We start from the raw sequence: 70,379 nt of genomic DNA, 5'->3' as shown, positions 1-70,379 counted from the left end.
TATTCCGGCCTGGCTGGGGTCCTAGACACTCGCGCAAAGCACACTGAAATGTCGAGCCCGCGTTCTTCAGCCCGAAAGGCATGCACGTATAATAGTAGCAGCCAACTGGGGTGATAAACACTGTTTTCTCCTCATCTTCGACCACCATCTTAAACTGATGGTATCCGGAGAAGGCATCCAGAAAGCACAAAGACTCACAACCTGCTGTAGAATCTACTATTTGATCGATTCGGGGTACAGGGAAGGGGTCCTTAGGACATGCACGATTGAGATCAGTGAAATCTACACACATGCGCAATTTATTTCCAGCCTTTGGGACTACAACTGAATTTGCTAATCAAGTAGGGTACAACACTTCCTTGATTGCCCCAGCGTTCTTGAGCTTCTCCACTTCCTGCTGGATGAAGTCCTTGCGTTCCTGTGCTTGCCGGCGAACCTTCTGCTTCACGGGCCGCACGTCTGGCCACACCGCCATCCGATGCTCGTTCACCTCTCTCGGGACTATGGCAAGATCTGACGGCTCTCAAGCGAACACATCAGAGTTCTCCCGGAGGAAGGCGACGAGGGCGCTTTCCCATTTGTCGCCGAGGCTCGTACCGATGGAGACGGTGCATGCCTCGTTCCGGCATGCAGGGGCACCTTCTTGACCTTGGGGCCCTCCTCCTTCAGCTTCGTGCCCTTGCTAACGCGCGGGCTGGAGCTAGAGCTACCCCCGGTGTCCAGTCCGAGATCGGCTCGTGCCTTCTTCTTGTGCGGGTTGTTCACCCGCAAGCGGATCCTCGTTCCCAGCAACGTCGTAGTCGCCGGGATCCGCAACTGCGGAGGCCTTCATGACCTCGCCTACGCACCAAGCAGCCTCCTTCAAGTCGCAGTTGATGGAGAGTACGTCGTATGTTCATGGCATCTTCATCACGCCGTAGGCGCAATGGGTTGTCACCATGAACTTGATCAGCGCAGACCGACCAATAATCCCGTTGTACGGCAACGGAGTGTGAGCAACGTCGGAAACAACGTGCTCAGTCTGAAACGCCTCCCGAGACCCAAAGGTCACGGGGAGCATGATTTGCCCCATGGGCTGCACCACTTCGGGGTTGATTCCCTGGAACGGGTAGGTGGGCTTCATCTGCTTCAGAGGCATCTAAAGCTTCTCCACCAGTTTGGGGGACAGGAGGTTAAGGCTTGCCCCGTTGTCCACCAGAACCTTGGTCACCGTCACCTTGTTTATGATCGGTGACACCACGAGGGGGAGTACCCCTGAGCCCAAGGGACGAATCGGGTGATCGTCCGAGTTGAAGGTGATTGGCACATGCGACCACCTCAACGGCTGCTGCGCCCCCACACCATGGAGGAGAGCGCAGACCTCACGCGTAAGCCGCTTCACGGCAGCGTGAGACATGAGAGCGTATGCTCCCCTTGGATGCAGGCGACGTCGCGGGGCTCCTGGAAGCGGGGCTCGTCGGCATTGTCACTGCAGTCGTCCTCGCGCTGCTCGGCGTGACGCTTGTCGCGTCCCCGGGGAGGCCGGTCCTTGCCGCCGCGGGCTTGACCACGACCCCCCACGGGTTCTCCCTCGTCGCCGCCGGCTGTGCCCCGGCCCGCTCCGTTGTGGGGGTTGTTCGGGCAATCTCATGAGAGGTGCCAGATATCCCCACAATTGACGCACGCCCCGACAGCGCGGCGCTCCTCGTGGTGCTGCTCGCGCTTCTCCTTGATAGTCTGGAGAGTGCGGCAGTCCTACGCGTCGTGGGTGGCGTTGGTGTGGATGGGGCAGCATGCGGCCGCCGCCGTCTTGCTACCCGATGCTCCCGCCGACGCCGCCTTCTTGGTGGGCCTCTGGGGAGCCCCCAGTTCCGCGGCAAGCACTTGCTTCCCACCGCGCTTCCGGGAGCCCTTCTTTTTGGAGCCCTCGGGTGGGTTCGCCGCCGCCTTGGCGACAAGCTCAGGCGCTAAGCGCCCTTCCTCGGCCATCGCGCACTTGTGCGCGAGAGTGTAAAGATCCCTTGTGGTCTGGATCCGGTGAGTGTTCAGCTTCTTATGCATCTTCGGGTCATGGACGTTGATGGCGTAAGTGTCGATGATGGCGGCCGCTTCCACCCCTGGGATGGAGTAGGAGAGGTTGGAGAACCGGTTGGTGAAGTCCCACAACGTCTCCCCCGGTTTCTGCACTACCGTGTGCAGTTCTTCCATGGTTCCCGGGCGCTTGTAGCCGCCTTGGAACGCGTTCACAAACTGCTCGCGCAGGTCTGCCCAGGAGGCAATGGACCCGGCGGGCAGGTTGAGCAACCAAGTCCTCGCTGATCCTTTTAGGACCATTGGGAACCAGTTGGCCCTGACCTTGTCGTCGGCACCGATAGCGTGCATGCCCAACGTGTAGGTCAGGATGAAGTCTTTGGGGTTCACGGTCCCGTCGTACGTCCCGAGCGTTGGCGCTCGAAACTTGCGGGGCCATGTTACCTGGCGTAGCTCGCGAGTGAATGCGGCGCAGCCGTCATTGGCGCCCATGGGAGCGTCTTCCTACTCCTCTGGACGATGGCGCTCTACCTCATGCCGGCGCCGGCACTGCAAGCGCTGGCGGAGATCCTCTTGCTGGCGGGCGTTCAGGGCGCCACTCACGTCTCCTGGCGTGACGGTCGGTGATGAGTCCGTGTAGTCCTCGGGATCCTCGTCTCCTTGTCCTCCCGATGGTGGAGGGTTCTATCCATGCCCCGAGATGCGAGGCGCGTCTCCGTGTCCCGGATTCCGTTCCCGGCTCGAACCGGCCGGGCCACCCTCACTTTGCGCCCAGTCGCCCGGGGGGAGGCCGTCGGTTCTCCGACGGGCTGCCTTCCGCCCAGTCGCTCGGTGCCCTCGGATGTGAGGGCCGAGACTCCGTTGGCATCGCACGCGACGCGCTGTGGTCGTGGCGCAGCTGTTGCTGCGCGTCCACAGCCCACGAGTGGGCTCGGTAGCTGACGCGTGCGACGTTGAGGTCACTCGCGCTGCTGGCTCCGTTGCTAGGCGCCGCAGGCCCCCTCGAACGGTTGTCCGCCGACGGCTGAGGAGGTGGGGGTGGCAGCTGCGGTTGCTGCTGCTGCCGTGGAGGGGACCAGGGGTCCCCTTGACCTTGCGACGCTCGTGCGGCATTGTGGGATCGAGTGCGCATGGCGAGGGTGTCGCGCAAGTCGACCCGGGGCTCGTCTGCCTTCTTGGGTGGCATGGCGAGCTAGTCATAGACGATGGCGCTGATGAAGAAGCTGGTGGTGAAGACGATGATGCCGGCGGTCACTCGAAGCTCTCTGCACGCCCCCTACATGGCGCGCGAGATGTCAGAGCACGGGTCTCCGGCACCGGGGATTCCGAGCACCCCATTTTTGGTTCGTGGAGGGCGAAGGTGATTGCTCCGGTGATCGCCGGCGTGACGAAAAACACGAAGTGTCGACACGTGAGTTTACCCAGGTTCGGGCCACCCGGAGGTGTAACACCCTATGTCCTGCTTGGAGTTTTATTCACAAATATGTGTGTGTTTTATGGGGTGCCCCGAGGGGGGGGGGTTCCCGGGGAGCTACTTGCTCTCCTTAGAGAGTTTGCTGCCTACAGGAGCGATACTCCTTGCTACTACTGACTATTACTCCAATTGGGATTGGAACCCTTTGACCGGTGGCATTGGTCCTCCTTTTATAGACAAGGGGATACCACAGGTGCCGATGCATGCAGCGCGACACGTCTCCTACACGCGTGTCATCGCCACAGGAATTACAATACTGTTGATCCACGCTGGGCGCCATGCAGCGCCCAGGCCACTGTACACGGTAGAAAAAATGTATTATAGGGTAGACGTCCTAACCTTGCTGAGCAAGACTAGCCCTGCCGATGTGACTCCTGTCGGTGCATTAAATGCACTGCGTCCGCTGTCTCGTCATGTCTTCACTGTTCTGCGGGCCCCGCCTGCATGCCCGCGCGCGGGTTGCCGGGGAGCCCCTTCCCGGCTAGCGCACCCGGCCAGTTGCCGGGGCAACGTTCCTTCCACTTCCCGGGACCAGAGTTCCCGGGTGCCCACCGAAGCGGCCGCTTCTCCTGTCTCGGCCCTTGGCTTTGTCTTCACCAACGACTGTCTCCTTGGGGCGGGCTTCCTGGGCCTATCGTTCCCGGGAGGCTAACCCTAGCGACCCACGCGTCCCTTATCAGTGGGACCCCGTGGGCCCCTGGAACGACAGCTTATAAAAGGAGGAAGGTGAAAGGGAAATTGTGGCGACCTAGACCCGTAAGGGTCCGGACCTCTGTGTAAACTGTGCTAGTCCCTGGATCAAATGCTAGCACACACAGTTCCATTGATGAAGTACCATACACATGTCTATTACATCGGTTCGAATTACAAATCCAGAATACTTAATACAAGCCGAGCGGAAGTTCAAATAAAACACACTAATAAAGAGGGAGTCCCATCAACGCCACAGGCAAGTTGAGTGTAAACTCGCGACCCTGCGTCTTCTTCTTAAGCGTCACTCTCTGCACATGATAGGTGTAGGTCAGTACATTGAATGTACTTGCAAGTCACACCTGTGTGGTTAGGAGGAATGCATGGAAAAGATGAAGGATTTCCTAGTTTGGCTACTAGGGTTGTTTTTGCAAAATGCTGCTTTTGGAGTTTCGAAATACTCATAGTATTTTCCTTTGAAAATCTCTAATCCTGAAGTTTTGATTAAACAGGGTTTAATCAATATTATGGTCATTCTGCGGATGTTCACTCCACGACCCAGCTATGCACTCTGGGTCAACTGACACTCACATAGCATTCCTTTTTCCCTCACTCATTCTGTGGAACCTTCCATCGAGTCAAAACAGTTTTGGGGTTTTTGAAAACAAAACTTGAATATCTCCACTTCTCCTGACTTAATGACTCAAAGTCGCCCGTAATCAGGGGCATGGCTAATCGATTAGATTGACACTCTCGAGAGGTTTGTACACTTTACCCACTTGACACAATCAGTCCAAAGTGTTGCCTGACGACAAGCGTGCGCAATAGTTAAAGATTGTGACGAAGTCTTTCACTAGAAGCCCCCTGATACTATCGTCGCACGGGGCTCCGACACCGGGGGCGTGCGGCCACGCCCCCTTTTTAGGTTCGGTAGGGGCGTCGGGGATCGCTCCGGCGATCGCGGCGTGGCCGAAGGGCCTACATAACCTGCGAAGTAATATACCCAAGGTACACGCAAGCCAAGAACGCATGCATGCACGTTTTTACCCAGGTTCGGGCCACCCGGAGGTGTAAAACCCTACGTCCTGCCTGTCTGAACTGGTATTGACAATAGGTCAAGTGTTTACACGTTGCCGGGGGAGGGTCCCAAGGCGCTCTCCCTTTTCTTGCTAAGTGCTACTTGCTATCCTTGGATTAGGACTAGTCGAAAACCTAACCGAACAGGACGAATGCTCCGAACCCCTTGACCGCTGGTGCTGGTCCTCCTTTTATACTCAAGGGGATACCACAGGTGTCGCGGCACATGCATTACAAGTGTCGGACGGGGAGGCATACAACTCCCCCTCGATGAGCTGGTGGCACGCATGGACGCCACCTCCGCTGCTAGGAGTCTAAAACCCTAAAGGTAGGATTGGAAAGCCACTGTTCACTTGATTTGGACGGGTAACGCCCCTCTTGCCGGCTCATTTAATGCGCCGTGCCCACACTCCTCGCCCTGGCGAGACCGCGCTCCCGATGCCCGCCACGCGCCCACGTGGCGCTGTTGCTCGGTCCGCTGGGCCCCACCCATGTGGCGGGAGTCTGCGCCCGGGAACTCCTTCTCCCGGCAAGTCACTCCCCGAGAAGCACCCAGGTCCAACACACCCGGGAACCCCCCCCCCCCCGGGAAGCGGCTCCCTGGGAGGTGCCCAGACGGGAATATTCCCCGAAGCCCCGCGAGCCCTTCCGGGCTGGTAGCTTGCCGGGCCGCTCGTGGCTGCTGCCCGGGACGAAATCCACCCGGGAACTCGGCGACGGGGCCCACGCGTCGCGCAGCGGTGGTACCCCGGGTGCCACTGGTGCGGCAGGTACCTAATTCTGGCACCGCCAGCCCCATATGAGCACATTGGCTCCTCTCCGGATGGCGATACCCAGGTAAGGGTTTCCCTCTAGTTAGTCGACTAAGCCAGAGCCCATAATAGGAAGTGGTTGCACAATAAGCCTTTGGGTACATGAGAAAGTTTGAACTCTTGGACTTCTGGATGGCGGTCCACACCTTCTCCTGAGCGTGTACCCGTTACGAGGCTACAACACTTGCCGACAGCCAACTGGCCTCCATCATACCACTCCATCCAGATAAAACATTTTGGTTTTATTTCGAAAACATTTTTCAGAGCCGAGCGGAAGTTCAAATAAAACACACTGATAAAGAGGGAGTCCCATCAACGCCACAGGCAAGTTGAGTGTAGACTCACGACCCTGTGTCTTCTTCTTAAGCGTCACTCTCTGCACATGATAGGTACAGGTCAGTACATTGAATGTACTTGCAAGTCACACCTGTGTGGTTAGGAGGAATGCATGGAAAAGATGAAGGATTTCCTAGTTTGGCTACTAGGGTTGTTTTCGCAAAATGCTGCTTTTGGAGTTTCGAAATACTCATAGTATTTTCCTTTGAAAATCTCTAATCCTGAAGTTTTGATAAAACAGGGTTTGATCAATATTATGGTCATTCTGCGGATGTTCACTCCACGACCTAGTTATGCACTCTGGGTCAACTGACACTCACATAGCATCCCTTTTTCCCTGACTCATTCTGTGGAACCTTTCATCGAATCAAAACAATTTTGGGGTTTTTGAAAACAAAACTTGAAGATCTCCACTTCTCCTGACTTAATGACTCAAAGTCGCCCGTAACCAGGGGCATGGCTAATCGATTAGATTGACACTCTCGAGAGGTTTGTACACTTTACCCACTTGACACAATCAGTCCAAAGTGTTGCCTGACTACAAGCGTGCACAACAGGTAAAAATTGTGACGAAGTCTTTCACTAGAAGCCCACTGATACCTAATTCTGGCACCGCCCGCCCCATATGAGCACATTGGCTCCTCTCCGGATGGCGATACCCAGGTAAGGGTTTACCTCTAGTTAGTCGACCAAGCCAAAGCCCATAATAGCAAGAGGTTGCACAATAAGCCTTTGGGTACATGAGAAGGTTTGAACTCTTGGACTTCTGGACGGCGGTCCCCACCTTCTCCTGAGCTTGTACCCATTACGGGGCTACAACACTTGCCGACAGCCAACTGGCCTCCATCATACCACTCCATCCAGATAAAACATTTTGGTTTTATTTCGAAAACATTTTTCCAAAAACATACTCGCTCATAAAGAGCACTTAATACTTTGCAATATAGTTTGGGTCCCGTCCCGTTATAATAGTATAGCATGCTTTGGAAAAATGTAAATACATAACCTAAGGTATTTGGTGGCATGGCAATAAATCCTATAAGCAATCTACTAGGATTAACTAAACATGTTGAAAACGCATTTGATAAATACTTCATAAAGAAATAAATCTAACATGCATCCCTATGGCATTGTAAACAAAATAGCATAAGAAAAAAATATAGGTACTACATGATCAATAAGTGTAACTTGCCTGGATCAGAAAAGTTGTTGCGGTCGTCAACTCCCTGGCACTTGTCGCAATCGCAATCCGAATAATCGAATGCGAAGAACGAAATAACAATAAATGCATAGTTCCAAACATCTCTGAAAATCCAAATATAACTCCAAATGAACTTCGGATAAAGGATGTATCACAAGCATACAAAAACAGAACCTAAACGTCATCTAAGTAATACCATAGTATTAACAATTCAAGTTCTAAAGCCTAAGGTTAAGGCTAGTGTGGCTAAGTCTGAAGATTCAATAATCTGCTTCTGTTAACAGATTGGAACTAGGGTTGATAGGCAAAAGGTGCTAAAGTACAGAACATGGCATGAAACATATGCTACAGTATAGTTCTAAGGTTGTACTAACTAACGCAACAGATTTCAAGTCAATTGGATAAACAGATCAAAAGTTACTGGCTTGCAAAGGTGGCTAGTCAGATTCTGACATACAAATAATATTAACTTCTACTGAAAAGCTATTGGTGCTAAACTATTCCAGTGACATAGAACTAAACAAAGGATTCCAAGAATATGATCTACTCTTCCAAATGGCACTGGTTTCAATAACTATGGAGATATGAGACAGTAGATATGAACAGGTGAATGTGGCTACTCTAAAACAGAACAGTACAGGATATGAACTTCTACCATCGTGCTGCTAGTGAAGGTGAAATTGAAATTGTCCAACTAGGAAAATTGCATTGAAGGGGTGTACCTAAGGTTCAAACTACGGAAAGAATCAACTACAATGATGCTACGGACAACAAGAAGAACTACTGCGAATAAGGCTACCCACTAAGAATGGTGCTGCAAATTCCTGCCGCGGCAGAGATACGGCAGAGAGGCTGCTTAGAATACAATTTTGCGACGACGATGCAGTGCTCAAGATGAACCATCTACGGCTAATGTCTACAGAGAAATTATAGAGAAACATTCACTCTACATAATGGTGAAAACTAGAGCACATAATGATCAACGGTCTGCTAACAATCGACGCTTGAACAGAGCTAACCGAAAAGCACGGGAGATGAACATGTTCATACCCAAATCTTCCCGGAGATGAACGGAATCGAAGAATCAAAGCGCGGGAAGGAAGAAGAAGGGTTGGAGGAGATTCACGGCGTCGCGGGGATCGCGCAGGCGGTGGCGGCTCGGCAAACAGAGCAGCGCAGCTTCGGCAATTTCTCGCCAGAGTTTGGGCGGCGGCGGCGGCGGTTTTGGCCGGAAAGCGGGGCGTAGGCGTGCGGGGAGCGCGGGCAGGCAAGTGCAGGCGAGGGCGCGCGAGAGAGGGGGTGCGGGCGCTTTATAGGGCGAGGGCGCGTGGCGAGGTGGCGGCGAATGTCGCGGGCGTGGAGTTGTGGGCGCCGACGGCGGTTGGGTCGCGGGCGTGCGCGGCTTGGTCAGGCGCGAGCGGGCGCGCACGGAGGCGCGGGCAGACGCGGGATGGGGCACGCGGGCGAGCGGGGTCGGCGTGCGCGGCGCGCGTGCGGACGGGGGCGCGGGGCGTGCGGCAGCGGCGGTTGGCGCATCCACGCGCGGGCGTGCGCGGGCGAGCGCGAGGGCAGGCGCGGGCAGGCGTGAAACGATCCCCCCCTTCACCAAGGGTTCGATCTCTGTGCTTACTGTGCTAGTCCCTAGATCGACTCACTAGCACACACAGTTTCATGATGAAACATACAGAAGCAAAGGTCAAAGTACTTTATTACATCGCATCATTCAGAATTTAATAGTACTTACAACCTCGCATGACCTCTGGGGCCATCATAAAACAAATACTGTTTCAACATCATAAAACAATATTTCAAAATACTGCAGCGGAAAAGGATAGAACATAAGGGCCACACTACTCCAAGGTGAGAGCATGTTGGAATGTAAGCACATGACCCATGACAAAACGACGAACCTCACTCATCGTCGGATCCACCTGCATTGTTAATTGCAGCCACTACATGGTCAATACATTTGAATGTATTGGCAAGCTCACTAGAGTTATAAAGATCCTACCAAGTACATGCATAGTTTGGCTAGGTGGGGTTTGGCTATTTTGCATAAAAGCATCATTCTTCAAATCCTATCATTTTTAGACAAATAGTTTTGAATTCTATTGGACACGGGGTAGAAACACCCATGCTCCTATTAACCTAGGCACATTGAGTAGAAACATCAATGCTCCTACCCAGTTCAAACCATTCATTTTATTAGGAAATTTGAATGAGTGAGACTTTCCTTACAGCTTCAATATCTAGTTGCTCATAATTGTCCGTAACCGGGGACACGGCTAAGTACTTAGTTTGACACTCTCGAGAGGTGGTACACTTTACCCACAAGAAATCGACGTGTTAATCCCTTGCTATCCTCAGGGTAGAGTAGCAACGGCATCGATTACAGGAATTTTCAGAACATATTCCCCCAGACCACCTGAGGGACGCGTTCCAACCTACACTGCTACATACCGATGTCACCTCGGATCCAGGTTCATATTTCTTACATCCATCCTGGCAGAGCCCATAATACCATGTGGTTGTACTGGAAGCTATTAAACAGGAAACTAGTCCAGTCTCTGGTTATCCCGGGTGGCATCCCACATTGTGACGCAGGCGCTCCCCGAATCGCACGCGGAGGCGACCATGGACGCTCCCGAATCACACGGAGAGACGACTCAGCGGGCCCCATAGAAATGGACCTAACGTTACGACATCCGAAAGCTCAAAGCAGCCCACCTAGGACGATTCATTGAATTACTTGTTTTGCCATACACTAGGAAAATCATATTGTAATTCAATAGTATCATATTTGTAATAATACCACCCTCGTATATTTGGGTGATCTACTGAACCAAAGCATAAAATAAATTAAGCATATGCAATTAGGGTTTTTAAATAAATTGCAATGCCTAGGGTTTAAACCCTAAAATGAGGTTTTATTAGCATCACCCAAATAGATTAATTCAAAACATTTATTTCTCTGTCCCATTGGACAGAGGACATTAAAACAAAATTTTGCGCACTGCTTTCATTCAAAAAGGACTTGTAAATAATTAGTTATGATTTAAATGGTATAAACCCTAATCTGTAATTTGAATGTGATTCAAATATTCAAATTTGAATTTGGACAGTGCCAAAAGATTCTACACTTTCTAACGATTCCAAAAAGGTATGGATCATTAAATTTGGCCAAACAGACTTAAAGTTATGACCATTTGAAGTTACAGGGGCCTATCTGCAAAAGTGCCTTTTATTATTTCCGGGGCATTAAAATTACATTTTTATTTTATAAAACCGGGTGCCACGTGTCGCAATCTCATTGGTGCATACCGGTTCGGTTAAATGAAAAAAATCGGGATCTAATCTGGACCGTTGATCACGATCGGACGGACGGGGACTCTCGGGCTCACCTAGGGTTCCGGCGAGGAAACTCCGGCGGCGGCGTGGCGCGGGCGGGGCGGCGGCGGGGTCTCCGGCGGGGCTGGCATGACGGGGAGGCGCGGGGACGGAGCGGCGCGGCACGGCGAGCTCGGGGACGCGGTCGGCGCGCGGTCGGGCGGTCGGGGGCCTCGCCGAGGTCGGAGACGAGCGGGCGGCGAGCGCGGGCTCCGACGAAGCTTCGGGCGGCGACGGGGGCGGCGCTACGGTGCATCAAACGACAAATCGAGCGTGTCAAAACGTGCGCAAGCGCGAGGGGCTCCGGAAATTTGAAGACTCACGCGCGAGGGCTCACCGGCGTGGTCGGCGCGGCGCGAGAACGGCGACGGCGCGGGCGAACTCCGGCGACGAAAACCGGCGGCGTGGGCGCGTGCAGGTGCGGGCAAACAGAGGGGCAAAGAAGGGGGAAGCCGGGGCTTTAAAGGGACGCGAGCGGCTCGGTTCTGGAAGGTCGGGAGGGGCGGATCCCAGTGATGGCGCGCGGCGGTCACACGCGGGGACGGCGGCGCGATTTCGGGCGCCTGCCCGAGGTAGGGGACGACCCCGATTGGTGGGCCCCACCGGTCGGTGGCTCGAGCGCGCGCGAGCGGGCGGCTGGGCCAGCTGGGCTGTGGCGCGCGCGGGGGAGTTGGGCCGGTTCGGCCCAATTCGGCCAGGCCGGTCCGTTTACCCCTTTTTTTTTCTTTTAGACCTTTTCTTTTTCTGTTTTTCCCATTTCTTTGATATCTTTTGAGTTTGGACTCCAAATTGGTCCAAATGAATTCTAGAAATTTGTAAAATCTTGTTCTACCATGATACAACTTTTCGAAGTAGTTTCTCTTCAAAATAAAATATATAAAAATACATTTGCCCTATAAATGCCCTTAGGGCTATATATCCATTTAAATAAAATACGTTTTCAACTCCAAATAATTATCCCAAAATTGTGGGATAGCTCATATGTGCAATAAACCCCTTATATATATAAACTTTAATGGTTTGAAAATCCAAGGCTCAATTAGGTGTAAACAAAATCTTTTAAAGCCTTTTGTGATTCAAATTTGAATTCAAACATGCAATTGTGGCATGATGCTCATGTATGCAATGCACATGTAAAGGTTTGAAATTTTGGGATGTTAGAAGGCGGCGGCGGGAATGCGCGAAGAGCGGCGGTTGCGCGGCAGGGCGCGGCGCCGCCAGCGGTCGTGGGCGCGGGCAGCGGTTGCCAGAGGTAGGGGATGACGCGTGGGTCCCACACGTCAATGAGAGAGAGAGAGATAAGGAAAAAAAATGTGACCGTTGGATCTGAGATGAACGGCCGAGATTAGAAGATACCCCTTCGGGGTTTTAAGTAAAAGCGTATTTCTCCGTGAATACGCTTTCCCATGGAGAAAGCGTACTTCCAAAGAAAATGAAAAAGAATAAAAGAAAAAGATTATAAAATACTTTTCAGGATCTATAATTCACCCGAAATTCCATTTAAATCATTTAAAATATCAAATGGATTCAGAAAAATTCCCAAAAATTCTGTAAAATAATATATTTCATTTAGAGTCCAGGAAAATTATTCCCATTCAAAAATAAATTAGTAAAAATATTTTTAATATTTCTAAGCTTTATGCAAATCCAAATAAAATCCTAAAATGCATTTTTAAAATTTTAGAAAATTCTCAAATCAATTTCTATCAACCTAACACATTCCAAAACACCATTTCCAACACGTTCATAATGCATCATAACGAACACCAAAATTTTAAGATATGATCAAGGTGATATGCATAAGAAATCAAAAGGTGCGAACATCCGAAATTAAAAATTTGGGATGTTATAGAAATGCTGAAAGTGCATGTTGCCCCATGTGTGGTTTTGGTAATTAATGACAATCCCTATGGACTAAGGTTTTAGTTGAGATATATTTGTAAGAATGTTTCATAGACAATGAAGGAAGACCACTTGGTTAATTCAATGATAAATGTCATGAAGATAAAGATATACATTGAGTTGTTGACAATTGGATGACAATCCATATGCATAAGTGTTTGCATTGAGCTTTAATTGAAGGAATGCTAGTAAATCAAATATTGTCAAGAAGAAGAAAGTGAAGTTCCCGTGAAGGATTAATATCTTGGGAGAATGATTACAAGATAAGGATTCAACATATGAGGTTTCATGATAAGGTTATGTTGAGCTCATGAGTTGAGTCATGGTTAACCAAGTCATGGAGCAAGTAATCGAGTGAAGAATCCATTTGGTGTCTCAAGATTTTGTGTTAGAAGATGAAGAGGACTAAAGTTATATTCATGACATCATAAATATGGAGTAAAGCAAAGATAAAGGTTGACCAAGAATTAGTGCAAATATTGGATTCAACTTGGTCAACTCACAAGCGTAATTATGTACCACATGAGATCTAGTGGTATGGTAAGCATTTGTCAATTGCGCTTTGTGAACTAACCCATAAACTATGTATTTTTTATATCTATATGTGGGTTAGGTGAAACTCATGGGTTTGGATCAAAAAGGAAGATTTCATATAGCCCATGAGAGATGAGATCAAGTGGTGATGCTTCATCAAGGTTGAGAAGAGCAAGATCAAGAAAAGCACTCCGAGGATTATATACATGAATCATATGGTAAGCAATTGTATATTGCACTTATGGACTAACCAATATTATGTCTATGTTATTTGTTTGAGGGTTAGGTGATACATATGGGCGAGCTTTGAAGAAACAATCTTATATAGCCCATATGGAGACGGTCATCAAGATTGACAAAGGGCAAGCTCAATATAAGCATCCCGAGAAGATACATGCTTGAAGCTTGCCATCCATTTGGTGATAATGGACATGTGAAGATGAGCTTAAAGTGAATTTCTCCCACATTGGAGTATGGGGGAGCAAATTGAGTATCTTCACCAAGTCACCGTGATCAAGCGAAGGATTCAAACTTGCGACGAGCATTGACGCCTACATCAACCTAAAGTGGATTGCTCAAGTCAAAGGTATATTCTAGCTAGGTTTTCCTAGTTTTACCGGTCTCAAGGAATTTCGTGTGAGACCGGTTTATAGGTTCGATAGCCATTCTATCAAGAGGGGCTTTCGGGCGGTAACTTGAACACGTCGTGCGTTGAGTGCTCAAACCTTTGCATATTTTGCATCATCTCTTTTGGTTGATCTTTGTTGGATTTCTGTGTGAGTTTGTAGATATCGTTGTTATCTTCGAAACAAGTCCAAGTTCATCGAAATCGGAGTTCGTATGCAAAAGTTATTGCCGCTTTCGTGTGAGTGGTTATGCAGCTTTTTGTAGGCCGGAACTTCCGGGCAAACCTCCGGGTGAGTCCAGTAGCGTTTTTCCTATTCAATTTTTTGGTCCGGAACCTCCGGGAGCCCTACTGGCTGTGGAATCTGGCCCCAACGGGCAGATTCGGGGGAACCCCTATATAAGGGGCTTCTTCCCCAACAGCAGGTATGCTCCTAGATCGAAATTTCCCCATTCCTTTGAGCTTTCTCCACCTCCCCCAAGCCCCAAATCCTCCATCAAATTGAAAGGAGTTTCTAGATCTATTTGGATGGATCATTTTTTGATCTCCTCCTTTGTTCCTCCTCTCCAATTTCTCCATTCCATTTGTTGATTTGGGTGAGATTTGGGAGAGAGGGGTTTGAGCATTTCTTGTCTTCTTGCTTTGTATTTGGTGCATTGGTTTGAGCTCTCCACCTTGATTAGTTCGAGTGAGAGCCCGTGAGCTTGTTACTCTTGGAGGTTATCCTCCTAGACGGCTTAGTGGTTGTTGCCCCGGTGACCTCTTCGTGGAGATTGTGAAGAGGCCCGAGGTTCTCCTTTGTGGTGCTTTCTGAAGTGGTTGTGGAGCTTGCCATCTCCGGAGTGGAGGAAGAAGCTATCCATCTTAGTGATGAGCTCCTACTTTGGTGTGGGAGGCTCAAGGAGTTGCGTGTGCCCTTTCACGGCTATTCGGGTTACCTCTTGTGGTGCCCGCACCTCTTCAACGGTGATTAGTTTCCTAGGAAGTGAACTTCGGGATAAATCATCGTCTCCGCGTGCCTCGGGTATTCCTAAACCAAGTTCATTCACTTGTGCTTTAATTTGTGATAGCCATCGTGCTTGAAGACATATATTATCTTATATGTGCTTTGTGCTATCTTATTTATTATGCTAGCTTGTTGTTTATTAAGTGCTTGTAAAATCCCAAAAAAATTCAAAACTTTCCATATGCATTGCACTCATGAACATCATGCCACATTTGCATTTTTGAATCAAGATTTGAATTCCAAAAAGACTTTAAGAAGGTTTTTCATTTTAAACCCTAGTATTTCACCCAACTGAGCTTTGGATCTTTAAACCAATAGGGTTTATCTATAAAATGGGTTTATTGCATAAGTAAGCTATCCCATAATTTTTGGTATTTATTTGGAGTTGAAAAACTATTTTATTTAAATACTTACAAAGCCCTAAAGGCATTTATAGGGCAAATGTATTTTTATATATTTTATTTGGAAGGGAAATTAGTCCCAAAAGTTGAATCATATTATATTATGATTTTATAAATTTTCCGAAATTTATTTGGATCAATTTGGAGTTCAAAATCAAAAGATATCAAAGAAATCAGAAAAGGAAAAAGAAAAAAAGGAAAAAAAAAAAGCAGACCGGCACGGACACCGCCGCAATCTTTGGTCGCCGCCGGTGACAGGAAGGGTAATCTTCGTCGCCGCTTGCACCTCTCTTCTTCTCTCTCTCTCTCTCGCACATCGTGACGCGGTTCTTCTTCCTTTTGGCGCACCGCAGCTCACCGTCGACCACCGCCCGGAGCTTCGCCCCGGCCGCCGCCTCTTCGTCGTCCTAGGCAAGCCCTCCGTCATCCCCGAGCCTCGCCGACCCCATCATCGACTCAGTCTTGCCGCGCCGCATCGTCCCCGCCGTTTCCCGAGCCCGCAGCCTCGCCGGCACGCCGCCGCCGCCGCTCCCCGACGCCGCCGACGACCTCGCCGGAACCCTAGGCCGCCGGAGGTAAGCCCGAACGATCCCGACCGTCCGATCTCATTCGACGGCCACGATTAGATCTTTTAATTCCCGAACCGGTACGCGATCCCGACCGTCGTATCTCATTTAAGTTAGCTCCGACGGCTGAGATTAAATCCCATCCCGAACCGGTATCGTCCAATAGGATCACGCCATGTGTCCCTGATTAAAATGAAAACTTAAATCCCGGTTTAAATAAATGGCAGTTTCGCAGAAAACCCCTAGAACTTCAAATGCTTATAACTTTTAAACCCTTTGGCCAAATTTGACAAATTTTACCTTTCTGGAAAGCTCTTGACCTGTAGAATCTTTTAGCATAGTTTAAATTTAAATTTGAATACCTTAAACACAGTCTATTTACAGAAAGGCTTTTAATGCCATTTAAATCATATCTTATAATTTAGAAATCCTTTTTAATTGAAACCAGTGCCCATGTATTTTATTGTCCTCTGTCCATTAGGACCGAGAAATGAAAATTTCGAATCAAATTAATTGGCTGATGCCAATAAAACCTTAATTTAGGGTTTTAATCCCTTGTTTTTGTAACTTGTTCTCAATCTAGTATAATAATTTTTAAATTGCTAATACTTTGAACCAGGTTTATGATCTAGTTAATTACCCAAATAAAATCAACCCTATCATGTCACATGTTTTGCATTGCATCATAGCATACCTTCTTTTGTTGTGATGTGAGTTGTGTGTTTATGTATGTGTATGCTTATTTATTTTAGTTTACTCGGAGAGCGAACCTTGTGACTGTGACGAGTGCTTGAATACCAACTGCTACCAAGGCAAGTTCACTTTGACCATTATCCCATTATTTTCTTATGCACTAGTTTTTTTATTAGTTGCATTGAATATTATTGTACCTATGCTAGCTATGATTTCTCTAGTAGTGTAGGATACCCTTGCCATGTATTTACCACCAATTGCCATCGTAGGTAGTCCAATGCTATGCTATGATAATATATCAGGGTGGTATTATTACAATGTGAGGTTATTGAATTAAAGTATGGTTTTCCTAGTGTATGGCAAAAACAAGTAATTCAATGAACCGTCCTGGGTGGGCTGCTTTGAGTATTCGAGATGTTATGCGATGTCAGGTCCATTTCTATGGGTCCCTCTGAGTCGAGTCCCCGTGGATTCGGGGATGGATCGTCCATGGACGTCTCTTCCGTGGATTCGGGGAGCGCTTGCGTCGCAAATGTGGAATGCCACCCGGGGTAACCAGAGACTGGACTAATTTCCTGTTTAGTAGCTTCCAGTACAACCACATGCTAATATAGGCTCTGGCTGGATGGAGTAAGAAATATGAACCCAGATCCGAGAGATTGTAATGAGGTAGCTGTGTAGGTGGGAGCGCGGGTCTCTCAAATGGTCTGGGGGATTATGTTCTGAAAATTCTTGAAGTCGATGCCGTTGCTACTCTACCCTGAGGATAGTAAGGGATTAACACGTCGAATTCTTGTGGGGAATGTGTACAACATCTCAAGAGTGTCAAACTAAGTATTTAGCCGTGTCCCCGGTTATGCACAATTTTGAGCAACTAGATTTGGGGGCTGTAAGGAAGGTCTCACTCATTCCAATTTCATAATAAAACGAATGGATTGAACTGGGTAGGAGCATTGATGTGTCTACTCAATGTGATCTAGGTTAATAGGAGCATGGGTGTGTCTACCCCGTGTCCAACAGAGATAAAACTATTTGGGTAAAATTGATAGGATGAAACATGATGCTTTTATGCAAATTAAGAATGTATTGACCACGTAGTGGCTGCAAGTAAGAATGCAGGTGTAACTGACGAAGAGTGAGGTTCGTCAATGTTCTTTGGGTCATGTGCTTACATTCCAACATGCTCTCTCCTTTGGGAGTAGTTGTGGCCCATTTGCTCTACCTTTCCGCTGCAAGTTTTTGAAACATTATTTTGTTATCTTGAAACTCTATTTGTTATGCTGACCCAAGGGGTCATGCAAGTCTGTAAGTACAATTAAATTCTGGATGATGCGATTTTATAAAGTACTTTGACCTTTGTATCTTGATATTACATCTTGGAACTGTGTGTGCTAGTGAGTCGATCCAGGGACTAGCACATTAAGCACAGAGATCGAACCCTGTACGGGGGCGGTCGCTTCAGTGCTCATCTTGCTTTAGCTTTTATTGTTGGTGCACTTAGTTGAGCCTAGCATATTTAGGATTTGTGCTTGAAAATATCCAACTAGTTTAATTCTTCATTTAGGATATATAGAGCCAAATCCGTAGAAGTTTTAAAACGCCTATTCACCCGCCCCCCCCCCCCTCTAGGCGACATCGAGGTCTTTTCAAATGCCTTTTACCCTTCTTCTTCCTCGCGAAATCAGCCCAGGCGCTAGAGCTCCCCGCTTCCAGAGCCCCAAAAATCTCTTGCGAGTTCCTTTTGCGACCAAGAATCCCGCACCATCCAGAGATGGGCAAGACCAAGACTGCAAGCTCTAAGACCGATGCTAGCAAAGGAGATGCCGGCAAGGGAGTTGTTCCCTGGCCCGCGGTGGCAGACAACCGCGTCAAGATCATGGAACTCCAGGATGAGGGAATGTTGCCAGGGAGGCCCTGACAGGGTTTGCTTCCCAGCAAAGGAGGAATACCCGTGACCATTGCTAGGTGAGCGGGTTGTCTTTCTTGATTATGTGCTGCGTGGGCTCTCTTTTCCCCTTCATACCTTCTTCCATGCTATGCTGCTAGCCTATGGGCTGCAACTTCACGATCTGCCCCCCAATTCATATTTGCACGTTGCGTGCTTCATCACGCCGTGCGAATGTTTCTTGGGGGTAAGCCCGCATTGGGGGATCTGGAAGTGGACCTTTATGATCAAGGGCCAGAAGGCAGACGCCGTTGGGAGCATCAACTTCAAGGTACGGCCCGACGCCAAATGCTTCTCCCTCCAGCAGCGCGAATCTGTGCAAGGCTGGAGGTCGAAATGGTTCTACGTCCGCTCTGACGCCCCGGGTGCCGATCCGAGTCTTCCTGCCTTCTCAATCAAGAAGAAGATAAAGAGGACGGCGGCATGGAGCCATGAACTGATGCCTCTGGAGGAGTCTGAGGCGACTCCCCTGTTGGCTAAGATTCACTCCCTTATGGGACAGGGGTTGACAGGTGTTAACCTGATAGCTCTGTTCCTCAAGATGAGGATCCAGCCACTACAGGCCCGCGTTCACCCGATGTGGTCCTTCGAAGGACCCGGGGATCCCACTCGAGTGAATGCGGAAGAAATATCTCTGAGCGAGCTGGAGTCGCGGGTGCGAAGGTTAACGACCCTGATTGACGCGACTCCAGGCAAGATCGACTCGCCAGTGGTCCCTTATGGCCCTGACAGGCCAAGGGAAGAGGTAACTTGTATTTCTGTCGTTACGAGCTTATATTTGTAGCTACTGATCTGCTTGCTGGTTGTAGGGACTCAAAGACCCCTTGAGTCAACCTCCTCCTGCAGGGGAGGAGCTGGCCGACGAGTCCTCGGAGTCGCCGAAGCAGGCTAGCAACTCCGAGACTGAGAGGTTGCCCTAGAGACGAGGAGGAAGCGCAGCAGGGAGTCGAACCCCAAGTCTGATGATCAATCGACGGGTGTCGAGGGTCCACCCGCTGCGACCTCGTCTCCTCCTCCTGCAGCCAAAAAGACCAAGACAGGCGGCCCAGCGCCTGTTCACCGATTTGGCCTTTTTGGCCGAGTCACCCAGGCCAGGTAGGTGATTCTTCATTCATTAGCTAAATAGTGTAATCTGAATACTGAACTAGCTGTTTTCCTGTGCTAGCTCTGTGGCCTCGGGTGACCAACCAACGACCCAGGCTATTGAGCCCACCGGGTCAGACCCGAAGACTTCGGGTCCCTAGATCGTCGTCGAGACGTTTGAGCCTCAGGCATCGATGGCTGAGGTGCCTTCTTCAGTGAGTGGGGAGCGTCAACCCCAAAGGTTGTCCCGCTCATTGACTCACCTGGAGAAGCATGGAAGCCGAAGCGGCTCCCTCGACTTTGGCTAGTCGCGTAAGTCTTGAGTCCCTTTTTGTCAAGAAAACTTCTTTTGTTAAAGAATTTTACTCTCCCGGTGGGAGTATGAGTCAGATGCTGACGTAATCACTGCCGCAGCCGATCATCCACTCCATAACGGAGTTTGTTGATCGTTATGATGCGGTGACGGCTGAGCGAGATCGGCTTCGCCAAGAGTTGGAGCGAAGCCAGCAAGAGCTGAGGTCTGCTCAAGGTAATGCCTCCATTTTAGTCTTTCTTTGAGTCAAAAGACTATTATGTCTTACTATTTGTCATCTAGATCTCCTTTCTCAGGCCAACTCCCAAAAAGACGCGGCCGAGCTTCACTCCAAGAACTTGGAGAAGAAGCTTGCTGATCTGGCTAGGGAGTCGACAGAAAAGCTGGAGGCTGAAAAACGCCTCGCCCAAGAAGCTTCGGGCGCCCTCCTCACGGAGGAGGCCGAGAAGGAGAAGACGAGAGCCGTCCGACTCCAAGGAGTCATTGGTCCCCTCGCAGGTAAAAATATCGTAGTTGAATCCACTCTTTTGGATATATTGTTAACGCTTTGGCTCTTTTGCAGGCCTGCTTTCCTTGTCTGGTCTCCTACCTTCGAGTGAAAGTTCACTCGACAGGGTGATTGACGCTGCGGCAAGCGTCTGCTCTGGAGCGGCGACTGGAGTCCAGGGAGCCTCCCGGGTGCTCATTGGTTTGTTCGGGAAAATGTTTCCTGACGAGCCGGTGCCTGAGTCACTAGGGAAACTCGTAGAGCTTTTCAGCGCTGACCCGGACCCTCTGGACGAGTTTAGCTGGGTTCAGACCAACTCCGGTGCGGAGTCGACGTTCGTGCTAGCGCTAGCACACGGCGTCGGCGAAGACGTGTTGCGGAGGGTGGCTTCGGGCGTTCCCTTGCTACCCAGCGGGGAGGAGGTGGCTTTGACGCCTTACTTCCAGCTTGGGGAAGAACTAGCGGCCCAGCTGTCGGCTCAGCTGGGGAGCATGGCATCTGAGGGAGGAGCGGCTCCACCATCATCGACTCCTGCGCCGAGCCAGGAGATGGGCCCAGCTTGAGGCTTAGACTTCTTTAGGCTTTCACCTGTATTCTTCTCTTTTTTTGTATGGTTCTTGCTCGTATGCGAGCAATATTAATAAAGAAACATCCTTGTTCCTTTGCACTGGTATGAGTTGGACTCCCTACTTTTAGTTAAGACTCGTGTCTTTGAATCCTCTCCGGGACTGAAAAAGGGGGTATTTCTCTTCTGCAGCAGCAAAGAGAACTCGTAACTTCCGACAGTTGAGGTAGACACAGAGAAGGTTGTGACACCTGAGCCGAATAACGCGAGAGCCGCGGTCTCGGTTGAGATGCTTGCTCCGGAGATCGCAGAGTCGACGGTTCCAAGGGAGGTTCCTTCCCTGGACAAGACTCGAAGTGAGCTAGAGTTCCTTCGTCGACGCCTCCAAGAAGCCGAAACCCAGGCCAAAAACTCGACGATGGAGAGTCGGAGAGCCGTGAGCGAGTTGCAGATTGCCAAGACCAAGCTGAAAGCGGCTTCCGCCCGGGAAGAGTTTATCTTTGAGGAGCTTCGCGGGCTGAGCTCGCAGCTTCAATGTAAGTTGTTGCATCCTTTTTGCTTGGATCTTCTTCTTCTCGGTTTTTGCTTTACAAACATGAGTTGTTTGCAGATGTGCAGGCCGACCCGCGAGCCGAGCATGATCGGGTAAACAGTGCCCTGAAGGCTCGTCAGACGATCGACCGATCATCGTTTTGGTCTGATCGAGCGAGGGGTCATGACCTGATGCTTTTGCGAGACCGCATAGATCAGAACAAGAGTTTCTTCGACTCCCATTTAGAGACTTTGAAGGCTATTCATCAGGCATTCTGGCCCTTGGAGGAGGTGCCCCAGGAGCTGAGCAAGCTGACCCGAAAGCTTGGGCAAGACAGCGTCTTTCGGGAGCTGATGTACCGTCAGCTAGTTCGGGGGGGCGAAGATAGCCTTGGCATTTGTGTGGGTCCAGTACCCTCGACTAGATCTTAGCCGAATATCGGAGCTTCCTGGTGTCCTGGGCGATGAGATCGATCTGCGACCGCATTTCAATGCTGTTTACGAACAGGCGGCGAGAATCATCGGCTGGCGTTACCGAAAAGAAGAAGAACTCATAGCTCGACAACGTCCACCGCCGAGTCCCCAGTAAATGGCAGTAGTATAGGTTCTACCGGGTGCGCGACCAGCGCTCCCGGTGGGAGTAGCCCTCGAGTCTGGTGACGACTGTTTGCAGTGGTGACTGGACTCAAGTTATGTACTCAAAGATTGTATCTTGACCTAGGGTCATTCTTGTAGAAAGAGCTTTTTGTATTATAATTGAATCTGAATGTGAATTTCGCCTTGAAGACTCCCGGTGGGAGTGACGCTGAGATCCTTTATCCTCCCCTGAGTCTGAAGAGTACAGGAACGCGAATGGCGTTTACCGGGTGCGCGACCAGCGCTCCCGGTGGGACTAGCCCCCGGGTCGGTGGTCGACTATGAGTAGTCGGGTGCGAACCCAAGTGAGCTTTACTCGCACGGGTAGAACTTTGTTTTTGCTTGCTATCTGGTCGCAGCTTCCAAGTGTCGGGTGCGTTCATGCGAAGTATTATAGTCGATTGGACGCAGCCCCCGAGTGTCGGGTGCGTCCAAGACAGGCATTAGAGTCGATTGGACGCAGCCCCCGAGTGTCGAGTGCGTCCAAGTCAAGCATTAGAGTCGATTGGACGCAGACCCCGAGTGTCACGTGCGTCCAAGACAGGCAAGAGTCGATTGGACGCAGCCCCCGAGTGTCGGGTGCGTCCAAGACAAGCATTAGAGTCCATTGGACGCAGCCCCCGAGTGTCGGGTGCGTCCAAGACAGGCATTAGAGTCCATTGGACGCAGCCCCCGAGTGTCGGGTGCGTCCAAGACAAGCATTAGAGTCGATTGGACGCAGCCCCCGAGTGTCGGGTGCGTCCAAGACAAGCATTAGAGTCGATTGGACGCAGCCCCCGAGTGTCGGGTACGTCCAAGACAGGTATTCCTCCGGCCCATCCTTTTGAATGTATCAGAGCTGCGAATCGAGCGTTGTGTGGCTTGCGGTAAAATGTTACGGCAAGCTTGGGCGGAGCCACCGAGCCTAAAAAGTAAACAAGAGTTTTCTGTGTAGACATTTATTGAAAATTTTATTGAGTACCGGAGTACAGTAAAAAACGATTGTGACCTAAGGATGCTAATAAAAGTTGAAGAGAAAGGCGGGGGAGAAAATGCTGAAAGATTTTAAGAGTAGAATCATCGCAATTGTGTGACGTTCCACGGCCTGTTGTATGCAACTCCAGTCTTCATGTCTTTGAGATAGTAAGCGCCTCCCGGAATCACCTTGGTGACCACGTATGGTCCCTCCCAAGGAAATTGGAGCTTGTGATGACCCTTTTGCTTAAGTCATAGTACGAGGTCACCTTCGACGAAGGAGCGGGTGCGCAGCTGTCGGCTGTGGTAGTTACGCAGGCTCTATTGATAGACAGCTGCCCGTGCGAGCGCAACGTCACGAGCTTCGTCGACCGCATCGAGTGTATCTTCCATTGGCATGTCAACTTCCGGTCCAGAGTATGCCGTGACTCTGGGAGCGTTGAAACGAACATCGGCTGGTAGCACTGCTTCAGCTCCGTATACCATGACGAACGGTGTGAACTTGGTACAACCGTTTGGAGTTGTCCATAGGCTCCAGAGTACGGAGGGTAGTTCTTCGACCCATTCCCCGGCTGCGCGATACAGGGGAGTCATGAGTCGTTTTTTGATGCCGACTGTGAGCAGGCCGTTCGCCTTTTCGACCTGCCTGTTAGTCTGTGGATGCGCAACTGCTGCGTAATTGATGTGGATTCCCATCTACTCGCAAAAGTCCTAGAACTCGTTAGAAAGGAAGTTTGACCCGTTGTCAGTGATGATGCTGTGAGGGACTCCGAAGCGGAATACGATGGAACGAATGAATGCGACGGCAGTCGTTCCCGAGGCATTTGTGACGGGCATGGCCTCGATCCACTTGGTGAATTTGTCGATAGCGACAAGCAGGAAGGTATGACACCCTTCTTTTGATCGTTGAAGTGGTCCGACCATGTCGAGTCCCCATTGAGCGAAAGGCCAAGCCAATGTGATATGGACATGCTAACCATGGATACGACCTTTGGTACCCTCAATTCTATAATATTTGACAAGATTTATAATCAGGTGAATTCAAGTAGTAATTGTTTTCGTTGTCATATTTATGAAGATGCGGAGCTACTACTATCTTGTCTCGTTTTATTACGTAGGCATCTTGTCGAGCTTTTCAAGTCCAAGGTCAAGATGAGATACGATGGAGGCGAACAGGAGGGCCAACAAGAATCAAGCATTCATACAGCTGAGAGGGAAGGATTTCAAGTGTACTTTCCAACAAATCAAACGGCACATGATTCGGAGCTTGCTAGAGAAAGATATCATGAATTAAAGTTGAATCCGATTCGGGTCCAAGCTGTCAGGAGACCCGAATTTGTTTTAATCACTCAGGCTGCATCCGGAGTTCAAATCAAGCAAACAAGTACTTGTTGGAAAGGTAATTACAAGGCCTTTCCAAAGGATCCGGCCCCACAAGGAGATTCGACGTGTGCTGACCGTGGAGGACAAAACAAGCTGACGGATCTGTTTTTCGGTTTCCTATTGAGTTGTAGTTTGTTAGGGAAGTTAAAGATAGAGTTGGATTTCGGCTGCTAAACGACGAGGTATGAGTCGCCGTATATCATGAGTCTTGTGGCCCTACAGGCTTTGGCCATGCGCATGCCATGCACGAGGGCCTCGTACTCGGCTTCATTGTTTGAAGGGTTTGGAAAATGCATCTGAAGCACGTAGCGGAGTCTATCACCTTTGGGTGAAATAAGCACGACACCCGCGCCTGCACCTTCATGTCGCTTCGACCCATCAAAATACATCATCCATGAGCTTGACATGTTGGGTGGGCCCGGAGTCTGAGCCTTTGTCCACTCGACAATGAAGTCAGGGAGCACTTGTGACTTGATCGACTTCCGCCGTTCGTAGGTTATGTTGCGAGCTGAGAGCTCGATTCCCCACTCGGCGCCTCATCCCGTCGCTTCGGAGTTGTTCAAAATGTTGGCGAGAGGAGCCTCGCTTATGTAATAGACTGGGCGCTGAACACCGTGGGTCTTGCCATCTTCGGCTCGCTCAACTACAATCGTTGTGCTGACCACCTGAGTGGTGGCTGCGATGTATAATAGGGGCTGCTCATCTTCTTGTGGGGCGACGAGGATCGGTGAGGTTGACAATAGGAGCTTCAAGTCAACGAAGGCAGCACTGGCCTCTGTCGTCCATGCGAAGTTGTCTTTCTTCTTTTTCAGAAGGTGGTAGAAAGGCAAGGCTTTCTCGCCTAGCCTACCGATGAATCGGCTCACGGCCGCGAGTCTACCGGTGAGCTGCTGGAGCTCATGAATTTTAGTCGGCTCCTTCATGGTTAGGATGGCTCTGATTTTTGTCGGGTTTGCCTCGATGCCTCGAGCCGACAGAAAGTATCCAAGGAGTTGCCCGACGGGTACTCCAAAGGTTGTCGAACGTCTCCCGTATATCATCTTGATTTTGGTTGGGTTCAACTTGATTTTGTACTTGTCCAGATTGTCGAACGTCTCCCGTATATCATCAAGAAGTGTTTCTTCCTTCTTTGTCTTTATGACTATATCATCGATATAGACTTGGACGTTGTTCCCTAGTTGAGACTCAAGGCATGCCTGCATGCAGCGTTGATAGGTGGAGCCTGCGTTCTTGAGCCGGAAGGGCATTGTTGTGTAACAGAAAACTCCATATGAAGTGACAAATGTTGTCTTTTCCTCACCTTCGACCTTGAGCCGAATCTGGTTGTAGCCTGAGTAGGCATCCAGAAAGGACAGTAGATCGCAGCCGGTGGTCGAGTCGACGATCTGGTCAATCTGGGGCAAATGAAAGTGATCCTTTGGGCAGTGCTTGTTAAGCGATGTGAAGTCGAGACACATGCGCAACACTGTCGCATTCTTCTTGGGGACAAGGACGGGGTTTGCTACCCAGGTCGCTTGTTTTATCTCCCTGATGAATTTAGCTTCGAGGAGTCGTTTTACTTCCTCCCCGATGGCTTTGCGCTTTGGCTCCGAAAAATGCCGCATGGGTTGTCGCACCGGCTATTCGTTCTCATCCACTTTAAGCGCGTGCTCTGCTAATTCCCTGGGAATTCTAGGCATGTCAGCTGGCACCCGAGCAAAGATTTCCCAACGCTCACGGAGGAGTTCGATGAGTGCGCTTTCCTACGCAGGAGGAAGGCTTGAAGATATTACAGCGGTTTTGCTAGAGTCGGTCGGATGGACCTGAACCTCCTTGGTGTCCGCTTTCTTGTTAAACTCGGGCTGATTAGCCGGTTTCTTGGAGATTGGTGCTTGCTCTAAGCCAGTTGAGGCTTGTAGCTGTTCGAACTCTTCATGCATGCCGAAGGACTCAGAAATTGTATGGAATTCTTTGTCGTAGATGTCTGATCGCGTGAAATTTCCTGAAACGGTGATCACGCCGTTGGGCCCTGGCATTTTGAGCTTGAGATAAGCGTAATGCAGGACCGCCATGAAGCGAGCCAGCGCGACTCAGCTTAGTACCACGTGGTACTGTGAAGGCCAATCGACTACCTCGAAGTCAAGCCTTTCATGCCGAAAATTGTCGGGTGAGCCGAATACAACATCCAGGCTGATTCTTCCAAGTGGCGTGGCTGCTTTGCCCGGTATTATGCCGTGGAAGGTTGTATCCATTGCAGGAAGCTTTGTCACGGAATGGTTCATCCCGCGGAGGGTGTCAGCATAAATTAGATTGAGACCACTTCCGCCATCGACAAATACTTTGTTCATCATGTACCCGCCGATCTGGGCTTCGAGCACCAGGGTAGCATGTCCGGGTCGTGGGACCCTGGGAGGGTGATCTTCTCGAGAGTAACTGATTTGTGTTTCAGACCAATCAAGGTACTGTGGCGCTGCTGGTGGCGTGGCCACGGCCATATGTACTTGTCGGGTTATTAACTTTTGAACCCTGTTCGTTGGCCTACTCTTCTGAATCATGCAGACATGGCCTGTTGGCGCTGGATACGACTCGACAGCAGCAAGTGTTTGCTCCAAAGAGTGGCTCATTACCTCGACCAGGTTAGCCTGTAGTGCGTGGGCCGATGAGGCTCCAATGACCGGAGTCACTGGTGTCGTCATGACGGCCCTATTGCCGAGGTGATGGGGATGACTCATTTGTGAGTTTGTCTGTTGCGCTCTGGTGAGCTCGAGGTGTAACTCCTTGAATCTTCTACACTCCCTCAAGGGATGGCTAGGCTTGATGTTGCCCTGTTCGTCTTTGTAAACATGGAATGGGCAAGAAGCCATCAACTGTTGAGAGAGCGTAGGTTGCCCTTCCTTGCGTCGCCACTGAGGTTTAGACTCGCGGATTTTGCTGCTATGGTCACCCTCCGAGTGGGAAGTGGCTGCGATGAAATCTGGCGAGGCTAATTCTTCATGCGTGCGACCCTTTTTCTTTCTTCGTCTCCCGAAGGCGTGATCTGCGCTGTTAGTTGGGGACCGACCTCATTCATTGCGAACTAAGTCTTCTCCATCCGCCCATCGGTTGGCGATTTCCATCAGACATCTGATGGTGGAGGGTCGAACGCGACCCAATTCTTCTTTCAGCTCGACTTGACGAAGGCCTCGTCTGAATGCGTCTATGGTGCTTTCATCTAAGATTTCCTCAGAGGCGTGCTTCGAGTTGGTCCATCACTGGATATAGGAGTGGATAGACTCTCCCTCGCACTGAACGCACGATCGGAGTTGTTCGAGAGAGACTGGTTGCTTATACGTGGCTTTGAAATTCCGTGTGAAAGCTTGTACCAGCTCGTCCCACGAAGTGAGCTCGCCATCACGCAAGCTGTTTAACCAAGTGCGAGCCGGACCCTTGAGCTGTAGTTGAAGATACTGCATAACGGTGGTTCGAGTTCCACCTTGGCACCGAACCCCGGTGAGGTAGTCCTCCAACCAAGTTCTGGGCTCCTGAGTTCTGTCATATTTGACTAAGTCAGAAGGTGGCTTGAAATTTCTTGGCATCCTGGTTCGGCGAATCCGACGACCGAAGCATGGCGCTGCACACGCTTCGTTGTCTGAATCAGGACAGTCCTCTCTGCGGCCGGCCAGGCGACTATCGACTCGATGAGGACATTGACTCCTTCTATGAGGGTTTTGCTTGTTTTGACCTGAGTCGGGCACTCGGCGATCATGTTGAGGCTCGCCATCCTTATGAGGCAGGGCGGTCAAGTTTTGTTTGATACACGAAGCTCCTGCTTTAGCTAATCCCTTAAGGATCCGCTCGCGGATGCGCCAGCGCGGGTCATTGTTGGGCAGCAGGATTGACTGCAGGCGAGTACTCGCAGCGCGTAGTGCCTCTTCAGTAATCCCAAGTGTCGCCTCGTTGCGATCATCTGCTGACAGGAAGCTTGAAGAGAGATCACGAACCGCATGTGTTCTGTCCTCCTCAGGTAATTTATGGAAACGAGATCCGCGATGGGTGTTTCGAAGAGGGGGAGCACTTCTGGCCAAGGTGTCGGATGACTCCGGCCGAACCTTTATGGATGCTTGAAGTTCCTCCTCTATCTTCTTAAGTTTGTCAGCTTCGAGCTTCTGTTGCTTAACAAACTCTTCTTTTTCTTTGACCAAGTTGAAGCGGTTCATGGCCAAGGAGTTCGCATATGATTCCAACTTTGCAGGAGTTGGGTCATTCATGAGAACTCCCGAATCAAGGGCTGCTTGAACCCGCGGCTTCTCCGCTGCTGGATGACCACCTTGCGGATTTACAATCGTATCCGCGGTCGAAGAAGTTGAGGTGACAAGATTCTCCATAAAGACTTGGGCGATGGCGCACTCGGGCGCAGAATTGCTGCTGTCATGGCAGCCTTCTTGTTCCAGGCAGTCGCCAGCGTCGCTTGGGACGGGGCTTTTTGCGTGACAAGGCGAATTGGCTTCGATCCCAGAGGGAGTCTCGGGGGATTCCTGCTCTCCGACTGTTTTTGCCAGATCCGTCAGCAGGATCCTACCTGAAGGTGAAAGAAGAAGCGTCTTCTCCCGAGTTGGAATAGTTAGATCTAGTAGTCGAAGGATTCCAGTTCGGTCAGCTCGGAGATGGAATTCCCTGAATACAAGATCCATGCTAGTATCAAGCGCGCTGAATACCGCACGGCTGGCGGGAGGGTGAGCGGTAAAGTGAAAGGACCCGAAGGTCATCGACTCCGCCTATGTCGACGACGGGTTTGAAGAATCTGAAACCGCCGAGGTCGTGTTTCCAACACACTTCTTTCCCACAGACGGCGCCAATGACGAAGATGTAACTTCGACAATGTTCATATTGATGGACTTGTATCAAGGAAAGAGGAGTGTGTGTTGGCGAACTCGTCGGCTAACAAGGACATAGGGGACACGATTTACCCAGGTTCAGGGCCCTCGATGAGGTAATACCCCTACGTCCTGCTTGTCGGATCTGTATTGATGAGTCGATTACAATGGGGTACCGCAGAGTCTAGATGCACCGAGTCGTCGAGTGCGTCTAGGTGACTTGTATCTAAGTTGAGGTGTCCCCTTGGCTCCCCCTCCTGGTCCTTTATATATGCAGGAACTCAGGTCTCAGGTAGAGTCCAAGTCGGTTACAATGGAGAGATATACTCTAATTAACCTTCCTTGTCTTGAGTCGCAAGATTTGGCATGTATACTCCTGGAGTCAAAGTAGGCTTCCTTGTAGGCCCCCAGCTGGGCTGTACCGGGTATACTCGAGTCAAGTACGTGGTTAGTCATAACCACGTCAATCTGCTCCGACGAAAAAGCGGCGGCGCGAGGTGCAAACGAGCAAGAAAGGATGCAACGGTGGAACCGCAGGCGGGCGTGCGCGAGAATACGACGGTGATCTTGGCTACCGGAGGCAAGCTAGCACGGCGGCGAAGAAGCTCCAAGCGTGCGGGAATGGCAGATGCGCTTGAGCAGCGAAGAGGCTAGGGTTTCGGGGGAAAGTAAAAGAGCTTTCACCCCCGTCCCCTCTATTTATAAACGGGGGGTAATCATGGGCCGCGGATCTTACGCGCCCACGATCCCCATGGCCATCAGATAAATGGCGCTACAATCATAGCGCCGGTTTCCCACATTAACGGCACGCATATAGTTACCGCGCAAAGCGGCGCAGTGAATCTCGCCGAGTTAAGAGGAGATAAGGCAACGGGCGGATTTCGAAACTCTAGTCTTAATGGCCTGCCGGCCCTTCTGTCTGATGGGACGACACATTCGCCTCAAAAGGCGTGCCAACAGTGTCACGAACCTTATCCTCCCATTATAAAAACGAGGCGCAGAATAAGTGCGACGCGTGGCGAAGATGTCGGCAGAGAAACACTTTCTCGTGCTATCCGAGATTAGGCAGGATAATCTCGGCTTGAAACTACAAATACCGCGCCGACTAAAAATGTCGGTGGTGCTAAATCTTGGCTGAGAAAGCTTGGGATCATATTGGTATTTTACCTGGTCGGATCCTCCTTGGCGCTGAGTTATTGGAGGTTTGGGAAACTATGGTGGTCCGACATCAATTCCTGCCGGACCGCAACAGCTTCGGAGACTAGTGTCGGGGGGATGACCCCGGGTAGGGTCATGACGACACATATTGGCCGGGTTAGCGAAAGCAAGGCCGACGTAATCAAGTACGCCGGCATTATTGAGCCGACTTTACAACAGGCCGGCATACCAAGAGTGTGCCGGCATTTCTATCTTGTCTTATGTGGTTGCAGGACACGCACGGAGTACCCAATCTCGACTAGGGCCGGGATATACCAACGGTCTTATCCTGGTCGTATGGCCTAAAGTAAAGCAGCGCCTCCCTTTATGACGGAAAAGCAGTCGTTGCTCACGTCGCTGTGCCGGACGACTGCACAGTGACGCGCCGTAGAAGGATAGGTGACGAAGGCCGGGGTGTGGCTACAGTGCCCGCCGTCTGACTGTACGTAAAGCACAAAGCAGCGTTGTCCCCTCCCGGACAATCCGAAGGGGACCATGGGCGTACCCGGCGGGCCCGGCAGTAGCTAGGGTTAGCTTTCGGCCCACTTGTCAGTGTGGCATCTTTAGCCTATAAATAGAGGCTCCACCCCTCATGTGAGAGAGGGGTTCCTCTCTTAGACATTAGTTCATCTCCTTCTTCTTCCTTCTCTGGACACAGCTCAAGGAGCACCATTATAGCCCTCTAGTACCCCGGCTAATACTAACAAAGAAGGAGTAGGAGTGTTACCTCAACAAGAGGGCTCCGAACCTGGGTAAAGATCGTGTTCACGGTTACTTGTGTGTGGTTACACCGCGCCATCCCTCCTCCGGATCCTCCTTCATCCATCGGCCCCAACTTAAGCCATCCTATGACATTTGCCGTGACTCCACCACGACACTGCCCCTGCAAAAGTTGACTACTTTCAAAAGTTTGAGAAAGTCTCTCGAATCGTCCATCCAAAAAGATCAGAAGTCATGAGTGATGAACATACTTGGGTTAGGAATTATTTCCTAAAAGTACATGTTCGTTACCCCACCCAATATTAAAAACTAATGTGTTTGTCCCGCCCAATGCTGCAAACACGGTTCTTTACCCCACCCAATATGGAAAACCTGGGTTCGCCACTATGTATATGCCGCATACACATAGCCTTTTGAGAGGATATACCCAATGCTCGCATTTTGGATGCTACCGTGCTACCAAATGACGATAATACATTTTAAAAAGTACTATGCATGCTTTTTTACGAAATATGTTTTTATGTTATGTAAGGTGACTTGAATATGATATTTATTATTTATAAGTTTCAAACAGCTGTGATCATACAAAGCTGGAATAGCTCAGTTGGCCAGAGCGTGTGGCTGTTAACCACAAGGTCGGAGGTTCAAGCCCTCCTTCTAGCGTGTCTGTATTTTTTTTCGCTCCAGTTGGAATCAGCCGGCAGACTTCGTATTGGGCTGGCCTTTGATACCCTGCAGATGGTACATATTTTCTGGCTTAGAAAGGCCCAGTTTCCATGCTCCACACACGACATGCATAGATTATCTCTCTTCCTTACCATGTTTCGAAATGGAAATGCCGAAGCCGAAGTGAGCGGCAGTGCTGACGCCGTAAAAATGGCGACCAACATGCTGCCGTCGTCCCCGTCTCCGTCTCCGCCTCCTACTTCGCGCTCGCTACAGGCCCCGACCAATGCTGCACGCCGGTTGCTGGACGCGGCGTCTTCTCCCCAGAGGCGGCATGCCCATGCCCCGGCACAGCGCGCGCGGCCCGCGGCTGCGGCCTTCGCGCGGGAGATCGGCGCCTGCGTGCGAGCGCGGCGCTGGGGCGCGGCCTGCGAGGCGTTCGCAGCCATGCGCGCCGCGGGGCCAACCCCCGACAGGTTCCTCCTCCCGCAGGTGCTCCGCGCCTGCGCCGGGGCCGGGGCGTCCCGCCTCGCCGCCGCCGCGCACGCGCTCGCCGCAAAGGGCGGGCCCGGGCTCGCTGACGACGCCGTGGTAGGGAACGCAGTCGTTGCCATGTACGCCGCGCTCGGGGACGTCGACGCCGCGCGGGCGGCGTTCGCATCCCTCCACGAACCCGACGTCGTGGCGTGGACGGCTGTCGTCAGCGCGTACGCCAACGCCGGGGAGCTCGACGAGGCTCTAGGGCTGTTTGAATCGATGCAAGCCAGCGGCGTGCGGCCGGATGTGATTTCATGGAACACGCTGGTGTCTGGGTTCGCGAGGAATGGAGACCTTGGTGCTGCGCTGCATCTGTTTGATGAAATGCGGCTGAGGGGTGTCAAGCCGCGGGTCAGTTCTTGGAATTGCATCATCTCTGGTTGCGTCCAGAACTCACGCTACGATGAGGCTTTGGGCATCTTCCAGGAGATGTGCGAGACCGAGATGCCCGATGCAGTGACTGTTGCTAGTATACTCCCTGCTTGCACTGGCTTGATGGCACTAGGCATTGGAAAGCAGCTGCATTCTTATGTTGTACGGTGTGGGATCAAATTAAATGTTTACATTGGTTCTTCTTTGATTGGCATGTACTCTGAGTGCAGGCAGTTTGCTTATGCAAGAAGTGTGTTTTCTGCCATTGATGAGAGGAATGTCACTGTATGGAATGAGTTGATTCAGTCATATATCAATGATGGGAGGATGGACAAGGCGTGGGAAGCTTTTAACTTGATGCAGGAGGATGGGTTGGAGCCTGACATTGTCACATATAACAGTTTCATTTCTGGATATGCTAGAACAGGTCAGAAAGAACTAGCGTATGAACTGTTGTCAGGCATGGCCAATTTCAGCTTGAAGCCTACTGTGATATCGATGAATGCGTTAATATCTGGCTTGCATCACTATGGCCTCTGTGCAGATGCACTGGAAGCTTTCAGATACATGCAGCTCCCGAACAGAGAAGCAAAGCACTGGTCATTTCATGATAATAACAGCCCAATTCAACCAAATGGGACTACCATCACTAGTGTCCTTTCACTATTGACTGACCTTAAGTTACACCGTTTCGGCAAGGAAGTGCACTGTTATGCTTTGAGGAATGGTTTGACATCAAACATATTTGTTTCTAGCAAATTGGTTGACCTTTATGGTAAAACTGGTGATATGGTATCTGCTGCCAATTTTTTCCAGGGAATCAGGAATAAGAATGTTGTCACGTGGAACAGTCTGCTAGCAGCTTACAAGCATAACAGGAAGCCAGAAGTTGCTTTGAAACTGTTCTACGAAATGCTCAAGTCTGATTTACTTCCTAACTTGGTGACAATGCATATAGTTCTTCTGTCTTCTGGTATGACGATGGCACTGAGATATGGAAGAGAACTACATGGTTACATTAATAAAAACTGGTTTGGTGGTTATCCAGATACTCTTGCAACTGCATTGATAGATATGTATGGGAAATGTGGTAAGATTGATGATGCTAGATTGGTTTTTGAGTGTACTGTTGAAAAGGATATAGCAGTATGGAATGCAATGATGAGTTGCTACTTGCTTCATAGGATGCCTAGAGATGTTAAAAGATTGTTCAAGTATATCGAACACTCTAGAATTCAACCAGATCATGTTACTTTCGTTATACTTCTTTCAGCTTGTAAGCAAGAAGGTTCCATGGAGGAAGCTCGGAGCTATTTATACAGTATGGAAGATTTGTATTGCATAAAACCAACTTTAAAACACTATACCTGCATGGTTGACATCATGGGAACAGCTGGTTTACTGGAGGAGTCACTAGAACTTATCCAGAAGATGCCACTTGAGCCGGATGCATGCCTATGGTCTACTGTTCTCAAAGCTTGTAAGCTACACTCAAATTTGGAGGTTGCGGATAAGGCTGCAAAAGCTCTTTTTGAGCTCGAACCAAATAATACTTCAAACTACATGGCGCTTTCCAATATATATGCCAACAACGGCCTGTGGGATTTCACTGACTCTGTCAGAGATGCTATGACAGAGCAAGGGTTGCATGTGGAGAGACAATGCAGCTTGCTATATCTTGGTACAAATGTGGATTCATTTGAGGCTGGAGTTATGTCTCATCCTGCATTCGAGAATATTTTGAATGCATGGAAGGACGTAGCTAGTAGAATGGAACAATCTGGGTATGCTCCTCAGGATAATGAGCCCTATTGCAATGTAGAAGTTGATCCGTTGTCATGCCACCATACTGAGCGGATTGCGGTGTGTTACGGACTTATATCCATGTGTGCTCATGAGCCAATACGGGTCTCGAAGAATTTTCGGATGTGCAAAGAATGTCATTCCTCAATGAAGTTCATCTCAAGGGACAAGAACCGGCAAATATTTATTTCAGATGGTTGCACCTATCACCATTTTAGCAATGGCTCATGCAGCTGTGGAGATATGTGGTAGATGAAAAGTTGGTTTAACATGAAAAAACTCTCTCTTGTACATCACGAAAAAACTGTAGCAATGTCTCACGAGGGTGACATGCGACCAGCTCAAAAGTCAGATTACACCATCTCGACTGAAAAAAAAGGCACCATCTTCAACCCATGGGCTGCAAATATGGTTTGCTCCAAGGAAGATTCGAAGCCTGGAGCTCTTGCAAAGTTCTGAGGGAGCAAGGGGCAAGGTTGGCCAGAATTATGTTAGAAGTGAGATGTATGTTTTATGATTTCATCATATAAAACTTGTACATGGGTGGCTCATAGTGCTAATAAGTTGTTGATGATGGGGGACGAGTTCAGCCATGCTCTTGAGCTCTTCAGCTGTTGATTTACAGGTAACTGATGGCCTAGATGGGGCAGCAGGCCGCCTAGCCGTATTTGTTTGCGTAAGCATTGTGATTTGTCTCTCTGATGTACAGCAGTACTCCAAGGTTTCTAGTTACTACCCATTATACGGTGCGCTGGTGCAGCGGGGGCTGAAATGTTAGCTTACTTGCAAGGTCGTCAGCTGGTTTTGAGATAGAATTTACAGCAAACTTTGTTGGAGACTGATTGTTCTTGAAATGTAGCTTCTCGCGTGTTGTAGCTACTCGTGCGTGATTGTAATGACATCAGTATATGATAATTTCTGGGTCGAACAGATTCATGTGTACAACTGATAACTTTTATGTTCTCTCTTCAGCTTCTGCGCACGCATTGTGGAACGTACTCCTTCCTTAATACAAGATGTTCTATCTTAAAATTGACTGTTGTCTCCAACTCATATTACTTGTTTTTTTTTAAGAATGCAACCCAGCGGGTGCATCATCGATTAAAGAAGAAGAGCCAGATGGCTAGTACAACACCGCAAAAGCAGCAATACAACACCACAAAGTGGCAAACAACAGAGAAAAACTTACACGCCGAGAAGCAACCTACTCGCCCTAAAGGCCGCCACCGAAACCCTACCCCTAAGGAGCCCAGCATTCTCCCAACGTCCAAGTTCCTCAAGAATGGTGGACAGCATCCTCTGAACCGAAGGAGACGCGCCATTGAAGACCACATCGTTCCGGTGGCACTAGATGGTCCAAAGGACGACAGTGGTGGCCGTTCGAAAGTCCTTCCGTGCCCGGCGTGGAAAGGACAAAGTGGACGACCAATCCCGCAGGCAGGCCCTTGCAGACAGCATACACTCGCGATGTCCCCAAGCCGAGAACAAGGTATCCCAAACCTGACGCGCCAAGACACAACCAAGAAGAAGATGTGAGATCGACTCCTCCTGGTCGCAAAGTGGGTAGCGGTCAGGATGCGGAAGGCCTCTTTTGGCCAGACGGTCTGCAGTCCAACACCGATTCCTCGCCGCCAGCCAAGCAAAGACCCGACACTTTAGGGGAGCCCTTGAGTGCCAGATCTCGGTCGCACACGGGTCCAACGCCCGTCCCGCAAGGAGGTTTAGATACGCCGATTTGGCGGAGTAAACCCTGTCGCTAGACCAATTCCACCTCAGGGTGTCGGCAATAGTCCCATCAAGCCGAAACCCTTGGACTCTCTCCCAAAGCAAGAGGAACTCCGCAAGGGCATTTTCCCCAAGATTTGGTCCCACATCCTCAATCCACGCACCATCAAGCACCTCCACCTCCCTAACGGTGCGCTGCCGCACCAATCTAGGTCGGACGGCCACCGTCAGCGTCGGGAAAGAATCACGAATCCTCTCTCCCCCCAACCAACGATCAGTCTAGAACCTAGTACTCCTCCTGTCACCCACAATGGACGAAGTAGCGGCCTCGAATATATCATCCACCTCCTTGGGGGTGTCCAAGGCAAGCCCCCTCCACGGCTTGGAGTCGTCCCATCGCTCCAACCACCTCCAACGAGCCCGGAGGGCCAGATTCAGCAGGTGGACATTAGGAATGCCAAGCCCGCCCAACTGCTTCGGCAAGCACATCGAATCCCAAGCCACGAGGCAATGCCCACCTTTGGCCTCCTTTTGCCCCTTCCACAAGAATCCCTGGCAAATTTTCTCCACCCCCTTGATGATCTTTCCAGGAAGGTCAAGCGACATCATGGGGTAGACAGGAATCGCCGAAAGGGTTGACTTGATGAGGACCAACCGCCCCCCCTTGGACAGCAAGGGAGCCTTTCATGACGCAAGCCGAGTTTCAACTTTGTCCACTAGGGGCCTCAGCTGATTGGCCATCTGCTTACGCACCCCCAGAGGCAGCCCCAGATAAGTGCAAGGGAAGGTCTTGATCTCACACTGAAGCAAGGAAGCGACCAAAGCCCTTTGCTCCATCGAGCAACGAATAAGGTGAGCAGAGGACTTGGCGAGGTTGTTGTGAAGCCCAGACGCCACACCGAAATCCACCATAATCGCCAAGCAACCAACCACGTCCTCCCTAGTGGGGCGGAGGAAAGTAACCACGTCGTCGGCGAAAAAGGAGGTGAGGTGGGTCAAAACCTCTCCCCACAAGCCGCGACAGGATACCCATCTCCGTGGCCTTCTCAATCATGCAATGGAGCACATCCATGACAAGAATGAAGAGCATTGGTGAGAGGGGATCACCCTGCCTCAACCCACGGCGATGGTCAATCTCCGCTCGAGGGATGCCATTGAGGAGCACCCGTGTCGAAGCCGAGGAGAGTAGACCACAAATCCACGCCCGGAACTTCGGGCCAAAACCACGCCGCACCAAGGTCTCAAGGAGGAAAGCCCAGTCAACCATGTCGAAGGCCTTAGTGATGTCAAGCTTAAGGAGGATCGCATCAATCCTATCCCGATGGAGCTTGCGGGCAGTGCCTTGCACTAACATGAAGTTGTCATGCAAACAACGGCCCTTGACGAAGGCGCTCTGATGAGGACCCACGAGGAGGGGCAACTTCGGGGCAACCCTAGTTGCCAAGACCTTCGCAAAGAGCTTAGCCACGCTGTGAATCAGGCTCACAGGATGAAACTCACGGACTTCCAATGCATAGGGCTTTTTGGGCAGCAACACAATTAGGGCAGTATTGACGACATGAAGGCCCCAACGTCCAAATGTGCCAGAGAGTTGAAAGCCTCTAGCACATCACCTTTGACGATCTCCCAGCACGCAACGAAAAAACGCCCGGTGAACCCATCCGGCCCAGGTGACTTATCCAGCTCCTGGGCCTTGACCACGGCCTAAACCTTTTCTTCCGTGAAATCAGCCTCCAGGCCCAACAGATCGCAACTCGGGACCCCGAGAAAATCAAGGTCCAGCAAGAAAGGCCGATCTGGTGCAGAGCCAAGAAGCCCAGAGAAGAACGCATCCACGGCCTCAGCCTTCTCCTCATGCTCCGCCACCATCACCCAATCCACCATAAGATGGGTGATGAAGTTCTTCCGCTTGCGATGACTCGCATGGAGGTGGAAGAATTTTGTGCAAGCATCCCACTCCCGGATCCACAATGCCTGCGAGCGCTGCCGTGCAAGTGTGCGCTCCAAGGAGGCCAACCCAAGCAATTTGCGCTTGAGCACACTCTGCAGTCCTCTCTCCTCCGAGGAAAGCGCACGTAGCTCCATGGCCACGTCAAGACGTAGGATCACCTCAGTCGCCACGAGGATTTGCATCTTGATGTTCCCAATAAAACGGTCGCTCCAGCTACGAAGCCTCTTCGCAATGGCGCGCAGCCTAGAGTCGAGACGTTTAAATGGGTTTTGGATGAGATCCCCAGCATACCACGCGGATTGGACCACGTCAGTAAAACCCTCGACCTTGGGCCAGAAAATCTCGAAATGGAACCTCCTCCCTTTGAGAAGATGGGCCTCCAAAGCAACAAGCAACGGAAAATGATCCGAGGTCGCCGTGCTGAGAGCCGACAGGAAGGAGTTGGGGAAACAGCCTCCCAATCCACGGAGGAGAACGCACGGCTGAGCTTCTCAAGAGTGACATGCTCCCGCTCATTCGACCAAGTATATCAACGCCCATTGAGATAGAGTTCTTTAAGCTCCAGATCCCGCAGGGCTCTGCGAAATTTGCCCATCATCCTCCTATTGATATTAGTACTGTTCTTGTCACCAGGGTCCACAATCAGATTGAAATCCCTGGCCAAGTACCACGGTCCCACATGAATGTCGCGAATGTCCCTCAATTCCTGGAGGAAAAGAAGTTTATCGACGTCGTCCTGCGGACCATACACCACCGTGATCCACCAGGTAGGCCTCATGCCGAAGGTAACCCCGGCCGTAAAGCAAAAATAAGAATCAAAATCCGGCCCCAAGCACTCATCCAACAAATAGCGCAAAACCGAACTCAATTTAGATTCCTGAAGTCCCACAATACAAGCCCCCGAAGAAGCCACGACCGAACGGACCGCCGTGCGCTTGGCCCTAGAGTTCAAGCCTCGCACGTTCAACACCAAGACATTAATATTTGTGTCCGACATCAAAACGTCCACCAAACCATGGCAAAAGCCAAAGAAGAGGGCTAGGTTAACCCAGCACCTCCACCTCCGCGCCCTCCTCGAGGGGCAGCGCAGTGCTCTCCCAACCGAAGAGAGAGAGGATCGCCGTCACGTGCTCCGGTGAGAGGGGGCGGTCAAACAGCCTAAGATAGGCTTGTAGAGCCGCATCGCCAATGCGCTCCCCCTCGCGCGCAATACCTAGACGGTGAATCTAGACCTTATGTTGCTTCTTCGCGCTCGCCGACTAGACCCCTTGCCCAGCCAGCCGCTTGCTCCGTCGAAGCGAGAGTTGCTGCTGGGAAACCCGCTTGCGCAACCGGCGCTGAGAAGGCCTGGGCAGCACCGGCGAGGTGACCCGCCTTACCCGGGCACAGAAGGTCTCGACGCCGCGGGAAGCCGGAGCCGCCAAGTCCTCACCAGGGGAGGCTGGTGACCGCGCCAACCGCGGCGAGGCACCCCCAGGACCCCCCTCCGAAGCCGCCACAGGAGAAGCCGGCGCCGGCGAGACGCCCCCGGAAACACTGACCACGAAGGTGCTCAACAATGCCTGCTCCATTGTCGGGGCCGGGGAGTGGGCCATAGAGGAGACATCCTCAGGGTAGACCACCAAGTCCGACGGGGACAAATCCGGAGGAGCCATCGAACCTGAGCCAGACAAGGACGGGGAGGCCTCAAGCCACATGGGGTCCCACACCTCCTTGGCACACCACAGAGGCCCACGCATCCACTCGACCACGGGATCAAGGGAAAGGGACAAAACCCTTTCCGCAGGCCTGAACTCCGCGGCCGCCACCGACAACCGCGCACCAGCCAGACGCTCACCCCTGTCGACCCGGCGAAAGCCAGAGGGATGGCCCCCGGCGTCGTCCGCGTCCACCTGACCACGGGAGCAGTTGAAGATGTTTTGCATGTTCCCCCTGGCAGGCCGCCGGTCACCGTAGCCATGGGGCGGGTCGCCATTGTGGCCGCTATCGCCATCGTTAGAGGGCCAGTCATCCGACGAGGAGCGGTCCGTAGACACGACAGTGTCCTCCACCCGAAGGAGATGGATGATGGCCCTGTACTCGAGGAGGTGAACCTCGGTTGGGATCATCATCTCCTGCGGCACAAGCAGATCGTCATCCTCCTCTCCCTCCAAAGGCACTGGCGCTTCCGGATTCATCAACACCTTCTCCCGCGGGATCAGGCTCGGATCAGGAGTCCACGCATATATCGTGAACCTCCCCAAATCCTCCTTGTTGGTGGTGGAGGTACCCAGCCACTCGACGACGCAGGATGTCCCAAGGAGGGAAGCCGCTGTGCTAGAGCTCCACGCGTGCGGCGGCACGCCCTCAACCTCGAGGTGCACACGGAAGGAGATCGTGTGCCCCACAGCCTGTCGGAAACGATTCCACAGAGAGAATCTCAGGGAAAACCCGCGACCCTCGATCGACCCGACGGCCATCACGGCGTCACGCGCCTCTCTGGAGTTGAACACCACTAGGAAATCATCCGGCCAGAAACGATGCGCCGAGAAGCAACCCTCGAGCTCGGGAAAGCAGGCAAGAATCACCCGCTCCACCGCAGCCAAGGCTATTCGCGATCGAACACCGGTGACCGAGACCACCGTGCTCCACTGGAGCGCCCGCTCCTCAGCCTCCATCTCCACGCCCCTCGGGATAAAGCAGCACTCCGCTCCAGGCCGCCGAGAAGCCGCACCCAACGGAAGAAGCGGCACAGGCGCGGGAGCGAGGGTCGGCGCAGGCGCAGGCGCCGGGGCCGGCACAGGCCCGAGGCGTGCCAGAATGGCAGGGCCAGGCCGAGGCCGCGCCCCAGGAGCTGGAGCCAGCACCACGCGAGGTGCCGGGGCCGGACCACGCTGAGGAGGGCCTTGGCCACGCCGAGCCGCCTGCACCGGCTGCCCTGCCGAAGAGGAGCTACCTGAGGGGCTGCGTCTGGACCTGCAAAGCCGAGCAACATGCCCCTCGCTGGAGCAGCGGAGGCACTTGGTGGGGTTGGGGCAGACCGCCGCGACATGATGCTCGCTCAAGCAGTTGAAGCATCTGCCCGCGAGGTCCGGTGGCAGCTCCGGGCGGACCACGACCGCGGGGAGTGGAGCCTGCAGGCGGCCACGCGTGCGAGGCTGGCCTTGGCGCCGCCTGCCCCCACCATCAGGGTCATCCCTGCCCCCGCCCGCCGCCACCGCAGCCGGCACCACAACCGAGGCCAAACGTCGAACATGTGGCGGGCATGGAGGCGCCGCCACCTCCATCTCCATGGGAGACACCGGCGGGCTGCCACTGAGCAGGACATCGCAGTAGGAGCACACCGAATCCACGCTGCCGGAAGGAGAAGACTCCCTCTAGCGCAGCTCCCTCGCCGATGGACGGGACGGCTCAGCCGGGGTGGAGTCCATCGAGGGTGCGCAAGAGAGGGGGGAGAAAGGAGGGGGGAGGAAGAGAGGGGAGAAGCGAAGGGCACGGGGAGAGGAGGGTGGCCGCCGGCGGGAGGTGGATGCCGATGCCGGAGTGGTGACGGCGGTTTTAGCCCTAGTCGCCTTTCCTAACGCGAGAGCCTTTCCTAGTATTGGCACTGTTAGTTGGAGCACCCATATTACTTGTCAAGATATCTTTTGTATAAATTTGGTCGAACTTGAAGAAGTTGACATGGGAGTTGGGACAAAATTGTAACATGTTATACTCCTCAAAATATAAGGCATACAATTACAAGTGCAGTCAACGCCATAAAAACATGGACTATAATTTTGACTTGCATATGTTTATAAAATAAAATTAGTAAAAGAATATACAACATCCTAAATTGTTGACGAAATATTTACATGTATCTAGACACTTTTTAAGAATAGATACGTATATGTTTGGACAAATTTGACACAAGAATTTAGAATCGAAGGAAGTATTTTGCAAGCCAAATACAATTATTACTCTCAAGTATTCAAATCGTGTACTTTGTCGTAAAGCAATGGTCAAGAATTTAGATTGTTGACTTCCACACATTATTATTATTATTATTATGTGACTTATGTTTTATTTTCGAAAGGAATATTTTAGACACAAAGGTAGTACTCCCACCATTCCATATTAAGTAACTCAAATTTGTCTAAAAATGTACGTATCTATGCATCTAGATACATGTAATATTTCGGCACTTACTATGGAGGAAATAGTTGATATTACTGGCTGCTGCAATCCGTAAAGATACAGCAGAAGCACCACTCTTCTTCAGGTACAAATCTCTGGTAAGTGGATCCAGCAGCCTTGAGGCCCCTGTCCCTAGCTAAAGTTCACTTAACCTGTTTACAGTTTAAGCTCCTTACAATAAACACCAAATCTGTGTAATAAAGACTTGAAGAATGGACTTGAAACACCTAACTGAAGCTCAAGACCCACCCAAAAAAAATTCTTATTTCCTAACCAGGCTGAAGGACAAGCATCAAGTGATGATTGTATCATCTGTAGAGACAAAAAAGAAAGGCTTGAGCTTAGCCTTCTGGATACTTGCCATATGCCAAGAAATACTCTATCTTCATGTGGGTAGTAGAATTGAAGATCTGAGCCGAAATCTATTTCAGGGGCAGCGATATTGAATCGTGTATCTGGAGGGAGCAGCCGAGCCTCACTTCATGGCTTCTGAGCTGCAGATGCTGATTGTGCCAAAGAAACTCGGATGAAAAGGTTACGTGGAGTCCTGCGAGCCTCCTTCTGGTAGCCACAATTTCTTCCGGATTATGAATATCATTTCGTTATCCTCTTGTTCTGGACTGGACTCGGCATCTACAACAGTAACTGCTTCCCAGTGAAGTGCATTAAGGTACTTCTTGATGAACAGAATGACAGGGGCCTTGTCTCTCACGATGATAAAACCAGTTGGCCTAAGGATGCGGTCCATTTCAAGGAGCAGATCTTCAGCACTGCAACCTCTTTTGTCGAGGTCGGAGAAGACTGTCCATGCATGGAGAAGATCATATGTTCGAGGATACGTCGAGAATGCTTCACACCTTTCAAAACAGAATTGCATGAGTACAATTTCCTACCAAACTTGCCAGCAACAACCAGAACCACAAATAATTAACCACATGATAAAAAGCAAATAATTCATAGTAACATTTGCAAAGAAACCATGAATCCTTCAATCAATATAGGAAAATGGAATTTCTAATTCAAGAATATATTCTCCATTACTGCATTATCTTGGAAACTGATTGCACTTCTTGGAAACCTAGAGAAGGGTTACCGGCTTGGAGTTCTACGGTTTTGTGGTCATACGACTAAGTTTAGTAAATCAAATACTAATACAACAAATGCAACTGCTCAACTGCAATATACAAGGTGCAGCCTAAAATTTTAAGACGCTAAAAAGGAAAATGGCAGAGGTTAACCACCATCATCAGGTGGTTATAATAATAGTAAAACAAACATATTGTCATAATTGACTAAAATACCATCGCAGTAATCCAGCATTTTAGTCTGAGATGGACAGCTGGACTGGTAGTAGAATAAATCTACTGATCTCACAAGGTTTACTATGCTAGAACTTATTGAGGTGTCACAATACCAGGAGTGAGTAGTTCCTGACAAAGCAATTTAGGGCTTTATCCTTCATATTCAATAGCAGTTACGGTTTCCATCATAAAATCTTGCTAGTGCCTTGCAGATACAAAGATCAAAAGCTTCTTGCAAGTACTAAAATGTAACAAGACCACTAAGATATATCATACATCTCAAATGCAAACCCCTTATGTGAATTGACGCATACCAGTCATGAATGGATCCTATGAGCCCTCTGTCATAGATTATCTTGAGAGTGCTTGGTCCATCATGGGGCACAGCATTCATCACCCATACATTCTTTTCCTTGAGAGCAGCAGCAAATGATCCAAAGTTTGCTTTCATGTCCATGACATTTCGGATAGTGTCTGGTTTTATCTTTGGGCGCAGCAAATTCCAGTAATTATCTACTCTTTGCTGCCACATTTCCTGCATAGAAAGAGCTTATCAGAGATCCCTGCTCAGTTGTTTGGACATAATTGAAGTTCTGAAGACACGATAACATCATCTTACCGTATCCTTTTCAAATGTGTCAGCTGTAACATACAAATCCGCAAGACGAGGAGGTGGGGTTGTTAATCGAGCAGGCCAAGGAGCCAGTCCACTTCCCCCATCTCTGTGCATTTCTGCAGATATAAATTAATGCAAATTAGCTGCAAAATGACCCAAGGAAAAGCGAAGGATGAAATTAAATGTTATATCCCCCTGTCTTACTTTATATCGGTACTAAATAACCATAAACCATCCTGTTACCCCTTAACATAAGGAAACCTCCAAGAACCAACAAATTAACAAAAAAAAACTACTTGGTTATTATGTTTATATTTTAAAAAATCTAATAAGAAAAACAAACACCCTTATTACCAGTAGTGACAAGTGTGCGTTTGTGCACGCACATGCTTTTTTTATAGATAAAGAAAAAAGGGAGGATGCATCCTTTCAGCATTTAGTGACTATGCATCGAAAACACTAGACCTGATGTAACCGAAAATCATCAAGGAAAAAGGTTACAGGTGAATTTGCAAGTGGTTGCTGAGCAGCACATTATGTTGATCCTTATCCAAGTTGGTGCAGTGAGTAGATTGATAACTCTACTTAAAATATAGTTGTACTATTAGGCGCTCAATCCTAATTGGCCCCATACCCCTAGCTTATGTCCCTGCCACTCAAAATATCTTCTTAAATATTCAAAAAGAGCTCAACATGAATCAAACATATAGCAAACAACATCCAAATAACAATTCACAGGCCACAGTGACCAGTTTGAAGTAAACAATAAGCAGCAGAAAAGCAAGGTAACAATATTGAGTACCCATCCAGTAGGGAAGCAACAAAAGGTAAAACCTACAATTGGAATAGAGCAAGCACTCACGTTCTGGATATGAAGTAATGCAAGCTTCCATTGTCACTCCCCATACTGAATCTGGATCATCACCGCTTTTGCATAGAGGTGGATTTGTACCATGTGGTCGGCTCCTGTAGCAATCATTGTTCAGAGGCTTGACCCAGATAACTGTCTGGTTTTTTTTCTCTGCAATTTTCCAGCACATCCTTTCTACAAGGGCACTCATTTCTTTCCAGATTCTACGATCCTCCTCATCTTGTGCGTATGCTTCAGGAGATGAATAAGCAAAGTAACCTCCAGGCCTGAGTAATCTGTCTAGTTCAAGCAGAAGAATTCCATCTCTTTGAAGCCAGTCAATCCTGCAACGAGAACAGTGGGCTAATTCAAAGGATCTACTTGGGTACGGAAGCCTTTTTGTTCCTAAAACACCAAGATATGCAGGGATCCCTCTTTCAAGAGCAAATTGGATCTGGTTCTGATGTACATCGTTCGGTGCCAAAGACATTGCTATGACATTAGATGAAAGAAGGTATCCTCCAAAACTAGCAACTCCACAGCCAACATCAAGAACTGTACGGAGCATTCCCTCATTGTTTATAATGTTGTCTTTGAAGTTTAGCATCTGTCACACAGTATAAGAGATGAATCACAATAATGAAGTTTGACAGTGCACAATATTCAAATACATGTATTCGTAGCATTTTTAGCAGGACATTATTGTAAATAAGTTAAAAGAACATACTTACATTTGCAATGTTTGCTATATATTTGTCAGCTCCATGATGAAAATGTGTTCCACCACCTGGAAACTTAATTTTTTCACCTGCATCAATCATCCAGTTCTGGTCCGACTTCTCTTTTGCAAGGTGAGTGTGAGGAATATTTGCTTTCCACACTATATCACGACTTTTTGGCCATTTTATGGGAACCTGCAAAACTAAGCTTCATGAGTATAATGTGGATCAAATAGAAGCATTTTAACACGAATACGAAGGTCAGGGAGCACGTAAAAAGAATGTATCAGCTCCACAAAAGGTGCAGGCAAAAACTCTAACCATGTTCCTGTGGCCAGATCATCCTAAGTGTACATGCAAAGGACATGTCCTTAACCACATGATCAACAACCACAAAACAAAGTGGTTCATCTTGATGATATAGGTTCAAATGATCAGTGTATGAACTCAGGTCCGGCAACTTTGTAGCTCAGGGATAGAATCCAAACTAGGTACAGAGATGACAAGAAAAATGAAAGTGAAAGGATAATCTTGTGACCTTATAGCCATGTGGTGGGGGGATCAAGCAATTAAAGCGCCTCTCAGGAGGAGGGCAATGCCTCTCATAGTGCTCCATCAGGTTTAAATCGAGCTTCAACCTTGTCTGATATATCAAATTCCTATCCAAGCAGGGGATCAGCTCAGAGTGCCGATCATCGCATACCTTCACACCCAAGGAAAAAAAAAACAATTCTAATTATCAACACATATATACTGTCAGCAAACATAGACTGATTACTCATTTTGAACTCACAGGGAAGCTCTTGAGCTTAACATCGTTGGCATCGCCAGTCCCAAAAATTGACTCATCTGAACCATCATCACCATCTACATCACTGCCCCACCCGAGTGACCGCGAGAATTTGGTGCCATACTCTAGTGCTGTACTCCCTGCCTGCCCTTTGGAGCCCGAGAAATACAGGAAGAGGAGGCAGAGGCACACAACCATCAGACAGAACAGCACGACGGGTCTCTTGCTTTGCGTCCCATCATTTCTCCCCCTCATCTCGGAGGATCCCCAATCCTAGTACCCTGCTGCCCTCTAGTATAGACTGCCCTCAAGATTCATAAAGGGCCGCAATTCTAGTATTCTTGGATGCACGGATCTGCAAAAAACAAAACAAGCCATGAGGCCAATCAGATGCTATAACTAAGTAGCAGAAAGCTAAGACAATTCAAAAAACCGAACAAACTGAGGCTGGCACCGGAAATGGGTGCGGTAGGCGAAGAAGATGGAAGCCTCACAAGAATGGAAATCCTCGGGACGAAGTAAATGCTCCCACCGAACCCCAAGACTGATGTTAGACGGAAGATCAAAATTCCCCGTATAAGTATGCAATCTTTCTGTGCCCAACGGTGAAATAAAGAAAGAAAGGAACGGTGGTGGTAAAGAGTGAAGTGGGGGGCAGATCACAAAGAGGAAAGAGCAGCACTACTTCGAATAAATAAAGCTCCCCTTTTCCGGGCTACTATTTAACTCGCAGATTCCGATCTGCGGGGCGGTGTCCCGTTCTCCGATTCCACAAAGCGGACTTGGAATTCGGTTCGTCAGCACACAAGCTCTCAGAGCAATTGGATTAGGCAGCCAAGCACAAGCCAGAAGGAAGAGCTTGGATTTGACCCAATGGAGACGCGAGGACAGCGACGGGCACTGCTGCCACGAGCATAGAACCACTTGGAGAGGAGGGGTTGAGTGCGTCCGGCGAGAGCGCAGCAGCAGATTAAAAATCCCCGGGGTTTCCAACGACCAAATCGAACGCGGGTCTCACCCGAAACAACCAAATCCTAACCAAACGCAACGAGAAGATGAAGTAAACTAAAACCAAACCCCCAATGCAAATCCTGCCAACCAAAAGCGACACGGAACAAGCCCCCCGCCGCCCGCGCAGAGACCGAAAGCACACAAACCGCGCGCGCGAGCAAGCACGCACCCCACCCCCCAAAATCCACGCGCTTCGTTCGCGGAGCGAGCACCGAACAGCGCCCCGGCTCCCAGCCGCCTACTCCCGGAGAAGACGAACCACTCTGCGGGCCCCAGGACAGCGCGACTAGATCGCACCGCCGGGCGCCGCCGCCAGCATGTCGGCGGCTAGACGGAGACCTAGAGAGAGAGGGTGGGTGGGAAGCAACGTACCGTCGCGGTCTCGCGGATCCCGGCGCGGTGCCGCCGCAGGCGCTCGGTCGCCTCCGGTCGCAGGGCAAGGGCGGGGGAGGAGAGAGCCAGCGGAAGTCCTCGATTTGCGGGGAGACAGAGCGGAGCAGGAGAACACGGAGAGAGAGAGGTGGCGCGTGTCAATAACAAAGGTCCGAGGGAGGTCATTGGTTAACCCCCCACTGTTACTATATCGCGCGAAATAATAACGCGCTAATCAAAAACTCAAGCGGTGCGCCAAGCCGCTGTTAATCACGCGGAGGGAATGCGCCCGTGAGGGCATGAGTATTTTTTTTAGCGGGAGTATATGATTAGCGTTGTTGGGGATTTAGCGGGGAGATCTCTGTCGGCGTCGGCACAATTGGAGGGAGCTATAATAATGAGTGCTTTGTTTTTCTCCGCTGTCATACCGCTGGTGGTGCTGCAGCAGCGCTGATACGCCTGTGGCCAATCAACTTTGTCACGTGAGCCTTCCGTCTGTTTTCTTTCGTTTTGATTTTCTTTGTCCCGTTTGTTTTTTCATTAGGTTATGTGTTTGGCCGCCGTGCCGCGAACTCCAGCCCGCCGTTTGGTATGCTTGCATACTCGCTGCAGCCGGAGGACATCACTATGGTCCGCGGGAAGAGCCATGGGGAGCAACGTGAGTTGCGAGGTACGACGCCGGGTGAGGAGGATCTTGATGGCGCTGCAGTCGGCAGCGGGCGGAGGAGTGAGGACGGAGAAAAAACTGCGGTGATGCGAAAGAGGAATGACGGCAGAGGAGGAGCAAACCGGCGATGGGAGCTTCTCGTGCAACCCACAACATCGGCTAACGAGAGAATGGTGCGCAAAAAGAAGGCGCCGAGCGGGACACGGATGATGAGCGAGTAAATACGGACAATGAGAAAGCCATCGATGGGAAAGAGAGAGAGGCGAGAAACGTTGAAACAACCGTACCTGGTGAGATTACTTTTTTGCATTTAGGTTGCACTCACCTACCATGGTCCGATAAACCAAACAAGCCAACATTTGCATGACCGATACAAATCAGGTGCGGGATATGTTGCTCCTAAGTCCTAGGTTTTTTTCTAGATGATTTTTAAGCAATACAAGAGTTACATTATCCATTGGATAGATTGCACGAAAGTCTATAAAATCTGTGTCATATTCTTGCGGAGGAAGCCTGATACGGAGTACTAGGATTCTGTATCAAGGCATCACGTGAGAAGGGGATAGACTCCTACTCCTACTCACACTTCAAAAGCCACGCCCGATCCGAGATAGACACCACCGACACTCAACAGCCTGCTCAGACGGCGAGCGCCAGTAAAGTCCAGGGACCCAACGCGTGACACAGGAAAGGAGCCTGAAAATCCGCAAATGCCAACGCTACCTACTGACCGACGAATGCTTGAGAGTTGAGACACATGGGTCCTCCGCTGCCCTGGTTTGGCATCATCAGATATAGATCCAAGGAGTTAAGGCGCGTCCATAAAGACCAGCCAAATTTGGTGCGGAAGGTCGCAGATCTTTTCAAGCCCATATTTCCTCGCTCGTGAGTTCCGTTCCATGCAAGGACACTTGCAGGAATCCTAGGGTACAAGTACAACTGTACAAGTGAACCCCAGTTGGTTGCAAGTTGCAACGATACCTTTGTTTTTGGCGAATAAAAGTTGCAACTAGCAATCACCAAGAGATTGTTTTTGGTCATTTGGACGCAGGGATTTTGCACAAATTTTACAATAAAATACGGCGTCAGAAAGTAGAGTATCAGATGAGTACAGTGATGGGCGCAAGCCACTTAGAAGTTGTATCTCCCACATGCGGGAGAACTGCAAATTTGAACAAACATAGCTGTTGCAACAAAATTCCCACATTCTCTGTATGCCATGTTTAGCAAAACCATTTTTACACGACGATCTCATGTGTGGGGGGCCAAATTCTTCACCAATGGGTGCAGCCACAGACACAGATCCTGGAACACTTTCAACATGATCCTGTCATTTCTGGTTCAAATATGACTTCAAAATCTAACGGGGAGTGCGTTCTCCATTTCTCATGCTAATTCCTGCTTATTACCCTGCCGCAATGTGCACACATGAACTCCTGTCACAATGGTGAAAGACCTTTCAGGGCACGATTGAGTAACCAGACATCATCTGCTTCCATGTCACCTCATCTACTTTATCTGCATGAACCCTGAGATCTCGACTAAGAAAGCACGTAGATTTTTCCTGAATTTCTGCCTGTTTGGCCGGTCAAGCGTGCTTGAGAGATTGTTACAACTTGTGAGATTGTGGAATGCAACTGCCAGTCTTGATTTTATGGTCGGATTCTGTTGTTTCTCAAGCAACTCATGGACCAGTCTCTGCAGAGAGTGAGAGAGAGACCGCATGAGAACTTATCAAAATAAGAAAAACTGAGCATACTTGATTTGATAACTGTTAGTCTAAAAAATGGCAAGAGAGAACCTGATATAACTCCTGTTCACAGAAAAGTAAAGGAAGCAATGCATCCGCAGCAGAACCTGCTAGTTCCATTCTGCAACAGTCACACCAGGTATTAGACGTGCACATAGATTAAGTTATCTCGCTTAAGATTCTAGATCTACTGAATGCCGACATGTGGAGCTCACCTGAAATCTTCAAACAGAAGTAGTTGCATGAGAAGCCTCAAAAAGTGACTTGATATGCTTTCCTGAAGTTTGCCATTCGATCCTTCAGACTCCATAAGCTGTGAGCTAAGCCCTCCTCTGCCTCCAAGCCTTTCTTTGAAATGGTAGGAAGCAAGAGCATTTACTGCCGTCAGGCACCTCTCAACAACATCGCTATCCTGCAACATAGACAAAGCAAAGCTCGCTATATCAACTGAAGAATATTGTACTTCAACACAAAGAGTGCACAGCAAGATATAGACCAGACAAGATTCAGAAATCAGAAGAGGTGAAACATAAATCTGATGTTATTCATGGTAAGTTTGACACGAAAAAAGCTGCCAATTAAATCTCATTGACAAAACATAAATTTTGTCAAACCATCTTACATTTTTCACATCAATTTTGTCATGATTTTTGCTCTGATCACCTTATGTTATTCCCCAGGAGTGATTGCACATTGAGGTGATCACAATACCAAAACATAGAAAGTTGAGCATAGAATCATGAACAAGTTCTTCTTTGAGTCATAACAGAAGGTAATGTAGGCACGCTGCATAAGCAAGGTTCGGTTGCTACAAGCTAGCTCCGTCGTGAAGTTGCCTGGTCCGGGGGCCTTGCCACGGGCAGGTGTCTCACCACCTCCCACACCTCCTCCGATAATGGAGAATCGAGCTCAGCCAAGTCCTCGGCTCGAGAGCCCATGAAACCTAGATTCAGCAAGAACTCGTGCAGCTCAGCCCTGCCCAGGAGCGAGTGGAAGTGATCGAACGATGTGTGTGCCATGTCTGCATGGTCAGAAACCACCGCGGCATACATAATTACTGAAAACAATGCTGCTACCATCTAAAACTTTGCGCAAAAGTAGGATCAAGCTTGGTAGTTTCACTCAGCAAAACCAAAACTTGACTAACCTTGAACTAATTCTATCAATTCACTGACAGCATAACACAACATAGTAGTAAATGCAGATACATGAAGAGGTTCTTGCCTGATTGCGAAGTCCGAATTCAAGACTACCAATGATTCTTGCAAAAGCATCCCTGTTTAAGTGAGCAACCTTCTCTGGGTACACTTCCAACAAGTGTGACATAAGTGCAAAATACTGTAAAGAAGCCAGACTACTTATTAACATTTGATTGACATTCAATTCTATCAGAAGAAAAATGGAAAAAAGAAAAACTTACATCACGACTGAGTTTGGGGTACTTCAAAAGGTCCAAAGATACCAAGGGAGTCACAATATCAAGACCAACATAGATGACCTGTGAAAGAAATATTTGAGTTAGTTTCAAACTAGTAGTTACAGTTAACTCTTATGCAGAAATGACAATACCCCTGATGAAAGTAAGACATGGTAAATTTCCTTTAAAAGAAAGCGATTCTAGTTTTTTTCCATGCATAGCCTCGAGCACGGTAAATGTGTTCCTTATTGTGGGCTAGGCCACAAATACATAGGATAGAATAAGAAAGGTCTCCAGCAGTGCCATTATTTGTGGTCAAACACAAGCTCACAGACAGGCCAGCATGTTCAGCACATGAAACTTAGCAAAAGCACCAATTGCAAAACTTCAACCAAGGTTAATTGGCATTATGGTTAGCTATCAGCCAATTTCTCTTGATTTTGTGGTCAAGACAGACCAGTCAGAAGAGTTGGCTATGAGTGGTAAAGATGGGGAATTTATGTTTGTCGAGTTTGCTGTTCGTGAGCTTAAACAGTTAACGATTTATACTCAACTTGAGAGATATAGGTAATACAGTTCTATTTTCTTAAGAAACAGAGAATATCGCATAAACATCAGCTGCATACCTCCGCGATATCTGGGGAGCCCTCAATGTTGCTATCAGATAGGAAACCGACCTGCATTTGTCAACGGTGTCTCTTAAGCATGTGGACCTTCGGACAGACAACACACACAGGATGTAAGGGCGAATGTTACCAAATCCTTTGAACATATATTTGTTAAAAGCCGAAGCAAAGCACGTAGATCCTTGTATTTTTCAGATTGTGACTCGCTGCGCAGAGTTGAAGAAAGCGAGAGCATTACCTACGCAAAAGAGATGAACACTCTAGGATCAGATCTTACAGAACATTCTCTGCAAAATTCAAAAGATGGCAACTGCACTGTTGGGAATCCCTGACATTTCCAACACAAACAGAAAAATGAAAAACAGAAGCTCATTGGCGTTGGGCCATATTAACATCTGCCACGCCAAGTTCTTTAGTGAGTTCACATTAAGTAATCCACATTTGATGAGTATCCAAATATTTGGTGCTGTCATTTATTATCTCCAACAGCAGAATTATCGTTAATTTTTTTCCCTTTAGCTGGATACATCCAATTCGATCTTTCTATGAATAAGGAAGCACAGAAACTGAGAAGCACCCGCACCAAACAAAAAGTAGGAGAGTGAAGTGTTTAGGCATAGGAATATTTATAAAAATAAAGAGGGGTACTGCCAGCGAATGCTAGGAAAATTATATAATTTATACAAGAAACTTTTTAATTCTCAGTTCCTCTGAATTCATAAGATACCTACTGGCGTCATAGTCCTTAATTCAATTTATTGCAATCATATTAGAGCTTTGAACTCGCACCATAAGATTATTTCCTTTAGGATTTATTTGGATCCATATCCTTAGAATATAGCTAAAACTTGAACTACATTCATGCTTCCAAAATCCCAAAGCAACTTCCCTTTCCCAAAGACCCGTAATGGCTTGTTTGGATATATAAGGAGATCCAATCCCTTTGTACATGCATGGATTTTAGTTTGTACTAAAGCAAGCTCTGATGGAGCACTGTCTACTGAATTTCAGAAGCAAAAGCCCCGTAATGCATAGAACCTAACACAACAATGGACAAGTATTAGAAAAATGTATGAAAGAGGAGGCATGCAAGCACAAACCATCTCATTAAACATGCACACGCGTGTTTCAGAGAGAGAATCATTAGTTTCGTCTTTGTGTAGAAAGTTTCTGACACAGAACAACACAGAAATAAGGATTCTTGTCCTTACCTTTCCAATATTATGAGAGGAGTATATCTGGAGCAGTCGTAAGCAAAAGCTCATCAAAACTGATGTTTCCTTAGCATCCAGGAATACAGCTTGACCATCAATGAAGTCAACCACAAACTTGAGTATCATGTATATGACTTGAGACTGAAAACAAGAAATGTTAGTGTATGAACCTCAAGGCTCACATGTAAAAAGCATGATTGGATGCATGACAGACAGATAAGTGATATTACCTGATTTTTGTACACCTCCAGAAGAGTCAATAGTGAGTTCATCACAGTACGGCCCATCTCAAATAGAACCTTTTGAGTGCGCGGCTGAGTAGCTCTGGCAGCTCCTCGTAGCCGTTCCAATAGGCAACAGATCTGCAGTTATTTTCTATTATACTAACTTCAAAGAGCTTAAAGCAAATAACATGCGGTCTCACCATGTAGATAACATCTGGTTGATGTGCAACAGATTTGAGATCACTCCTACTAGCATTTTCTACTAGGCATCCTGCGACTGGTCCCATGAGGTCTCTCAGATACCTTTGTTGAAACAAACAAACAACTGTCAAATCTCTTATATTTATTCCTTAAAAATAACAGATAGCAGTTGATGATAGGCATACTGCACAGATGCTTCAGGATCTTTGATGCAGGAAGCTGCACAGGCAAGTGTTTCTGCTAGAGATCTCTGTGAAGTGGTAAGTGGTAACAAAAGCATAAGGTTTTCACCATACAAAAGCGTGAGGTAAATTGCATGATGAGTAAATGCTGTAACACTTACTTGTAAACGTCCGCTTAATGAAAATAAAGAACGTCCGCTTGCAAAAGCTCTTGTAAGATCACGCCATGAGTCCTAAGAAGGTAAATAGCGTTGCGAAACATGAATTAAGAAGAAGAAAGAAAGGGAGAAACACTAGCGAGGAGAATCAAATTATGTTCTGTTGCATAAATATCTCTAGCAGTTCTTAGTCATCACTGGCATCATAGGGCCATACAGAATTTCACTTGGCAGGTTTAGTCAGTTTCTGCTACAGCTGACAGGTCGGACGAAACCAATGGTTGTATTTGAAACATGAATTAAGAAAAAAAAATGGAGAAACATTAGCGAGAGAATCAAATTATGTTATATGGGCACGTTTGCTATGCAATCAAGGAACTGATGCAATCGTGCAATTAGAATGATCCGGCCCGCCCGATCTGCAACATGCGGCAGTCATCCACGCGCGGAGCTTCCGCCTCCAGTTTTCTGGATCCTTGCAAAAATCACCCCGCACCCACGTTTTTTTATTCCCCTGAAAAGCCCCCTGCTGTCAACCTCTCCTAACCCTGGTCCTATGAAGGAGAACAGATCAAATCTGTGGGGGTCCTCTCCCATAGGATCGGTGGAGAATTTCATAGCAATGGCACACTGAAGAATTCAGTGTGGCCGGCCGGCCGGCAGCAGCAGCAGCAAGGCACAAATCACAACCCTGGAACGATCGATGTATGCAAAGGCGAAACTGAGATCTATCTGTTGGGGAAGATGATTAAGGGAGGCTGACAGCAGGGGGCTTTTCAGAAGAAAAGAAACGTGAGTGCGGGGTGATTTTTGCAAGGATCCAGAAAACTGGAGGTGGGAACTTTGCGCCTGGATCGGTGCCGCATGTTGCAGATCGGACGGGCCAGATCATTCTGATTGCAGGATTGCATCGGTTCCTGGATTGCACAGCAAACGGACCCATGTTATATTGCATAAATATTTTTAGCAATTGTTAATCATCACCAGCATCATAGGGTTCATACAGAATTTCTCTTGGCAAACCAATGGGATCAAAGGTAGCTTTAGGTGTATCCACATTTCTTGTTATTTTCAAACTCACTACAACAGAGCAAATTCGACTCAGTGTGTGTAAGCAGTATTGCCTGTATTCAAAAGAGAGCTAATAGTTCCAGGCAAGTACAGAAATGACCAGTTGGATAAGGAACAAGCACGCACAAATTCACTCTATGTGACACTTCTAAGTATCAATGCAGTGCATGAGAAATTTGTGGCATGCCTCATTACGAAACTTCTTAACATTAGCATCTTCTGGGCCATCACTATGGATAAACCAGATGCGCATGTATTGGTGGGTGCAAGGACTATGAAAAGGTCGCACTTGTGCATACTAACAAAATCTGGAAAGAATCATACATGTCCATCAAGTTAGACTATGTAGACCTGCAAAAAATTGTGCAAAAGATACAAAAAAAATTCGCCTCGTTTGTATGGCATGCCCAGATGATCATATTTTGCGAGAACATTTGTAGGTGCACATGATCTAACATGTTGCATCAATGCAAAGGTTTGGCTTTTCATAGTGCAACCCACCAATAAAAGCATGAAATCCACTCTCACCATTACTATGCAATGTCTTAGCTTTCTGGAAATTAGGAACATAAACATGAATATGCTATGGTAGAAGGAGGAAAAGACTTAACCATATGCACAATTGCATGTTCGACTGAGTACTTACTATACCTAAGGTAGTAGAAATGCTACTAATATTTTATTATTTTTAGCATGTGCAAAGTAAAATGTATAGCAAAATACTACAGATTACAGAAGATGCAAATATTCGTAAGATACCAAACTTACCAGCTGAACGACATAAGTACATGTGTGTTTCCTTCGAACAACTGTAGCAAGTAGCTTTTGGCATATGAGCGTCTGTTAACATGAATCAAAGAAAAAGATTAAGGATAACCTTCAAAGCAGTCCAGAAGATGCTTTTGTCATGTGTAATGTCAATAACAGATACTCTCTCTACTCACAAATTCTTGTCAGTCTGAAGTGTGTTAAACCTTTTGGCACTTGACAGATCGTATATTTCTAAATATTTTATTTTAGCATTGATTCCATTACACAAATAAGAACTTATATACTTGTGTAATCTTAAAGTTTTGTTTATGTATCGAAACATCATGATAAAAACTAAAGATCAAAGTTGTATCTTGGAGACCACAGAGCCTTCTTTTCAGAACCATAGCACCGCTGCTCCGCCCCTGGATGCCGTCGTAGCCGAAAGCAACAGCCTAGGGATATGTGCCAACATATATGTTTTGCAGGGTGATTAAGATGTTTAAATCTGACCATGCTTTGCCAGGGGATATGTGCCAACATGCTTCTTTGTATGTTAATCAAGATTCTTATAGGTAATTATAGCTGAAAAGTCAAATGACCATACATGCGCACAGATCCCCATGAGAGATCCGACGGCATCTAGAGGGTGGAGCAGCAGTACCATAGTTCAACCAAACATTTTCGAACAGTCAAAAACATGGAGAACTTTCAATCAAGTTTTTGCAGGGCAAAACATAGGTATGCGAGTGTAGGCACATCGGTAAACTCACAGATTTGCAGTTAATCAGTAAAAGCGAAGGTTACCTGGAGCTCAATTTCGCCCTGATATGTAGTAAGTGCAACCATTGAAATCAGAACAACAAAATCAAGAACAAGTTCTCCTTGGTTATTCTCCCAAGCAAAACTGTTCAGCAGTTTTCTAGACTGCTGGGATCTGTGTTTACCCATACTGTCAATTTCTCTACTCACATCTAGCGGTACTAAATAGGTTCCAACCCATCTAGCCAAGAACCAAATCACCGCCTGCCAACAGCCAAAAAGAAATTAGGTCAAGTTCACCATCTCGAAAAAATGGCAAGTCCACCATCTCAAAAGGATACAATGCTCAAGGGGTAGGTGGGATAAATTAGTTCTTTTAGTATGATAAAGTAAACTAGAATGTATCCCTTAACAAGACAATAAAACTTAGAAACAAAAAAATAGGATAATTGGAGATGAAATCATGGAAATTACAAATCCAAAGACCTGTGCTTAGCAAAATATCGGTAGAACTCTCACACAGGGCAACAAAGAGATGATGAAGATCACAATTAACAGTACAAAATGTACCTCCATGAGTCGGGGACTGAAGTAACTTCCCCTAATTCCTGGGTCTAGACATTGTCTTGAAAAATTTATTATAGACCTGCATAACAAATAATCAACTGATTATGTTGTATTCAGTCCAAATAGCTTAAAGGTTGGACACATAGACATAGAAATTACATTATCAAAAAAGTGGTTGAAACTTCCAGCTACGAGCCTATAATATGAAGTCTTGGTAAATATTTAGTTATTCACTATGAGGTCTTGGTAAATATGTTTAACGGATACCATAGAAGACTTGGATCAACTTTGGCTGTGTTGATGTTTTAACTTACTTACGGACATAGTCGTACAGCAGGCAGAAGCATTTAGCCAATGATAACATGTGGAAACGGGAAAGACAATTTTTTTTATGGCACTCAAAGCGTAAAAAATATGGAGAATTGGCATTTTCGATAAATCAAAACTGGGTCATGAAATTCTACGTAACGCTATATAACAATATCAGCAGTAGAATGTATCTACAAAATAGTAAGCTCTGTCAAGTGATTTGACCAACAGGCAAGAATTTTTTACCATGACAGTGTAACTACGGGATGTTGGGTTGCTTCAACTACATTGGGGAATCCAGCCTGTAAAGCTTCAGGAATCTGTTAAAAAAAACTAATAATGAAAACTGAGAATATGACATGTATCTTGCTGACAAAAGTATAAACACTACACATAATATGCAAGAACACAGTGCTTTCGGTGCAGCATTTTATGTTATATAGGAGTACAATATGATTATAAACAGTGCACGTTCGAAGATTTGAAGCTTCTAGCGCAAGTTGGAACTGAAGATTGCATGAACTAGGAAAAGCTGATGGAAAATGCAAACAGTGTATTCATGATAAGATTTGGAAATGTTATTAAAAAAAGATGGGCTTTGGAATATTTACAAGCAGTGTTTCTCCTTCGCCCGAATCAGTCAGGACATGACTGGTAATCAACAACAGCCAATACAGCTCCTCCAATGTTCGAGTAGGGTCGTTTTCACCATTTCTCTGCAATGTGTATCATGGAAGGAAGGCTATTGTAGAAGGGACGTTACAGAATCTAAAACCAAGATAAATCAAAATATGAAGCTAACGAGAATACCTGACTTAGCTGTACAAATCGCTCAGAAAATAATTGTTCAAGAAAGGGTATAGTCGTGTCAGCAGCTGCGCGTGCAATCAGAGCATACAAGGCCAACTGCTCATCACGCTCTAGATCAAGCAGTACTTCATTAGTATAAGACTACAAGGAATCCCAAAGGGAAAGGGGCTCAAAAGAAATTCCAACATACTTGAAACAGAAACATGAAAGTATTCGGCATCGTCACTATCCTCAAATGCCGAATCAGCAGCAGCTATGTCAAAGAAAAAGAAGGGCAATCAATATGCAGCAGCAGGACATGAGAACAGCAAACAAAGTACTCTGCGTGCAGATGTCATTAAGTATCAATATCTTCAAGGATAACTCTAAATGAAGAAAAACACACTGTACCTTTCAAGTGTGACTCCACAATGATCTTAAACAAACTTGAAGCTGCAAGTGCTCCATCAACGGACATAGGACTTCTATCAGCGTCAGCTTCCTATGGTAAACAGGAATTTAAGTGAATCCTATGCATTAATTAATGGTTTTATAATAAATAAAGTGGCAGAATGCTCTTCATTAACCAACCAAAGTAGCCTAAGCTTGTTACATCTATTGAATAAAGTGCAATCCAAATCATGTGAGAGTTAATAGGGTTTTCCATGTACCAAATAAGATAAAACCTACCCAAGCACTTCTATACCATGTTGCTCAGTAAATTGCCAATAACAATCAAGCAGCTTCTATCTCCCTACTGGAAGGCAATATGTTGCTATTACATTGGTGATGATGATTTGAATCTTATGCATAATCATGTACATGCTCTACAGACTGAAGTAAACTAGAAAGCCACATACTTACTAACTTCTTTTAAGACAGGAGACTGTTGCCATACCGAATACAGATTTAATCAGCATGTTAACATGCATATAACAAAGCAAATGATTAGAATAATACAATCAATCCACTAACCTCAACACTGCTAAGTCATGAACGCATGCCAGCTAATCACAGAGTTCAAATCCTAGTATAAGGTACACACTGAACAGAAAGGTTTATATTGCAATTAACATATATAACTTCCATTTTAACCAGGGGAGGCATAGGGCCAAATGATGTTCAATACACAATTAAAAAAAACTGGTGTAAACCTAGAAGAGAAATGCACCAGTATTCACAACTACCAAAAAGGAGAGAAATGGCCAAACAGTTAATAGGGGCTAATTACTAAGTGAGATAATGAAAGAAGAGACAATAACCTACAGCTATATCACAAAGAAATCTTGTACATGATTAATGAATAAGCACTGGACAGGAAGTTGCACAAAAACGCAAACACATATTCTGAAGCACATATCAATGACAATACCCCCAGGATAACACTCCATGTTTCCAGCAATATATCTAGAGCGTCTGAGCCCCAGGTTTCTTCTTCATTCTGGTTATTCAGAACAGACTTGACAGCTTCGGATGTCAAAGCAGAAAGCAGGTTAATTGTGCCATATTGCCTGCAAGCATGTCCATGTTACAAGAAAATAGCAAGTCAAATCTTAACTGGTATATAAACATAATCCTTAAGGTACTAACAGTATTGACTTTTTCCCTTTAGCATGTCTTTGTTGATACAAAAGAACATTATTGAGTTTTTGTTATACAACACCTTATAAAAATAACTACTAGGTAATAAAAAAAATGAGGTGCAACTAACCTTATCGACTTCAGGAGGTTGTCAAAAAGTGAGCTACTGGTCAAAGATGCCACTGAAAGCAGGGCATGGCAACCATCTATGAACTCACTGCAGAAAGAATAAATCATAATGGTCATCGGTATTTCTTAAGTTTTGCTCAGGTTCAAGGAAGATTGAATCATGGTTCTTGCACGACCTTTCACTTCCTCCACTTCGAATTGATTCTGCAATGACACCCGGAGGTTCAATCCACAGGATAACAGCAGATAGTATGTGCATAAAGTGTTCAATCTGTGCATCTCCCTTATCTGAATATAGAGGACAAACAAGTCATATAGATCATTATTAACACATTTTGCTGGTTGAGATAATACTGAGAAGCTTTCAATGAACATCAAATTTGTAAATCATGGGAGAGCAAACAAACAATGACTGTTTGAAACGTGCATATACCATCAGGAAACACAGCGCCTGCCAAGGAGCATAATTGCACTACAAGCTGTCTGCAAGAGACAGCAATAGGAGAATCTCCCCATAGTGTATCGTACAAGTACTTCTGGCGCAGGGTAGTATAGAAGTTCAAAACCCAGGTAGTATGCCCACTTGATATTAGAATATCAGTCCACGTAGACCCTGGCTACAAAAGAAAATGTAACCATTCATCAGGTGAACAGAGCAAAGATGTAAGTAGCTCAAAGACTGTACCTTCACCAATGACCGTTCGAATTTCTTCAGATTTATGGCATCACTCCTCAAACCAGAATTTATCTTGGCATCTGAATTCTCATGTTCCAAAGCTTGCTTGAAACTCCAGCTTAATATTTGAAGCATCAGACGTAATGCTGCTGAACATGCTTTCTCCTCAGGTGTAGTTACATTTGAATTCAGGATCGTGTCTGTAGTATTGAATACAGCAGCTTGTGCCCAACAATAGAAGTCCTTGCAACAGGAAATGGTATGTCAGAATGATGACACTAGAAGTTTCCAAATGATATGGCAATTAGCCAAATATTCTCATGTAAAAAGGAGTATGCTTCCACCTTCAGAAACTTCACTTCAAGTGACCATTGGCATTGTTCATGGAACTCCTTTGGCAGGCCCATAGATGAAGCAGTTGAAGGGGAAAATTCTGAAACCTAGCTCAGACATGAAGTTTAATTCTTGGTCAGTGAGGAAAGGTCAGATAATTCAGAGAAGCAACTATATCAGCCTTTATGAACATAAGCATACCAAGGTTTCTAAGAAATTAATCCCAGCAAACTGTCGATTAGGCCCATGGATGCCCCGGACAGACTGCTCAACCTGAAAAGGATATCAAACAGTACAAATCCATGGTGTTTCACAAATAAATGAATGGAAATTTTGAGTGGTTAAAAGTGTAAGACAGAACACAATTATGAAAATAGAACATGTATTTGGCAAAACAACGAATACTGGTGGGGATTGGAGGCTCCATGTATGCTCATAAGGGTGAACGAATCAGAAAACCACACAAAGGAAAAAACTCTCTCAATCATCCAGCACTCTGGAGTTAACCCAATCCAGCACTCCCAATTTATGAAAAGATGATATTTGGACCCTATAAAGGTCCATGTCCGCTAAAGCCAAAAAGGTTAGGCCAAGCATTCTTGATCATGCAGCCACTGTCTAACTGTTGAGAGAAGTTTGTACCTCAAAGAAGATAGCACCTTTTTCTTGGTCCGGAAACTCAAGCCTGCAAATATGTGTTCCATATCAAAACATCTAGTATTTGAGTAAAAAATCTTCACACAGGCAATTACCTTGAAGCACACTAAAAAGCAGACAATTCGTTTAAAAGCAAGTAATTATGCATATACACTGTAACCATATTACTAGGGGATATCCCCCCTGCATCACTGCCTCTTTTGCATCTAATCATGATGGATGATATCGTACAACCCAACCACCCACCCACCCAAATACCATAACTAACCTTTGTCCTGCACGAGATGGTGCAGGGCTAAGCTAAATAGCTAAATAAAAAATAGTATCCAAAATAGATAACTAATCAGTCCCTTATTGCATGAATTCCTCTTTAGGAAGGTTGCTAAATTCGCCACCTGCACAAAATCACATCTAACCTGGCAACCCAGCGGATGAAAAACTGGGTACAAATGAATATTTTACGCAGCAAGCTAGTGATTCTTGCACCTCTTTGACAGACAGGAAACAGAGAACAGACAGTAACTTTTTTAAATGCTCTTTCCATTAATAGAACATAAGAACATGTTAATATGAAGAGGCATAGTGCCATAAGCAAAAGATACATTCACATTTACACTGGCAGAGTAAGCAGATTAGTAAAAACTAACCAGCCTCTTTTTAGTAATCTAGCTGCCACAGCAGAAACTTTTGATTGCACGTAGCCATCAGGGGAACCTGCATGCTCCATAACGTAGTTCAAGCAATATCTACAATGTTACAGAATTATATTAAGTGTTAGAATCTGATCGTCTCACGTTACATACAAGCTTAAAATTCCCTACAAAAACTCACAGTATTAGGCTTCTTTTGTTGTCATCTGTAAGAATACCCCACTCCCTTATTGCAGCATCACCAATTGCTCCGGCGGCTTGGAATCTTGCATTTGGCATTAGGGATGTCTCTGGGAGAACCGGATAAGGAAAGTGTGATTTTCAGCTTGTATCAGTTATAAACATGGCATGACAGAAATATTTGCAGGCACGTAACCCTGTAATTCTATAAAGCTCTTAAGAGATTCGAATGACAGATGAACAGATTAGTTAGATCGAACATTGGAATGACAATGGCGCATGACAAACTTCATTAAAGGATGTCAATTTTGCACGCAAATACAATGGCATCCCAGCTTGTTCGTTTTAGTTCTGAGTTAAAAAAAAAGATGAGTTCTGATTTAATATTTGAGTTGATACAAAAGCCAACACCAACTTAACTTGACTCTTTCTTAGCACACGGAATACCAACCAAATAGTAAATTTAGCATAGTTTTCATAGATCAATGATCTTTTAGAAATTACATGCCAACTAAATGATTGGAAAACTTTGGACTGATGCTTGTGGTATCACAAGACATTCGTAGGGAATTACAGTGTACACAAAGCCAGCAAAAATATACATAAAACTTAACTACAGTATTTTATAAAAAAGGAGGTAGGGTTTTCACAAAATACCTAGAGGTTCAGAAGTTCGGATACATGGATTGTGGTTACATACAGAAAAAAAATCCCACTAGATTAATTCACTTTACTGGTCACTAAAATCATGCAAACAGTAAAGTACAAGCACAGCTGGCGTAAGCTTATCAGAGAAAAAATAACTAAGCGATGAATTTATGGGCTGGTTTACAAACTGAATTTGGAGCAATGAGATGAGGGGCATTTGTGGTTTCTGATGATTCTTGTTTTGATCCAAGTATCTAACCATAAGTGCTCAAAATTGTAACAATGTGCTTCAAACAGCATAAAAGCAGCCCCCCACCACCACCCACCCACCCACCCAGAAAAAAAAAGTAGAAGACTGAGTTGTTATTACGTGCAGTCCACAAGACAATTTACACGCATATATATAATTATTCAGCTCCTGTGTAAATCAGCTTAACATAAGAAAGAAGAACTGCACAGTTCAAAAATTACATAGTGGGTCATTTCTGCTAATATAAGAAGTCCTAGATCCTACTAAGCAATCCACATGAGAATCTTAAGCTTTATCGAGAATGGATTCCAGTTCTTTGTAGAGGCACAACTATACAACAGCATACCAAGAATAAATCTGCAAGATTGATAAGGCATCAGAGATGAATGGAGTGAACTAAGAACTTTTTCGGCTTCAGACGGATTCATGTGCACCTGCAAAATCATGCAAATATCAAAAGGTTGCCTGCTAAGTAAAGCTCAAAGCCAATGGATGAAACATCAACAGTGAGGAAAATAACTCTAGGTTCATTATAAAAAAATTGTCCTGATGTGACATTAGGTGAATACAGAAAGGACCAAGGATAGCTTATTGGCAACAATTTTCATATAATTGAGATAACTTGGTCAGTGGCATAGAATCAACAGTGCATCCAAGTGTCAAAATGATAAGAAGATGATCCAGAGATAAGCAGCAACTTGTATGGCAAATGCATAGTCTTCTATAGTTCAGAATCAGAACACAGTTAGCATAGTAGAGAGCACACTTTTACTAGATTACAAAACAGATAACTCAATTTGACCAATTAAAATGGTCTGTGTGTATCAACCAACAGATCCTCGCAGCCAGCTCAATCACTACATGGCAATTCTAAAACGCTTGCGCTAAGGAAGTTCTGGCCAGGCAATAAAGCACTAGACCAAAATTGTCAGTAAATCCTCCTCACAACTGAACAGTATCCCCTAGCATAGTAGTCGCATACTTAGAAAATTAAAAAATGCCAGTACAGACCACTATAATCTTGGGTGCCAATTAACTGTCTTTGCTTTACAAAACGAGGCATCAGAATATCACGCCTGAGCGAACAATTCAGAGGCCCCGAACCACCTTAATTAAGCAACCGACTCAAAAGCTTCGAAAAAAGCACCTAATCCCTCGCTAATCTCATAGAAATCCCATAAAAAGGGTTCCCCTTGCCAAATCCATTCGGAAGCACACTGGTAAGCAACGGCCGAGACTGCACAGCAAACCAGAGCCACGCGCAACAATTTAGGGAGAAAAACAATGCCAAAGTATCAGCACAACACAAGCAATAACTCCAGCAAATGTCATAGAAGCACAACAAAGTCAAGCAGAAGCCCATTGCCCACAAGCGCCCCAAATCTACACTGAGGCGCCGAAATACACGGCGCTAGCCGCGCAAAGAGACGGAGACACGGAGTTTAGCAGATGATAATGCCAAGAGCGTCCGTGGCAGCGGGAGGAAGAGGTCCCCGACCTGGATGAGGGAGCAAGCCTGCTCGATGGCAAGCATGGTGGCCTGGAGCTGCTGCGGATCAGGGGCGCCTCCGGGGAAGTTCTGCATGGCGGCGGCGGCGGCGGAGACGGCTCCCTAGCACGGCAGCTGTATGCGCGCGCTTGGGTGTTGGGTCTCGGCGATCGCCTAGGGCTTCCGGCCGCCGGGCGTGGAGTCGGAAGCGGAGAGCCGAGAGGGAGAGAGAGCACCTGATGGTTTTCTTTGGGTTTGGGGGCGGAACAGAAACGACGAAGTGCCTCGCTGGCTTTTGGGTACTCGTAGTAAACAAAAGACTGGTTAACTTTTTTATTGTGAGAGTCCACTATATTTAAAACAGATAACTAATTTTCCCGAAAAATGTTATCCCTCCGTTCCAAAATATTGCTTTTACTGCAACCAAAGGGAATACTCCGAAAGCGAATTGAGGCTGGCTCAGGTGGTTGCTTTCTTGTGGTCGAATCAGTCCATCCAGGTTCAAGTCTCCGACTTGACGTGGTTGCTCGCATTTTTCTGGATTTATTTCAGAAACTAACCGGCGTTACATTTTCAGTGGGAGTGACGTATCCGTCAACTACGATGACTTCGTTAATCTCAAGATGATGTGCCGGACCAGTTTCTCGGAGGTGCTCATAGGGGTAGAGTGTGCGTGTTCATAGGGGTGAGTGTGCGTCCGTACTTGTGAGCGTCTGCGTCTGTACTGTGTTTCCTCAAAAACAAAAGGAGTACTCCGAAAATTATGTGCCAACCAAAATCTTAAAAAAATTTAAATTTCAGTGGAGTTTGATTTTTTATAAATATCCATCCGTACCATATAAGTGCCGAAATATTACGTCTATACGTATTTTAGTACTCCCTCCGACCGGTATTAATTGTCTCAAATTTGCCCAAATACGGATGTATCTATGTTTAAAAAGCGTCTAGATAGATGTAATATTTCGACAAGTAATTCTGGCCGGAGGGAGTACACGTATATACGTCCATATCTAGACAAATTTGAGTCACTTAATATGAGACGGAGTACAATTTACTTGACATTTATTTCTGAAAATTACAAAAATCCATGTACCTTGCTAGCAACGAGCTAGTATAAGATTTAGCTTTGGTTTACTTTGGTTGAATAGCTATATCGCTCGATGAATTATCGTATTTTCTGTGACCTGGTCTTTCACATATACCAACTTAATGTATGGTATACAATGCCCAACATCTTAGCCATTTCCTGATTGTTTTGCCCGACAAAAAAGGGTTCCGATGGATTAGTCATGCAACTAGCCATGAACATTGACTCGCCAAATTGGCCTCTCCCTCGGCCAAATTTGGTTATTCTCTTGAAACTTGCCATTTTCACTCTCATGCATTTTATTCCACCAAAACACGCCAAATAGTCTCTCTTCACGCATCACCGACCAGTCGCTCACAGTTGTTGTTTGACCTCGCTGCGGGAGCTGCCGCTACTAGACCACAACGCTTGCCACAAACGATCTGCCTCGGCGGGATCACTCCTATTTGTCCCCGTCTCAGTCCTTCCAACCATCCTCCACGACATCTCACAACTCCTAGATTTTGTTTAAAACGCACACAAGACTGCAACAATCGGAACAAATTAACAACGTAAGTTCAAAACAGGAAATAAAGCTAAAGCTACGAAGTTCAACTTAGGGCAACTACTATCTGATGGGGTCAACTTGCATCTATCCTGCCGAGAGCCGCGCTCTGGAGAAGGTCCTATTGGACTCGGACTACCCTCATATTCCAGCTCTTGCTCCCCCGTAGCCAGGACCTCACGGCTCTGTTGTCGTCTCTAGCCTGCCACTCATATAGTTTTCGCCTAAATCCTTCGTTGTCCATCCCGCTTCCTAGCCTCGGTGCCCGGCAACCTCGTGCACCCTACAACTCCCTTCTTATGCATGAGTTCGGCTAAAATAGACGACATAAAAAGTTCCCACGAGAAAGTGGACCCCATTGTTGGGTCCAATTTGGCTAATTTATTGAAAGACACGGCCAAATCCACTGAAGCAATAGTTAAACTACAAAAGATTATAATAAAATGTCCGATCATTGAGGCAAACGACACGACACATATTCTCTTCCTTATCGTCGAGACTGATGCATATCAAATAGATCTGTTACTAAAAGGAGATTGTGATCATCCTATGGTCGTCGGCAATGGGAATAGCTAAAGGAAATATTTGGAAAATGAAAATGACTTCTCATCTTTTATTTTGCACGTATTATCTTTCTCTAGGCCTCAACTGTTCACATGATTAACAACCCCGTCCACTGATTTGGGTCCTCGGGAGGAAATGCAAAATGGGACATAACATTTGAAAAATCTACATACCTAATTTAGCTAAAGCATACTTGTCGACAACAACTAGATGAACTAAAGCGGTGATAAAAACAATTAAACACTTGGTAAATTGCATAATAGATTGATCCGCCAAAGTATCAAATCACTTACTAGCTTCAAACTTGTGATCTTCCGCCTTTCGGAGGGATTGCCTTTTTTTTCTCTCTCCGATTTTTTTTAGTTCTCTCCAATTAATGTTTTTAGCAAAGTCACACGGCTTTATTAATCAATAGATAAAGGTACATTAGAATCGGTCCATGGCTGAAGAAGCCAAGTAAACCTGCCGTGCTGGAGCGAAAGAGCACTCCTGACTAAACTATGAGCATCTATATTAGATTTTCTACTTTCATGCATAAAAATGACATAATGGAACTCTTTGCTACGAACTGCAAGGAAATTGTGATGTAGCTACACCGTGTGTCCCTTGAAGAATGTCCTTGATAACAGCATGTGCGTCGGAAGCAATGCAAATCTTCTCTAAGATTTAAATCCTTGGCCAGAGCTAATGGCTCACAGCAAGCCAAAGCTTCAAGCGTAGGTGATTTTGGGCCACAATGTTTCGGAGGCCCGTACGGCCACCCAGTTCGCACGCAGTCGACGACGGGCCAGATGAACACTTAATCCATGTGACCGATACATACATGCTGCATATATTGTCTAGTAACTTACTTGTCTAGTAACATTTGTTAAGATGCAATATATGCAACTAATCTCGGTTGCCTATTCGGATAGTACATCGATGGTTTATGTGTTTTTAGTGAAGTACTAAAAACACAACAAGAATTTATGGGCGGAGTGAATATCTTTGTTTTTTTAGAACATCTCCAGCCGGCCCCCCTAAAGGCTCTTAAACGGGCTTGGGGGGACACCGGCACAAAAATACCGACCCAGCCGGCCTCCTCAATTTGTTTTTTTAGCCGGCGCGGCCTAGAATGTTAGCCGGCGCTCCCAGGCCGAACCCAGCCCACGGGAAAGCGAGCGGGGGCGCCGACGCATCGCGTTCTTCCGGCGGGCCCGCCTTGTCAGCGGGTATTAATCGCCCTCACCGGTTTTCCACCAGCTTCTTCTCGGCGCCCGAAGCGATTAATGGCGGTCGCCGGGTAAAAACTCGCCGGTTTCCATGTGGCCACGCCCCTGCGCATTCCCGACGAACTATCGCCGTGTTCACACCGCTCGTCGCTTTGCCTTCCCCGCCTATAAAAGCATCTCCGGCGCTCGCCCACCTCGCCATTGTTCCTCTCGCCCTCCATCTCCCTCCCTCGCCTGCAGAATGGATGGCGCCGACACGGCTGACGGTGGCGGAAGCCGACGCCCTCCACCGCGCCGGCTACCCGTGCCTGCCGGACACTCGGCTTCCTGGCGACTGAAAGCTGAGCACCGGCGGCATTCCGATGCCGTCGGTGTCTCAAGGGCCGAGGAGGCAGGCCGCCATCACGGAGGCCTTCTTCCACGAGCTGACGCTGGCACAGCGCCTCCTGTCGGGGTGGGACCGGCACACCGACACGGAGTGGCAGGCATTCTTCAAGCGCCGGCACGGGGAGCAAATGGCGCGGTACGAGCCCGCCCGTGCCACCGACGGGCCGCCACAACACCGTCGACCAGCGCCTTTGGTGGGAGGAGTCGGGCCGCACCCTTGACAGCGTGCAGGCCCACATCGCGGCCGGTGGAGTATCCGTCGACGGCTAGAGGGCCAGGGGGAGGGCTCCACCGCTACCTCATGGCGTCCTCCGGCTCCGGCTCCTCCTCTTCCTCCTCCCGGCCACCTTGCCTCCTCGTGAAGGACGAGTCGGGCTCCTCCCGAGGGCGACAGCCGGGCTGGACGCCGGAGGCGGAATATGAACGGCGGACGCTCGAGTTCCGCCTCGACGGTGACCCGGAAGAATTTCCGAGGCAATTGGCGGCGGAGCGCGCCAGCCAGCGCAAGGCCGAGGAGGCGGCGAAGGCATGGAGCCGGCAGGAGGCCGAGACAGAGGCGGCGGCGGCGGCGAGGGCTAAGGGGAAAATGCCGGTGCTGAAGAAGCCGAAGAGGGATGTGAAGGTGGAGCCGATCACCATCGACTCCGACGACTCCGACTTCGACGCCTACCTCGCCAGCTTCCGCGACAACGCGGCCGGGTTTTTTTTAATTTTAGAATTATGTAAAAAACTTTATGTTTAATTAAATTTCGTCGAGTTTAGTTAAATTTCGCCTACTTCATTTAGATTCTGCCGAATTTAGTTAAATTTTGTCTATTTTCAATTTTTTGAGAAGATCTTACTGGGGGCGCAGTTGGATCACGGTGGAACCCTAAAAAACTAATTCCGTCGGCGCCCTGTCAAACGGTCTGAAAAACGTCTACACCAGATGCCAAATAGAGGGACGGCTAGATTTGCTCTGAGGATAACTTCATGAAAAGTGAAAAGGCGAGAGAAAAGAGAGGCTGGACCTTCCATGTTTCAGGGAGAAAAGCGCGTGCAAAAGATAAGAAAAGCTGGACCTGCAGGCGCTAGCTCA

General features: G+C 47.8%; 3 protein-coding genes and 1 non-coding gene across 7 annotated transcripts; 2 read left to right on the top strand and 2 right to left on the bottom strand.

Moving 5' to 3' along the window:
• The first annotated feature begins 31,949 nt into the window (after positions 1-31,949).
• TRNAN-GUU lies at positions 31,950-32,023 on the top strand. The gene has a single exon. It is a non-coding gene; the product is annotated as a tRNA-Asn (tRNA).
• Positions 32,024-32,146: 123 nt separating this feature from the next.
• On the top strand, positions 32,147-35,701 carry LOC100840236 (pentatricopeptide repeat-containing protein At5g04780, mitochondrial). The gene has a single exon (XM_003574012.4). It carries the CDS (start codon positions 32,153-32,155, stop codon positions 34,988-34,990), a length of 2,838 nt encoding a protein of 945 aa, XP_003574060.4. The 5' UTR covers positions 32,147-32,152; the 3' UTR covers positions 34,991-35,701.
• A 6,856-nt stretch (positions 35,702-42,557) lies between these two features.
• LOC100839930 (probable methyltransferase PMT3) lies at positions 42,558-48,493 on the bottom strand. 3 transcript variants are annotated; one of them, XM_003574011.4, is made up of 8 exons: positions 48,229-48,493; positions 46,849-47,200; positions 46,594-46,758; positions 46,068-46,250; positions 45,349-45,943; positions 44,490-44,602; positions 44,185-44,405; positions 42,558-43,426 (listed from the first exon to the last, which is right to left on the bottom strand). In XM_003574011.4, exons 2-8 carry the CDS (start codon positions 47,098-47,100, stop codon positions 43,105-43,107), a joined length of 1,851 nt encoding a protein of 616 aa, XP_003574059.1. In that variant the 5' UTR covers positions 47,101-47,200; positions 48,229-48,493; the 3' UTR covers positions 42,558-43,104. The 3 variants fall into 3 exon arrangements, with proteins under 3 accessions (XP_003574059.1, XP_010234822.1, XP_010234821.1); XM_010236520.3 differs by lacking the exon at positions 48,229-48,493 and adding an exon at positions 47,300-47,765 and having other exon boundaries at positions 43,105-43,426; XM_010236519.3 differs by lacking the exon at positions 48,229-48,493 and adding an exon at positions 47,340-47,765 and having other exon boundaries at positions 43,105-43,426.
• A 1,456-nt stretch (positions 48,494-49,949) lies between these two features.
• Positions 49,950-65,791, bottom strand: LOC100839622 (exportin-4). Of its 2 annotated transcripts, XM_003574010.4 has the most exons (32): positions 65,518-65,789; positions 64,366-64,453; positions 63,123-63,231; positions 62,939-63,037; positions 62,277-62,319; positions 61,836-61,907; positions 61,646-61,741; positions 61,311-61,544; positions 61,059-61,242; positions 60,802-60,913; positions 60,627-60,713; positions 60,288-60,426; positions 59,327-59,417; positions 59,127-59,189; positions 58,937-59,046; positions 58,738-58,842; positions 58,373-58,446; positions 57,821-57,896; positions 57,296-57,514; positions 56,507-56,578; positions 54,671-54,742; positions 54,513-54,577; positions 54,327-54,429; positions 54,133-54,264; positions 53,900-54,043; positions 52,819-52,926; positions 52,689-52,739; positions 52,066-52,143; positions 51,870-51,983; positions 50,861-51,057; positions 50,697-50,766; positions 49,950-50,593 (listed from the first exon to the last, which is right to left on the bottom strand). In XM_003574010.4, the coding sequence occupies exons 1-32, from the start codon at positions 65,602-65,604 to the stop codon at positions 50,405-50,407; spliced, it is 3,483 nt and encodes a 1,160-aa protein (XP_003574058.1). In that variant the 5' UTR covers positions 65,605-65,789; the 3' UTR covers positions 49,950-50,404. The 2 variants fall into 2 exon arrangements, with proteins under 2 accessions (XP_003574058.1, XP_024316278.1); XM_024460510.1 differs by lacking the exons at positions 49,950-50,593; positions 50,697-50,766; positions 50,861-51,057 and adding an exon at positions 51,383-51,666 and having other exon boundaries at positions 65,518-65,791.
• Positions 65,792-70,379: the final 4,588 nt, after the last annotated feature.

Source organism: Brachypodium distachyon, chromosome 3, assembly GCF_000005505.3.
Source record: "Brachypodium distachyon strain Bd21 chromosome 3, Brachypodium_distachyon_v3.0, whole genome shotgun sequence".
Lineage (NCBI taxonomy): Eukaryota > Viridiplantae > Streptophyta > Magnoliopsida > Poales > Poaceae > Brachypodium > Brachypodium distachyon.
This window is presented reverse-complemented; position numbering and strand designations above follow the sequence as displayed.

What these genes read in the sequence shown, in the direction of transcription:
- LOC100839622 (XM_003574010.4), bottom strand. Translation starts at nt 65,604, where the DNA reads ATGCAGAACTTCCCCGGAGGCGCCCCTGATCCGCAGCAGCTCCAGGCC. An exon ending in CGAAGTGGAGGAAGTGAAAG is followed by an intron (nt 60,714 to 60,801) that starts GTCGTGCAAGAA and finishes TTCTTTCTGCAG; the next exon opens with TGAGTTCATAGATGGTTGCC. An exon ending in AGGGCGAAATTGAGCTCCAG is followed by an intron (nt 56,579 to 57,295) that starts GTAACCTTCGCT and finishes TCATGTTAACAG; the next exon opens with ACGCTCATATGCCAAAAGCT.
- LOC100839930 (XM_003574011.4), bottom strand. Translation starts at nt 47,100, where the DNA reads ATGAGGGGGAGAAATGATGGGACGCAAAGCAAGAGACCCGTCGTGCTG. An exon ending in CCCCACCACATGGCTATAAG is followed by an intron (nt 46,251 to 46,593) that starts GTCACAAGATTA and finishes TTAGTTTTGCAG; the next exon opens with GTTCCCATAAAATGGCCAAA. An exon ending in ATATAGCAAACATTGCAAAT is followed by an intron (nt 45,944 to 46,067) that starts GTAAGTATGTTC and finishes ACTGTGTGACAG; the next exon opens with ATGCTAAACTTCAAAGACAA.
- LOC100840236 (XM_003574012.4), top strand. Translation starts at nt 32,153, where the DNA reads ATGCATAGATTATCTCTCTTCCTTACCATGTTTCGAAATGGAAATGCC.